The sequence below is a fragment of the Podarcis cretensis genome (assembly GCF_951804945.1).
Source record: "Podarcis cretensis genome assembly, chromosome: 1".
Taxonomy (NCBI): Eukaryota; Metazoa; Chordata; class Lepidosauria; order Squamata; family Lacertidae; genus Podarcis; species Podarcis cretensis.
In genome coordinates, this window is record NC_137170.1 from 121,945,935 (window position 1) to 122,018,023 (window position 72,089).

The window sequence follows — 72,089 nt, forward strand, 5'->3', positions numbered from 1 at the left end:
GTATTGAAGCAGCACCAGGCGTTGTAATATTGTGCCCAAACAATTTTGCGCCTGGGCCAAAAGCCCCTGTGGCCCTCCCATTCTACGCCACTGCCGGTATTATCCAACTTTGTTACCATGTCTCTGATCTCTGACACTTCCCACCTTTCTACCTCATGTCGGAATGAGGGCTTTGCCTCTGCAGCTTGCAAACCAGTGGGGGCAGGGCCGGATTTAGGTTTGATGAGGCCCTAAGCTGCTGAACAGGATGGGTCCCTTTATATGTCCAGCTGTCCTTTGTCAAGAACAAATTGTTGCTGTTTTTGGGATTGAATATATGCTATACAGTATGGCAATTTATAGGAACGCGGGTGGTGCTGTGGGTTAAACCACAGATCCTAGGATTTGCCGATCAGAAGCTCGGTGGTTCTAATCCCTGCAGCGGGGTGAGCTCCCATTGCTCGGTCCCTGCTCCTGCCCACCTAGCAGTTCAAAAGCACGTCAAAGTGCAAGTAGATAAACAGGTACCGCTCCGGCGGGAAGGTAAACGGCATTTCTGTGCGCTGCTCTGGTTCGCCAGAAGCTGCTTAGTCATGGCCACATGACCCGGAAGCTGTACGCCGGCTCCCTCGGCCAATAAAGCGAGATGAGCGCCACAACCCCAGAGTCGGCCACAACTGGACCTAATGGTCAGGGGTCCCTTTACCTTTACCTTAAGTCTCAGTGAATCCAATAAGCATGATTTCCGGATATGTATGGATAGGATCCAGGCACGGCATTAACGTAGCATTTTGCAACTGAAATATACTTGGAGTCGAGAGTGGATTTCATGCTCTTTATTCAGCTCATAGTAGTGAGGAGGAATGGAAGTTCCCCCACAATATCTGCTATATATACGGTACATTATTTACACAATGGGCTGCACGTGATTGGCTAATTCTGGGATTCTCCTGTAGGCCAATCAGGTTGTGGATTCACTTCCACCTGGAGCTGGATTGGGTGGCTCCTGCGGACCTATCATACTGCTGCATTGTTCTAGGACCAATCAGACTGCTGCATTCTTAATCCTATTGTTCTAGGACCAATCAGACTGCTGCATTTTGGATCTTATTCAACTCAGTACATAACAGCAACTCATTGACTTGATGGCTTTCAGGCCCACTGTTTATATTTCCAGATTATACTAGAACTTGGTCTCTGTTCAGGGATGGCGTTGTTGTTATCCAGGACCGGCAGAGTATCTGGCACTTTGCAGGGCACAAGAAGACAGGTCCATGTCTAAAGTCTGAAAAATCTGAGGAAGTGAATAGTTGTCAGACGGCAGAGGATCCGACCCCACGGGAGGTTGCCAGGAATGGATAAGACAAGGAAAAGTCATTACCATCTGCTTTTTATTCAGTAGTCACAGAGAGAGGCTTGGAAACAACCTCTTAGAATAATGGCATTGTCCCGAGTGAATCTCCACCCTCCTCCGTTTCTCCCACTTCCTCATGCGTCATTGCTACAGGAGATGAAAAGTGCCCTCTGCCTTTGAGATCTTTGCTCTCCTACTTTTAAGGTCCGCCAGTTTCTGGGAGGGGGGTGTCCGGAATGCTTTCTAAAGACACCGTGTTCATCAGCTCTTGCCTTCCTCCTCCTCTCCCATTATTTCCCAGTTTTCCCCCTCATCTGCCTCTGAGCTGTGACCTCCCTCAAACCCCTGTTGTAATTCTGAACTGTCTCCTTCTTCCTGGAAGGGTCAGGCTGGGGAGGCGGTCTCCACCATTCCTCTTCTGCCCAGTCCCTGACAATAGTGAGGAAATTGCTGCTGGAAGGTAGTGTCCAGTCCCCCCCCCCCCCCGGTAATTTCCGGAAGCTATTAAGGATTCAGTGTTTCAGTAAAGAGTGGTCTCAGCAAGAGGAGGGTGTTTGCTGTGCCATCAGCTACTTGCCCTCATTGCAGTGCCTGATTTACATATAAGCTAAACAAGCTATAGCTTAGGGCCCCACTCTTTTGGCCCCCCCCCAAAAAAAAAAATAAAGGAAAAAAATGGATTTTCAAAATATAAGGTAAAAAACAAATAAAATAAACCTACATACAGCAACAGTGTTTTGTGTTGTGTAGGCTCCTATGATGTAAGTAATGGGCCCCACCTGCTAGACTACTCCCTAAAATATCACTGGTTTGCTCATTTCTATATATAGGGTGCCTGCATTCTGCATGTGCAAATGGCTTTAGATACCTATTAGCTCCATAAATTACCATAAAGGTAAAGGTAAAGGGACCCCTGACCATTAGGTCCAGTCGTGACAGACTCTGGGGTTGCAGCGCTCATCTCACTTTATTGGCTGAGGGAGCCGGCGTGCAGCTTCCAGGTCATGTGGCGAGCATGAAACGCCGTTTACCTTCCTGCTGGAGCGGTACCTGTTTATCTACTTGCACTTTGATGTGTTTTTGGACTGCTAGGTGGGCAGGAGCAGGGACTGAGCAACGGGAGCTCACCCTGTTGCGGGGATTCGAACCACCGACCTTCTGATCGGCAAGTCCTAGGCTCTGTGGTTTAACCCACAGCACCACCCGCGTCCCTGAGACTTACTGGGAAGGAAAAATGCTTAGAATCAGATTGCCTCTGTGTCTATGCCAACCCAACAGCAAGGTGGGTCTGCAGCTATGGTTGTGTCTGTGGGCCAGATGATTTTTATATTAGAATTATGCCTTGTGCTCAAAACATATGAAAGGGCAGTAGCTCAGTTGGGGAGCTTGTGCTTTTCATGCAGAAAGTCCCTTGTTCAATTATCGAGATCTCCCGATAGGGCTGGGAGAAACTACTACCAGTCAATGTATACAACATTGAATTAATGCACCAGGCTCTGACTCAGTAGGAGGCTGATTCCTATATTTTCATATACGTGTTTGTCTTGCGCAGAACTGATTACTATCATTGAAATGAGCACGTATCAGCCTTGAATTCTGATGAGCACAAATGCCCGCCAGAGGGCAGCATCACCCTATCAAATAACACAGAAACAAACTTGTTTGGAACATACCGACAACTTTTCATTTATGTAGTCTGCATGAAACCTAGACTGAACTTCTCTGTCTAGTTGATCCAATTCAACACCTTAATACAAACAAGTTTTCTTGTGTTTTATAGCCTCTGATTTATTGGATAGTAAGGGAGTAATTGGACGCGGGTGGCGCTGTGGGTTAAACCACAGAGCCTAAGACTTGCTGATCAGAAGGTCGGCGGTTCGAATCCCCGCAACGGGGTGAGCTCCCGTCGCTCGGTCCCTGCTCCTGTCAACCTAGCAGTTCGAAAGCACGTCAAAGTGCAAGTAGATAAATAGGTACCTCTCCGGCGGGAAGGTAAACGGCGTTTCTGTACACTGCTGTGGTTTACCAGAAGCGGCTTAGTCATGCTGGCCACATGACCCGGAAGCTGCACGCCGGCTCCCTCGGCCAATAAAGCGAGATGAGCACTGCAACCTCAGAGTCGGTCAAGACTGGACCTAATGGTCAGGGGTCCCTTTACCTTTAAGGGAGCAATCGTTAATTATTCAACATTGGCTGAGATCTATAGGGCCACATGCACCCATAGTTTTTTGCAGTTGCCTCATCAGGAGCTCATCTTCTCCATCCCTGACCCACTTTGTTCTTTCAACAACTAGGTAAACAAAACAGACCACAGCATCAAATCCAAAAACCCCTGAATGCAGATCGAAGCCAACCCTCACCTTGCAAATGCCTATGTAGAGATATGTCTTGAACTGTTGGTGGAAGGTCATAGAATCCTAGAATTGTAGGGTTGGAAAAGGGACTGTGAAGGTCATCTATTCCAACCCCCTGCAATGCAGACCATCTCAACACATGGTCCCCCATCCAATATGAAACCACACCAGACCCTGCTTAGCTTTGCAAATGTGCTCACAGGTTTATTGCTGCACCACATCAGCCAAAGAAATAGCCATATTTCTATGGCAAGAGAGAGTTATTCAGGGTCTGCATCTAGACCACTGAGCCTCTTGGGCTTGCTGATCAGAAGGTTGGCAGTTCGAATCCCCACGACGGAACGACGGAGTGAGCTGCTATTGCTCTGTCCCAGCTCCTGCCAACCTAGCAGATTGAAAGCACGCCAGTGCAAGTAGATAAATAAGTTCTGATGTGGTGGGAGGGTAAACAGTGTTTCCGTGTGCTCTGGTTTCTGTCACGGTGTTCAGTTGTGCCAGAAGTGGTTTAGTTCTGCTGGCCTCATGACCCGGAAAGCTGTCTGTGGACAAACGCCAGCTCCCTTGGCCTGAAAGTGAGATGAGCACTGCAACCCCATAGTCGCCTTTGACTGGACCTAACCATCCAGGGGTCCTTTACCTTTACCTTATTGGGGGACCATTACAGAGAAACGGCTCTCTGCCAGGTCATTGCATATAGGCCAAAACCTTTGGCAGGATCGTGCAAAGAACCTCCCCTACAGGCCTCAGTTGGCTGTCAGAACCAATACCTTGAATTGGGCCTAGTGGCAAACAGGCAGTCAGGATAGCTTCCAAGGGGTCAGTGTAACTCAAGTCCAACTTGCTGCTCTGCTCAAAGTTCTCCTTCCATGTTTTACACTAGAAGCAATTTCCAAACCATCTTCAAGGGGCATTATACTAAAAGCAGAACTTTGTTATGATTTTTTTTAATGACTCAGTTTCATAATAAACAGAAATGGAACCAAGTATTTACAAGCAAAAAAGGGGGGGGCATATCGAGTTTTATGAGGTGGAGAGCGTCAAACAATTGTTTCTTCTGGCAAACCTCCTTGTTTCCGAGCTTTTGCTGGTTTTGCAGTCGGCTGTTGAAAGGATTCACGAATCATGAGAAAGCTCAGATTCCTGAGTGTCTAGTAAAGCTATTATGTTACCTTGACACCAGTTCCCTTTGCTAAATACCATTCAAATGCTCCAGAATCACACAGTTATCAAAAGTATATAGAAAAGTGAAACTGGACAATAGCAATGCCATTATTTTATAAAAGCACATGAGGTATAATTTTATACTCCATAACCTAACAAACACCAATCCCTCTGCCTGTTGTCTTTTTTTCTAAAATAGTGACAGGACATCTGCTCCAGGTCACACAGGCAACGGCCAATAGCCAGGGATGATGTGAATTTTAGTCTTTGGATCTGTTGACCACAAACTGTCACCACTATAGTGGAAATAATAAGGAGCAAGGCTACAGTCCAATATATACTTACAGTGGTACCTTGGTCTACGAACAGCCCTGTTAACGAACTATTCGGTGAACGAACTCCGCAAAACCGGAAGTAGGTGTTCCAGTTAGCTAACTTTGCCTTGGAAGCTGAATGGAAGCCGAACGGTGGAAGGGCACTGGCGGCGGGAGGCCTCACTAGGGAAAGCGTGTCTCAGTTTAAGAATGCTTTGGTTTAAGAATGGACTTCCGGAACGAATTAAGTTCGTAAACCGAGGTACCTCTGCACTTGCAAGCAAGCTTCCTTGAGTCCTCAGTAGGACTTACTTCTGAGCAGACAGGCATAGGTTTACTTTGTACATCAGCAATTTCAAAGCCACTTCTTTATCAAAGCCCATATAATAGAATTTATAGCCTTTGCAGCAATTATTATGGTAGATTAGTCATGACCGCAGATTAACATGGGTTATCAAAAGACGAAAATCGGGAATACCAAGGATACAAAAATTCAGGGTCAGAGCCTTATAACCATGGAAACTGGACAACATTTAAATGTGGGGTGGGGGGAGTCCCACTGATGTCTATGCAACCAGCATAGGACAGGCTCACGGTGTTAGTTTTAACAGCGAAAGCTTCAGTTTGTGCCGTCTACAAAATGTACAGGAGAAAGAAGAAACACAAAAGCAGCAGCATAAAATCTCGATAAATAATATGTGTGAATAAGGCAGGAAATGCAAATGATAGGCAGAGATGGTAGAAGGGAAGCTATATCCTTTCAATGACAATTTCCCCATCTATCAGCTTCGCTTGTTTTTTTCTCTTCCGGCGAATTTTCATTCTGCCTTGGAAACCTGGAGGGAACAAGAAACATAGATGTGAAAAATTATCAACGGTCAGCAAACTTTTTCAGCAGGGGGCCAGTCACCATCCCTCCGACCCTGTGGGGGGCCAGACTATTTTTTTCGGGGGGGGGGGGGGGGATGAACGAATTCCTATGCCCCACAAATAACCCTGAGATGCATTATTTAAAAAAGGACACATTCTACTCATGTAAAAACATGCTGATTCCCACACTATCCGTGGGCCGAATTTAGAAGGTGATTGGGCTGGATCTGGCCCCCGGGCCTTATGTTTTCCTACCCATAGATGTATTCCCACTCTGTATTCCCACTCTCTTCTGTCTAATCCTATTTTGCAACCCCCCCCCCCCTCGGAACAAGGACCGGTCCTCATGTTGGCTGGTACCCAACTAGCTTGTTCCATCAGTGCAAGGATTTCGATTTGCACAGAGGAGACCACAGAAGAGAAGATATTACTTCTTATTTTTTTAATAACTTTTAAAAAATAACTCCTCCCCCCTCTTAAAAAAAAGTAATAACCCTGGATTCTTTGAAAAAAATCTGGTAACCTTATTACAGAATAATTATAATATGCAGCAAGAATTGGAATTTGGGGAAAACCATGGAGGGGTGGAAGGGGAAGTCCTAGGTTGATGAACTGAATTTTAAATTTTAAATGTTGTTGAATTATCGTTTATTTTTCAAATTTCTATAAATATTTTTTAAAGGTCTAAATCTGCTTGATTTGTGTATCAGATAGTTACTCCCGTCCCCCCATGGAGGAAAAAATATTAACCCTTATACCTCAGACTGTTGTGTTTATACCTTTCTTACACATCTGCAGGCAGGACTTTCTAGAGGTAAAGTTGTTTTCGTTCCCGCCGCAGCCACTGTAACTGAACGGATGACATTTGCCGGTAGTGAGATTGTAGAAGAACCTTTTCTCGTTGGCTTTGCAAAGGCCTCTGTCCCTGCGCATCACACAGAGGGAAGGGAGCAGGACTGACTCTGGGCACAGGAGGAAGAAGAAGCTCATTAAGGGTCCACCAAATTGTTAATGCCCCCATTGCGTTTGGGCACCTCTTAAAAAGATGCACTCTTCTGCTTGCTGCATTTAAGTTCTCAAAACACTACCAAACCCTTTGTCAAGTAAATTCCAAAACTGATAACAACACAACAACCTAACAGGCTGCATGTAACTATATACATTCTTTTTAAATGCGATTCAACATATCATATCAAAATATATGGTTCTATAGACCAACTTATCATATAAGCAAAACATATTATGAGAAATTAAAGTCCAGCAGATTGATCAGGAAATACAATCTATTCAGTTCTTATATTGGCAATATCCACGGTGTGGAATTCTTATATCGGTCTTGTAGTGTTCCACATGAAGATGCTTTTCAGAATTCTAGCGTTCCTTGTATGCAGGTGTCAGACGAAAAACTTGGTAGAATGACACATGCAGAAAACAAGAATGACACATGCAGGAAAAAAGACAAAGATTCCAGAATAATCACTTGTTTCGCCCAGCTGGGCTTCGTCAACTGTGCAGCATTTAAGTTATCAGCAGGTTATTTGGAAAGAAGACACGTATCTGAAAAAGTATTCTTTCAAAGTGCAGATTAACGTGGACAGAATGAAGGATGGAGGAAAAAAACCCAGTGGCATCATCTGGAAACAGACAGAATGGTCCGCATTCAGAAGAGATGGTCAAATGGCTGATTACTACTCAGTCTTTTCATTTATTTATTTGTGTGAAAAGATTTGTGTTCTGCCAACACTAAGAAAATATATATATTGTTTAAAAAAGAATGGGAAAAGTTTATACCTTATATACAAGATCATTGTCAGCAAGTTAAAACATTGGCTGGGGTTTTAAACACACTTGCAATATAACAGGGTGCATGGATAACAGAAAGTTAAACATAAATGGAGAAGTATTGATATGCAGTTGAAAATAGGCTCAATGGGACCCATGGAAGGGATGGGGGTGGGGAGTCAGAACATTGCTTGTGACAGCTCCTGTATCTTGTTTGCCTGCCATATCTAAGCTAGAAAGTTTTTCCATAATTGAATGCCTTTGTTTTGATCTATTCAAGGTCACACCTGCATTTATTAGTTCAGCCCAGAAGTGAAAGTATTTTCCCACTCCCAAGCTGAACCATAAAATTTTCCCTTTACCCTTAAAGCGTTCCCTCCCCCCCACCAGTCCTTGTAAAACAGTAAAAAAACCAGACTTATTCAAAATTGCATGTCATATATCAAACAGGACAATTCTCCCCCAAACTAAAACCAGATATTAAACAAAAACCGGCACAGACTGTTGATATAAAGTTAATATAAGGTTATGTACTACTCTTCAATAGTTCTTTTCCTTTTCCAAAAAAGTGGCGGCAAATGAGAGTTAGTCCAGTTTTGTAGTTGTAATCCAGAATTAAATCCAAAACGTAAATCCAAATGTACAGTTCTGCAATATATTGTAATCCAAATCTTTCCAATTCTTAGGCTTGAAAAATATGCATCCAGGATGTCCAAAGATATTAATTAATTGCTTATTGGCAGGTAGTATTTCATAAATTTGGGGTTCAGTAAATTAAATTTGACACCTGAATTCTAACAGTCCTGTGCTTTGGCCAATTCTTCTTTTTATATACAGTAGCACCTCGGCTTAGCTTAACCTTGGGTGGCATAAACTTTGGGTTGTGAAAGCGGCAAACCCGGAAGTTTTTCACCATGTGCGCATGCGCAAAAGTGCTCTACTGCACCGCGTGAATGCACAGAAGTGGTCCCTCTGGTTGCGGAAACCTCAGGATCTGACCGGAGCTCCAGAACAGATCCCGTCCGCAACTGGAGTACCACTGTATATATAATTTTTATTAAATTTTGTGTTTTGCAATTTTGAATACTCATTTAAGCAATCGTAAGATATCAATGACTTCCCTTAGTCTCTTTCCATGGTTCATTTTGCATATCATAAATCCCTGCATATTTTACATAAACTAAACCCTTCAGTATTCCATTATTACATCCATCAGTATTCCATTATTACATCCATCAAAACTTATTTACACTGTTGAATTTGTCTTAATGCTGCCAACGTTTTCAAGTGTACACAATTTCACCCCATATATTCAATAAACATTTTCCAATCTTCTCTAAACGTATGTTCTTATTGCTCTCTTATTCTATATGTTAAGTCCGCAAGCTGCACATATTCCATCAATTTAAGTTCCCATTCTTCTTTTGTTGGGACCTCACTCGTTTTCCATTTTGGGGCTAACGAAACATGGGCCGCTGTAGTGGCATACATAAATAACATTTTTTTGAAACCTGGGAATTTCTATCTGAATTATCCCCAACAAATAGGGCTCTGATTTTTTTTTTTTTTTTGGAAAAGTACTTTTATTATTTTCAATTCATTATGGATTATTTCCTAATACTCTTTTACCCTTTCAAAGGCCCGCCACATATGAAAAATCGTTCCCTCAACCTCATTGCACCTCCAGCACTTATCTGATTCAGTCTTAGACATCTTAGCAAGCTTACTCGGAGTTAAATACTAGCTGTAAATCATCATCAAGTAGTTCTCCTTCAAAGAATAATATGCTGTAAACTTTTATATCTCATATGATATAAAAGAATTACAGACTTTGACAAACTCAGAAAGAGTGCATATAACTATACAATGTGCAGTTGCCACGACAATATCCACAAACATCACGCCTTCTGTGTTACTTACAGGCCTCCATTTTGTGCAATAAACCCTCTTGCAGCTACAATCATATGATCCGGAAATATCTCAGATATTTGTGTGGAAAGAAGGAGAGAGACTTCTCACGAGAAGGGGCCCTCCTGGATCAAACTAAGGCTGGATCTATACTGATAATAAAAAACACTATAAAAAGAAACACTATAAGAGCTCTCAATGTAAAATCCCATTGGGGATAGATTGATAAAAAATAATCATCATCAGTGTTTTTTTTCTATAAAAAATGTTTAGGGGTACTCTCATTTTCCTACTCATATTGAAATACTGACCCTCAATGAGGTCAAACTTAAGATTCACAAAATGTTTAGGGGTATGTGTCCCTCTGCATCCCCCCAGAAAAAAGCACTGACAATTATTATTATTATTATTATTATTATTATTATTATTATTATTATTTATTTGCACCCCACCCGTCTGACTGCCCTAGAGCACCATCTGGTGTCGCATGTTCATAACGCAGCAAAATAATAATAATACTGGGGTGGGGCAGGCCACTGGCTAGCAAAGCACAGTCCTGGCAGTAGGGGGCGCAAGTTCACACAGATCTGCACTTGCTACCCCCAATCCAGTGCTTCCTGCAAACCCCGTGCCACTCTGCCTGCTCTATCCTGGCACCCCTGCAGCCAGGAGGGTGGCGTAGTGCGCTGACTCATGTGTTGCAATTGATCCTGGTTGCCCTCCTATTCTGGTATGTCTCTGCCTGCAGTAAAGGTAAAGGACCCCTGGATGGTTAAATCAAGTCAAAGGTGACTATGGGGTTGTGGAGCTCATCTCGCTTTTCAGGCTGAGAGAGCTGGCATTTGTCCACAGACAGCTTTCCGGGTCATGCGGCCAGCAGGACTAAACCGCTTCTGGTGCAACAGAACACTGTGATGGAAGCCAGAGCGCACAGAAACACCGTTTAGCTTCCCGCCGCAGCGGTACCTATTTATCTACTTCCACTGGTTTGCTTTCAAACTGCTAGGTTGGCAGGAGCTGGGATAGAGCAATGGGAGCTCACTCTGTCATGGGGATTTGAACCGCTGACCTTCTGATTGGCAGGCCCAAGAGGCTCAGTGGTTTAGACCACAGCGCCACCTGCATCTCTGCCTGCAGTACGCTGTCTGCGATGGAGACGACGGATAGTTGGCGGAATACCTTTGCGAGAGGAAGGGAAGAGGAGATCTCCCAGGGTAGGAGGCTGGGCAGAGAAAGGGGCACTTCCAGGTGAGAGCTGAGAGTTTGCATCTTTGTCCGCATGGGGTAATAGTTAGGATATATCGTGAGAGAGGACCTTTCATTCTTCTAGCTCTTTTTCTTCTCTTTTTCTAAACTCCTTTTTCTTTAGAATAGTTTGTTTCTTTTTATTGCATCATGAAAAAGTCTTAATAAAGCTGTAAAAGCAGTACTCAGACCAGAGTGGAATGATTCTTTCCTGAAATCTGGGCACTCTCATTATGTACAATCCTTTACCAGGGTTTTGTAAAAATAAAATAAAATGCAGATTTCCACCGTTTTTCACTGTGGATATGAATGAGCATGTTTTACAGACATGGCTGCAAGTGTTTCCCTGCATCTGGTACCGGTTGGCCGTGCCTTTTTACTCATGGCTATCGCTTGAATTGGGACGTGGGTGGCACTGTGGGTTAAACCACAGAGCCTAGGGCTTGCCAATCAGAAGGTCGGCAGTTTGAATCCCCATGACGGGGTGAGCTCCCGTTGCTCAGTCCTTGCTCCCGCCAACCTAGCAGTTCGAAAGCACGTCAAAGTGCAGGTAGATAAATAGGTACCGCTCCAGTGGAAAGGTAAACGGCATTTCCGTGCGCTGCTCTGGTTCTCCAGAAGCAGCTTAGTCATGCTGGCCACATGATCCGGAAGCTGTACGCCAGCTCCCTCGGCCAATAAAGCGAGATGAGCACCGCAACCCCAGAGTCAGTCATGACTGGACCTAATGGTCAGGGGTCCCTTTACCTTTACTTTTATCTCTTGAATGTGTGTTTCAAAAGACAGGATGAAATGAAACACGTGTATCACAAAGCAGACAATTAAGGTTGAGGCATTGAAACACATACCGGAGGTAGAAATTGCTCCTTTTCTATTTAAAAAAAGAAATAAAAGAATAAAGTACTGATTTGTCATAATGTAGGGTTGCCATACGTCCAGAATACTGCCATCAGCAGCAGCTCAACAACTTTTCCGTCTGGATTTTCACTGTTTGAAATATGGCAACCCTATCATAATGCCACTCAATTATTTCTAACACAAATGGCTTTCTTCCATCATTGGGATGTTTGACTGCAGCTTGAGTGGTTTCCTGAGTTTATGGCAAATGGAGCCCACGGTGCAAAATAAATAAACTAATGCAACGGTTTCCAATCATGTGCACACTCAAAACATTTCAAGGACATCTTATTGTGTGGCTTGCATGTTCATTCCTTGTTTTCTAATCACTATCCACACATTACACGCCGGTCCCCAGAAGTACATGTGAGCGCAAGTGCAGATCGCCAGCAGGAAAACATGGCGAAAGGGATCCGTCTTTCCCCAGCTGTTGCTTTCTGCCTTCCGCACCACTGTGAATCACAAAAACGACAAGCCTCAATCTCCAGTACAGCGAAGACTCACGGAGGAGTACTTGCAGCAGCTCCTTAAAATATGGCTTTTAGAAGAGAAACTAGCAAAGGTCTAAGATAAAAAGGAATTGAGCTAAGGCAGATCGTGGAAGGACAGATGAAGCTGAGGCTCCAATACTTTGGCCACCTCATGAGAAGAGAAGAGTCCCTGGAAAAGACCCTGATGCTGGGAAAGATTGAGGGCACAGGGAGAAGGGGATGACAGAGGACAAGATGGTTGGACAGTGTTCTTGAAGCCACAAACATGAGTCTGACCAAACTGTGGGAGGCAGTGGAAGACAGGTGTTGGACACGACTAAACAACAACAACAACTTACTGAAGGAGCAATCCAAACCCAAGACCAGGGGTGGTCTGAGATGCTTCAGTGCTCAAATCAAAATGCTCCCTGCTGCCACTGCTCGGGAGCCAAGTTGCGCTCAACATTGCAGAGCTGTGTGCGTGCATGGCGAATGTTGCATTGGCAGAGGCCAACCAGACACCATGCCAGGGCTGCACAGCATTGGGGCAACATCCCACCAGGCCTCCTCTGTCCCCTCAAGATTGGGGGGCCTGAACATCAGAGGGCTGTAGAGGCCTCAGCCTCATAAACTTGGTGGGTCTGTGCCACTGTAATGAGGTGGAGGGGGGGGGTGTCATGAGGCTCCATGAGGGCTTCTCCCTAAGCGGGGGAGCTTCGGAAAGCACTTCTTAAGGAGAAGCCCTTCCCAAAGCTTGCCCCAGCCTAGTGGGGTGACTAGGCTTTGTGAGGCCTTGCCACCATGCCAGCCCGGGGATGAAGCTCCCTTCCGGCCTGGCAGCAAAGAGGGGCTTGGCAAGGGGAGAGGCCTTCTGCAGACCTTTGTCGCCAGTTCCTCTCTCCCACTGCTCCAGCAAGCAGGACCTGAGCTCAAAAGCACTTTCCTGGCTTGCGATTCCCAGAGGCAGAAAGCGCAGATCCACAGCAATCCGCAGCAAAACGACAACAGCACTAAAAATAGACTTATATATGTCTACTCCAAATTAAGTCTTACTGGATTTACAGGGGTTACTCCCAGATAAGTACAGTAGTACCTCGGGTTACATACGCTTCAGGTTACAGACTCCCCTAACCCAAAAATATTACCCCGGGTTAAGAACTTTGCTTCAGGATGAGAACAGAAATTGTGTGGGGGCAGCAGGAGGCCCCATTAGCTAAAGTGGTGCTTCAGGTTAAGAAAAGTTTCAGGTTAAGAACAGACCTCCAGAACGAATTAAGTTCTTAACCCGAGGTACCACTGTAGCTGGAGGATTGCAAAACAATTATGTGTGTTTTGAATGAGTATATGGGCATCTGTTAAGTGAGTGAGTGAGAGAGAGAGTTTGTGTATGTTTGGTGGCCCCTGAGCACCCCCCACCCATTGCTGTACATGTGGCCCTCGGAGGCACCCATTAAACCACAGAGCCTAGGACTTGCCGATCAGAAGTTTGGCGGTTTGAATCCCCACGACGGGGTGAGCTCCCGTTGCTCCATCCCTGTTCCTGCCAACCTAGCAGTTCGAAAGCACGTCAAAGTGCAAGTAGATCAATAGGTACCACTCTGGCGGGAAGGTAAACGGTGTTTCCGTGCACTGCTCTGGTTCGCCAGAAGCGGCTTAGTCATGCTGGCCACACGACCCGGAAGCTGTACGCCGGCTCCCTCGGCCAATAAAGTGAGATGAGCACCACAACCTCAGAGTTGGTCACGACTGGACCTAATGGTCAGGGGTCCCTTTACCTTTATACTACAACAGAGACCAGGATGCTTAACACTCAGAGATGGAAAGAAGATTGTGTATCAACCAAATGAATTATGCTGAAATGGCAAAGTTTACGGGAGCTATAAGAAACCAAGAGGAGAAAGACTTTATCAGAGCCTGGGGGAAATGTGAAAGGTTATTGTACACATAGAAGCTGATTAGCAGGGTTAACTTAAACCAAACAGTTAAAACGAAATTCAAGGAGAAATCAAGGATTAAATAATAATAGGAATAATGAAGAAAATGCAGTGTCAGAAACTAAAATAATATAAGAAACCTCAAACAGGGCGGGAGGAAGTCAAACTATTCATGTTTATTGTAACACTGGATTTGTATTGTTGTTAAAATATCTTTAAAAAACTGAAAAAAATAATTTTTTTAAATGCGCATGCACTTCTGCACATTGACCATCTTCCACCAAAAAGAATCTTGATGCAACCATATATATTCGCATCAAGCCTGAGCTTTTTTGGTATGTTTTATCAAAACATATTTGCATATCAGTGCCATACAGGAGAGAAAGGTATCATGGAAATAAGTTTCTATTTTAGGTTCATTTACATTTCACTTACACTTGACAAAAGTGGTAGTTTATTCCCATTTCCATGCTCATAACTGACAAATACAACAATAGAGAATTCTTAATGCCTCTTTGAATCTCTTCTCATGCTGATGAGAGAACCCCATAATTCGCACTTAATGCTAAATTTTGAATACATACCTTGCTTTACAACTGGAGTAGTATTATTCGTTGTGCTAACCAGCATGTCGGTTATTTGCAATGAATTGGGAGAATGAACTAAAAGGGATGAAACAATGATAAAAGAAGCTTTTAAGAAGTGTGCAAAATTAGTAGAGAAAACAATGACTGACATATAACTCATATAGTAAGAGGGATTTATCTGAAACCATCTTCTCACTATTTTATTTAAGCATAAGTTGCTCTTTTAGGCTGATTTATGTTACATTTTACAAAAGGTTTATTCCCGTTTGAAATTCAGCAGTGCAGAATTCTGATACTTTATATTTCTTCCTCCAACTTCTTCACTGAGGATTAAATCACTTCCTCTTCCTCTTTGACTTGCCCTGAGACTAAGAGGAAAACAATGGGCTGGATCCAGAGTAACAGTGCAATTCTAACCATGTTTATTTGGAAGGTAGTGCCACAGAGTTGAAAGAGCTTACTCCTAGGTAAACGGGGGAAGGACTGCAGCCCCAATTTGTTGAGCTTGTTGTTGTTTAGTCGTTTAGTCGTGTCCGACTCTTCATGACCCCATGGACCAGAGCACGCCAGGCACTCCTGTCTTCCACTGCCTCCCGCAGTTTGGTCAGACTCATGCTGGTAGCTTCGAGAACACTATCCAACCATCTCATCCTCTGTCGTCCCCTTCTCCTTGTGCCCTCAATCTTTCCCAACATCAGGGTCTTTTCCAGGGAGTCTTCTTCCAGCTCTCACTTCCATATATCACTATTGTTGAGCTTAGGTACCATTAAAATCAATTGGCCAAGTTAGTTGTGACTTAAGTCCCACTGATTTGAATGGGAACATGCAGTGCGATCCTATTTATTTACTTATAAAGTACAGTCATAGTTTGGATCTCAAATGCCTTGGCTCCTGAACAAATCGGCCCCTGCAGCCAATCAGAAGCTGCGCTTTGGTTTCCAAACATTTTGGAAATCGAACAGACTTCTGGAATGGATTCTGTTCAACTTTCAAGGTACGACTGTATTTGTATGCCACCCTCTTGCACAACCTCAGTGACATACAAAAGTTTAAAAGCAATACCGAGCAATCATTAAAGCCACAGGCTACTCAGAGAGATATTTTAAACAATCGCAAAGGCCTGTTGGCATAAAAGAGACGGCCCCAAAAATGGAAAGGAAAAGAGGTACCTACAAAAGAAATATGGCAGAACAAATTGATAGAATATACAGAACTAGCATCTATGACCATGAAAATAAGAATAAAGATGAGGCTAAAAGAAGAGTGGAAATGCTTGGGAGAATATTTTAGAAGGTATAATATTCGATCAAATCTCCAAGTGAGAATAAACCTATGAGCAGCAGATAATATCAAATATGGGAAGACTTGAGACAAAATTGGCTGGAAGATCAGAATATGCAACAGATCAGGGTTTGCATAGAACGCCACAGAGAGATGGACTGGGAAGTCTTTAGGAAAAGGATAACTGATGGACAATGTGTGATGTAAGTACAACAAAATCCATCTTCAATGGAAAAGAGACATGGTGGACATCATGGTTTCAGGTAGAGATTGGACTTTCTTGATATGGTATAACCATCATACCATCTACTATGGGCACTAAGGGATATTGTAAGATACAGTACCAGAAGACAAGGCCACTTACGGTTGTCCTCACAGGTATCTTGGCATTCTTTCAAAGTATGGAAGTTGTTTTGGTTTCCTAGGCAACCACCATACTGGAACTTCTCACACTTCATCGACTCCTTGTTGAAGAAATACCGGGTAATTAATCCTCGGCAGATACCGGGGTCATTCTCCAGAAGGCAGTAAGGAGGCTTTCCTGCGAATGGAGATTGTTTGAGGGGAGAAAGTGTCAGATAATCCAATATAGCCATTAATGAAGGACTTACTGCAGTTTACCAAAAGTGGGCAAGATCTAACTCAATTTAAGCATTTTGGCAAGGCGTGGGAGACAAATAGGAGCAAAGCAAGCATGCAACGTATTTTCTGCTGCTGAGGATCACAAAACTAAAACATTGATTAAAAAACCAGCTAAGATGTATTTTAAAGTATCAAAAAGATGATTAAAATCAGCAGTAGCTAAAATGAAAGAAAACACAGGTAACACACATAGAACACATTTCTTTCAGTTACCTGTCTGAGATCTTGATCTCTTTTTCTTCTCAGGCACATCTGAAATCGAAACAAAATGTTTTTAGTGTAGACCTGGGGGGGGGGGGATAGCATTTACTAAAAAAAAGTATATATATTTGCCCATAATGATATATCCCATAGCACTGAACCATTTCTCATGGTTCCAGAGTATTTATCTAACCAAAATTCCATATTTTATTTTAGAAATGCTGCACATGATCCCATTCTCTGTCCCAGCTCCTGCCAATCTAGCAGTTCGAAAGCACACCAGTGCAAGTACATAAATAGGTACCGCTGCGGTGGGAAGGTAAAAGGCATTTTCGTGCACTCTGGTTTCCATCACAGTGTCCCATTGCACCAGAACTGGTTTAGTCCTGCTAGCCACATGACCTGGAAAGCTGTCTGTGGACAAATGCCGGCTCCCTCGCCTTGAAGCAAGATGAATGCTGCAACCCCACAATCGCCTTTGACTGGACTTAACCATCCAAGGGTCCTTTACCTTTTTTAAGGCATAGGATTGCAGCAACCATCTAACTGATTTAATAGTAGATTCAATCAAATCTGCCCCAGCATGAATATTGTTTTATGTGCAGCCATGTCATCTTAATTTTTTCAGAGGTGACATTTGATCAGGAGTAAGGCTCACGTGAAGTACCAACAGCTGTGGACAACTAGGCATGTTGACATTAATGCAAGAAGAGGAGTGAATGAGAGCAGTAACAGGATTTGATATTTCAGCTGCAACCTGAATCCAGAGACCAGCTGGAGTGTTCCAACACACGAGCCTAACCCATACACAATGAATTTCCTGGCTGATTGTCAAAAGCTAATCTGCAATTTGAATTTGCTGGCCTACAAGTGTTGCCAGTACTGTGTGTGTTTGTGTTGATGTGTGTATTTGCTGTGTTGCAGCTTTCATGATCACATGGAAGGGAAAAAGGGCAACCTGCTATAATGGCGCTAGTCAAAGTGGGTGGGATGCTTCACGAATGATACCCATTCCTGGCACATTAGGGGGCAAGTTGTCAGTCCTCCCCATCAGTTTAAGAAACAGTGTGCTATAATGCTATGTTTTAATGGGCTTTCCCACGCTTTTCTTCATATCCAAGAATTGAGCCAAATGCTTTAAGCAGCTCTTAGCTTTCCGTTGGCCTGATAATAATCACATTCGCTTTGCTCTTTTCCTCTTTTGCTAAAAGGATGCTCCAAACACAGCTGACATTTTGCCTTTGAAATGATTCACTTGTGTGAGCACTGCATTGTCTGAGTTTGGTTCACACGCCACATGCTTGTCACAGTGATGACCGACACTTGTGAAATGGTCCCATTCCACACCAGAGTTAAGGGCTTCAGGGTAATCTGTTGTCACTTCCAAGGGAACCAATTTCAGTGGGAGCAGTTCACTTTTTCAGTCATCGTGATAAGCCTTTGATGAAGAATTAAGTTTAAAAACTATGCATGTAAGAGTCTAATGAGTGCGCTCATTAGAACTGGTAGGGTGAAAGGCAGGGAGGCCCACCATAGGTGGCAACAGAGGACATGGCTAGCTATGCCAGAGCCAGCAAGAAGCAGAGGCACTAATTCTGCTTCCCTGTTGAGTTCTAAAGAGGAAGCTGACATCCAGTTGTCAGCCTCTAGAGTCTAAACCAGTGGTTTTCAACCATTGTGCCATGGCTCACTTGCGTGCCTTGAATGATGGTCAGGGATGTCATGGGCGACACTGGCCTCTGTCCCTCTTTCCTTCCCTCCCTCCTCTGATGCCCTCTGATGCAAACAACATGGCAGTCAGTCCTGCCATTTGAAAACCTGCTGCTCCTATTGGCTGCCTCCAATACTAGACATGAAGTGTAAAGGTAAATGTACCCCTGACCGTTAGGTGCAGTTGTGGATGACTCTGGGGTTGTGGTGCTCATCTCGAGCTATAGGCTGAGGGAGCCAGCGTTTGTCTGCAGACAGCTTCCAGGTCATGTGGCCAGCATGACTAAACCGCTTCTGGCAAACCAGAGCAGCGCTCTGTTTACCTTCCTGCCGGAGCGGTACCTATTTATCTACTTGCACCTTGACATGCTTTCGAACTGCTAGGTGGGCAGGAGCTGGGACCAAACAACAGGAGCTCACCCCGTCGCAGGGATTCAAACCGCCAACCTTCTGACCGGCAAGCCCTAGGCTCTGTGGTTTAGACCACAGCGCCACCCATGTCCCAGACATGAGGTGATGTATCAGTTATTTGTTTACGTATATAAAGTATTTTCACTTCAGCAAAAAGGCTCCTGGAAGCGCTAACATGCAATCAGTTTAAAAAAGACTGTCTTAAAATATAGGGGGGAAAGAAAGAGGGGAGAGAAGTGGGAGAAAAGCAAACCCAGGTACCAATTCATAAAGTGAAATAACATTTCTTATAAGGATCCGATGGGAGGAAAATGTGCTGCATTTAACCTAAAGAAAGAGAGAAATGGAGGAAGATATGTACTGACCTGGTACTATGCACTTTAGCTGGCACTCCTCTAGAGTCAGAAAGTTGTTTTCATTGCCTTCGCATCCACCATAGTTAAAGATTTCACACTGGCGGGTTTGGATGTCAAAGTGATACCGGACATGCAATGCTTTGCAGGGTCCACCATCTGCTTTGAAGGCACAGATGGACATGCCCAGTTTCAGTGGGGGCCAAGCAGGACCTGGAGGAAGATGAAGGAAAGTTCAGCATATCATAATCCACTTATAAACGCCATTTCCAACTCCAGCTCCGGCGGGAAGGTAAACGGTGTTTCCGTGCGCTGCTTTGGTTCACCAGAAGCGGCTTAGTCATGCTGGCCACACGGAAGCTGTACGCCGGCTCCCTCGGCCAATAAAGCGAGATGAGCACCGCAACCCTAGAGTCGGCCATGGCTGGACCTAATGGTCAGGGGTCCCTTTACTTTACCTTTTACCACTGATAGGTAAGAGAGAGACCTGGGTGTTCAAGCCATGCTACACAAAACTGAAATATAGATCAGCATTTGTGGATTACAATAGATCAGGGGTCGGCAAGGTTTACCTTGCCTGGGCCAGTTCACTCCAGTGGAAATCCCTCCGTGGGCTAGATCGCACGTGCACATGAGCGCACATGCCCACGATTTCTGGTGTCTGCGCAGACGCGATTTCCGGCATCTGCGCATGTGCAGATGCGATTTCTGGAACCATGAAAGCAAGTCCCCAAGTTGCTCTGCACTGGTTTAGTGCAGTGCATGGGGACTTGCTGAGCTGGTGGCTTGGTTCTGGGGTGGCTCGTGGGCCGGATAAATGACCCCCATGGGCCGTTTGTGGCCCATGGGCCTTAGGTTGCCAACCCCTGCATTAGACAGTGTGACACCTATTCCAGTATTTTTAACTGTTTTTATATGTGGAATTGTTTTTCAACATTTGCATTGTTTTTATACACTGATTTTTAAAATTTTTAAAAAATATAATTGTTTTATACAGTGGTGCCCCGCAAGACGAATGCCTCGCAAGACGAAAAACCCGCTAGACGAAAGGGTTTTCCGTTTTGGAGGTGCTTCGCAAGACGAATTTCCCTATGGGCTTGCGAGTTTTTCCAACTTTTTTTCCCTCCCCCCCCTTTTACTAAGCCACTAAGCCGCTTATCCGCTTATCCGCTTATCCGCTAAGCCGCTAATGGGCTTGCTTCCCAAGACGAAAAAACCGCTAGACAAAGAGACTCGCGGAACGGATTCTTTTCGTCTTGCGAGGCACCACTGTATATTGAGCCTGTTCTTACACTTTTTCTGTTGTATAGTTGCAGCCGTTTTCTTTGTTTCAAGATTGCCCATTTCATTGACGTAACCTCCCCTGGAGCCTTCTGGTTAAGGGTAGGTAAGAAATCTAACAAATAAAAAATTATGCAAATGCCACTTGGGCTCTAAATGCATGCCTGTTTTCTTGCAGGGGGTTACGGATATGTAAAATGTGCCACGTCGTACCTGAATGCTGATGAGCACCAAATATTCTCCAGAGGGCAGCATCGCCCCAGAAAAAAACCCACCAGGGAGTCATAAATTCAACAGACTCACTGGAACATCCAGATCTAAAGCCAACACCCACAGTTTTTGCAGTTTCCTAGTAAGAAGCTGACAGGCCACAAATTGATACAGGACCAAGTTTTTAAAAAGCCAATTTGGGAATTAGGTGCAGTTTAAAAGAAAGCAGCTGCTCTTAGATAGACCTTAGACATTTCCCCCAGGGTTGTGTGTCCCTTTATTGTTTTGTGAAGGCGGAGTTCTGTGAGCGCACCCTTTGAATAAAAAATCTTCAAGAACTGCTTATTATTATTATTATTATTATTATTATTATTATTATATTTAATTTTTTATACTGCCCTATACCTGCAGGTCTTATAGCAATTCACAAGGTAATATCACACCATAAAAACTCAAAATACATAACACAAATAAAAACAAAAACAACTTAATAATTCCCCCCCCCCCAGCACATTTTAAAAGGGCCTTGGATGTCAGTCAAAGGCCTGGTTGCAAAGGAAAGTTCTTGCCTAGTATCTAAAGATCTATAACCATAGCACCAGGCAAGCCTCCCTGGGGAGAGCATTCCACAGGCAGGGAGCCACTGCAGTGAAGGCCCGTTCTCGTGTTGCCACCCTCCTAGCCTCTCGAACCTTTTAATTGTTCTCTGAGATGTGGAGGGAGGAAAAAATAAAACCGGGATGTTCCGGGATCAAATCAGAAACCGGGATGCCTTCTGTAATTCCGGGACTGTCCCTAGGAAACAGGGACACTTGGAGGGTATGGTACCAGGAGTCGTGGTGGGGAGCTAGTTGAGATGGTGGGGAGTGTTGTGTGGTGCAAACACATACCTGCAGGAGAACTGCATTGGCTCTGCTGGTGTGTCTGCACCTTACTGACCAGGCTGCTGTCTTCCCCTTGCACTCCTAGTAAACAACAGTGACACCCTTGCTGTGAGGTCAGGCAAGTGCAGGCACAGGCAAACTCGGCCCTCCAGATGTTCTGGGACTACAACTCCCGTCATCCCTAGCTAACAGGACCAGTGGTCTGGGATGATGGGAGTTGTAGTCCCAAAACATCTAGAGGGCCGAGTTTGCCTATGCCTGGGTTAGTGCCTCCACCCAACTAGACTGTCCGCTGCTCAGTAAATAGCTTCAGGGCCCTATCCCTAAGCCATAGACCCAGCCTCACATACCTTTGAGCTGGTGCTAGATATGGATGACAATTTTCTTTCTTTTCTTTTAAAAACTAACACGCCAACCGCAGATGCATTTGGGCCTGATGCCCAACAATTGCTGTTACTTATTTTTAAAAAAGAAGCATTAATTAGAATATTCCACTAAATATAAATACAGTGGTACCTTGGTTCTCAAACAACATGGAACCTAAACACTGCAAACCCGGAAGTAAGTGTTCCAGTTTGTGAACTTTTTTCGGAAGTCGAACATGCTCCGTTTTGAGTGTTCCGATTTGAGTACCACACTTCTGTTTTGAGTGTTGCACTAAGATCTGTCTGTTATTCCTATTTATTTTGCGTTTTTGTTTTTGTGGCTCTTTTGTTTTTGTGACTGTGTGGAACCCAATAAATCATCATACTCATCACCATAATTTTATTGTTTATACCCTGCCCATCTGGGCAACTTCCAGCAAAATATAAAAAAATAATAAAATGCCTGACATTAAAAACTTCCCTAAACAGGGCTGTCTTCAGATGTTTTCTAAACGTTGTGTAATTCTTTACAGTGGCGGAGTTTCATGCTCCGGCACCGGGGGGCGGAGAGCAGGTGGGGGCGGGGCTGGTGTGCGTCCCGGGGGTGTGGCACCACGCCACCCACAGGGGCATGGTGTGTGTCCTGGGGGCATGGCATGCCGCCTGCAGGGGCGTGGTGCCCAGTGCGGGCAGGGGAACAACCACTATGGCATCCCACCGGGATCGCGCTGCTGGGGGTGGTGCGCTCCCCCCATATTCCTCTTCCTCCACCAGTGATTCTTTATCTCCCTGACATCTGGTGGAAGGGCACCACTGCCGAGAAGACCCTTTGCCTGGTGTGTGTGTATATAGCATTTTTGGATTGCTCTTTGGGATGTGACTGTAAACTATCCTTGGCGATGTGTCTGTGGAGGTCGTCACCATGAACTCTTGCACTTTAAAATTGACCGCTGCACCGCCTTGTTTCCAATGAATTGTATAATATTATAGGATAATTGGCAGCTGATGTCATCTACTCTCAAGGCTAAATTACAAATCTACTTCATTTTTAAGTTGCACGCAAGCAATTGTCCAGGCCTTTGTTCCCTGGGGCCGGGGTCACTGTGAGTGAGTCCGCAGTGATTCCTGAAATGGCCCATGTTTTGTTCCTATTTGCAGCTTATTTCTCTGGGAGCTTCCCCATGACTAACAGAAGCAGAATAAGTTCTGCAAACTGAGGCAGCAGTTATTCCCAGATGACTTCATGATACAGCATTTTAAGCTCAGTCCTCGGGGGGGGGGGGTAGGACAGATTTTTTAAAACAACAACATTTAGAGAGCCACCCAGTTTCTTGCCGGTTTCTCATGGCCCTGCGTGGCTTTTATTGCTATGGAAGTGTTGGCTGCTATGCATGTGTGGGTTCAGATTTGTTGGAATCCACAGGGAGAAGTTAGGCAGAAAGTGTGTAAATTTTGAGGAAGGGAACCTGAAAATCAAGCGTGTATGTTGGCGGAAATAAGGCAGAGCTAGGATGCTGGTCCTAATAAGTCCCACAGAGACCATGCCTTACGCCAGGGGTGCAAATTGACGAAGACGAATGTTATAAATAAACTATTCCACCAACGGTTTAGCCTCCATTGAATTGCAAAAGCAATCTCAGACTTTTTTTTGGGGGGGGTTGAGCTATCTTTTCAGCATGCTCGCTGCATCCTAGAATGACACTGAGTACACTGGAAATATTGCAAGCATGGAAGAAATAGCGATAGCTACATAAGACATGAAGGTACGTTGCTGCATCTCAAAATGAGGTCCTCTTGGGCTCCAAGTTCTGGAAGGCTTATAGAGCCCTTTGCTTCTTTTATTTACAGTGGTACCTTGGTCTCAAACTTAATCCATTCTGGAAGTCCGTTCCAAAACCAAAGCGTTCCAAAACCAAGGCACACTTTCCCATAGAAAGTAATGCAAAATGGATTAATCCGTTCCATACTTTTAAAAACAACCCCCAAAACAGCAATTTAACATGAATTTTACTCTCTAACGAGACCACTGATCCATAAAATGAAAGCAATAAACAATGTACGGCAGTCACACATTCAATCAATCAGTAGCTGAACTGGGTCAGCAGTGGTTTAGACCACAGCGCCACCTATGTCCACTGACTATACACAGCACAGTTCATGAAATATAATATAGAGGGTCCATTGTATTGGAGCTTATGGCAGAATGCTGAAAAGTAGAGTTTACACATGGCTATCACAAGAAAGGACGCAGGTGGCGCTGTGGGTTAAAGCCTCAGCGCCTAGGACTTGCCAATTGAAAGGTCAGCGGTTCGAATCCCTGCGGCGGGGTGCGCTCCCACTGCTCGGTCCCAGCGCCTGCCAACCTAGCAGTTCGAAAGCACCTCCGGGTGCAAGTAGATAAATAGGGACCGCTTACCAGCGGGAAGGTAAACGGCGTTTCCGTATGCGGCTCTGGCTCTGGCTCTGGCTCTGGCCAGAGCAGCGATGTCACGCTGGCCACGTGACCCGGAAGTGTCTCCGGACAGCGCTGGCCCCCGGCCTCTTAAGTGAGATGGGCGCACAACCCCAGAGTCTGTCAAGACTGGCCCGTACGGGCAGGGGTACCTTTACCTTTATCACAAGAAAAGCAGCCTTGCTTCTCCTCTACCCCTCTCTTTTGAGAATGTCTAATAAAGCAAAACTACCCAGCCAAAACAAATCTCTTTCCAGAATGCGGCAGCAATTAAATTCTGCACATCCATTTGTGTACAACGGGCTTTAGATTGGAACAATTGATTTCAAACGGGTACAAGTCACTACGTCTTTTTGTGGTCTGTTCTTCTGTTGGTGAGTTCCTTCTTTTATAGGAAGGGCTATTCCCATGTATATGCATTCTGCACAGCTGTAATTGCAAGGCTCTTTCCAAATACATTTCGCTGATGAACTTTATCAAGGGAAAACAGCTTGTCACACAGAGAGAAGATGACCTTCTTCTTTGTCCCCTCCTTCAGCTTGATTTGACAACTTGCCAGCCATCCAGGCATACTTTGCTGAAAGCTTTTCCTGTTAGATGAGCCCAATTGTCAAACTGCGATGCTAATACTTCACAGGCCTTCCCATTTACAAGAAAAAGGCATTTTGACTACTGTGACTCATTCCCTTTGGGAAATGCAGCCGGGGGTGGGGTGGGATAAAGGTTGCTGGACATGATCTAGCACCTCAGTGCTCTCTTTGTAACACACAAAATAACGTGCGCCCAGGAATTTTTGTACAAAAACCACATAATGCATATTTTGTGGCTTTGGGCTTTATCCTCAGTGCTGTTCCATAGTAATTGTCTATCTTTTGCTGTTTTTTCGTTTGGTTCAGATTAGGGACAGAGGAATCAGCCTATTTCCATGCCATGTCGATTTCACATGTGAAAATCTGTTTCATCTTATTTCTACATTAATTTGTGTTTTTTAAAAAAAGTCTGTAAGAAATTTCACACTTAAATATGTCGTTAAATTTTAACAGAAAATATGTACGCACAGGTCTTGCTATCCAAACGCTCATTGTATGAAAATTCACTTATCCAAACACGAGGAATTAGCACCCAAACCTCGCTATGCACACTGCAGATTCAGATATCCCAACAGCCAGACCTATGCGTAGTACTGTAAACAAATAAGCAGCTTTTAACAAGCCCTACTTTGGGGTGTTTTGCTGGTAAAGGGGAGGGAGGGGGAGAGATCACACAACAAGAGAGCATTTTTTCTTTCCCCATTTGCCTTTTGCAAATTTCAGAGGGTTTTCCTGGGCTTTTTTGTTTTGGTCATTTTGGGGTCAGAATTCCATGACCAGGAATGCATTGGAAATGTTCCCATAGAAATCAATGGAAATCATCAACTCGCTATGTGAACACTTGCCAGAAAAATGATTCTTGGAGAATGCATTGTGTTCGGATAGCAAGACCTGTGTGTAACTTATTTTACATATTTCTAAATATGTGTTTAAGCATTTGGGTGCATTTTTTAACGGGCCAATAGTTCCATCGCGAAATTCAGAGAAGTGCACAATCCACTTCCAAAACATTCGGAAACCAAAGCGTGGCTTCTGATTGGCTGCAGGAAGCTCCTGCTGTGTTAGCCCTTCAGACACCCAGCTTCCAAAAATAGTTCGCAAACCGGAACATTCACTTTCGGGTTTGCGGCGTTTGGGAGCCAAAACGTTTGAGAGCTAAGCTGTTCGAAAACAAAGGTACAAATGTATTTCAAGTTATTCACATGCTCACTGGGCAAAGAATTACTCACGATAAGGAAAGTGATGTAATATGATTATGACTGTGATTTGGTTTTTTGAAATATTGATATTGGAAACTGCTACAGATAATTACTACGAAATCCAGATGGAAGGGACTCGAGGAAGTCAAATACTATGTTTATGAAGATGGATGGTACTTAATTGTAGTTAATTAAGTGGCATTATGCTGTATTGTATGTTCTTATTTTTTCCCTTTTTTCTATCTTTTTTTGTTTTATGTTCTGTTTGTTTTCGTTATTGTTAATTCTTTTGTATTATGCTTATTTACTGAAAATAATAAATATTATTTGAAAAAATAATTGCTCGTGCAAACAGACTGCTCAAATATGAGGGAAAACGGAAGAAAACCACAAAGTTTATGTGCAACTTGGCCCGGAGTGGTGCCATGTTATTCAGCTAAACAGGGGCACCTTATTTCAATGTGCTGTAGTCAGATCTCTTACCGACAGCCTCTCCATATTCCTCCTCCTCCTCCTCTGAAGGTGCAGTCCCATGACATGGCCCGTTGCTGGACAGAAGATACAAGATGGCAGCTAGAAATACATCTGCTCTCATTCTGCTCGCCTCTCCTGAATAAAGCAAAAGAAAACATGACGCCGGAGAACGTGATGCATTTGAAACCCAAATTTGTTTTGAAATACCACATTTTGTTTTAATGGTCTTGGACAAGCCATTGACTCTCAGCTTAGCCAGAGTTATCTCCTAGTACAGTGGTACCTTGGGTTAAGTACTTAATTCGTTCCAGAGGTCCGTTCTTAACTTGAAACTGTTCTTAACCTGAAGCACCACTTTAGCTAATGGGGCCTCCCGCTGCTGCCGCACCGCCACTATGCGATTTCTGTTCTCATCCTGAAGCAAAGTTCTTAACCCGAGGTACTATTTCTGGGTTAGCGGAGTCTGTAACCTAAAGCGTATGTCACCTGAAGCATATGTAACCCAAGGTACCACTGTATAGCAATGAGGACAAATCGGGGGTGAGGAACCTCAACCCACCCCCAGGATAAAGAAAGGCGCAAGAGGATAGCTCTATGTCCTCCAAGGAATGAGTGCCTTCTAAGTTTCATTCTTCCTCAAAATGATACTCTCCTTCCCTGAAACCTGCCTTCTCCCTGACACCAGGAGAGTTATCATCGTGGGAATGGGGCACAGCTATAATGTCCCTGAAGGCCTCATCCATCACTGTCTCTGCCTCCCTTACTTTTTCCATGTCTGCCACCTTAGCCTCAGGGGATCTAACTTGTTCCCAGAGAACCAGGAGCTCGTGGCACCTTCAACACACCCAGGGCTTCTGTCCAACAGGGTGATAGTTGTACATGTGGCCAGAACTTCAGGGCTGTTTCCTTTATCCTCCTGCCCCATTCCCAGGAGGAACCTTGAAACCCCTGTGAGTAGCGCAGCCTGAGCCTTTGAAATGATGCCAATGCAAAGTCATCGGAATGGAACTTCCCCAGTGTTTATTTTTATCTTAAAGAGAGGAAGGGGCAAAAACAATACGGAGGTTATTTTTTGCCCTCCTTTCCAGGTATTGTCACCACACAGTTTGTCGAGATGCCACGGGGAGTGCTGCAAAATGCAAACACATCCGGTCCGTTGTGCTCGTGCTCATGCTACAAAGATTTAAATTTAAATCTCAAATGAGGCATTTGCCCTCTCATTCATCCTGAAGTCACAGTTGAAGTGAGTGTAGCTGCCTGCCATCCAATTTCTTAAACTAGGGCACGTGTTGACATTGCCAAGAGCACATACTTCCTTGGCAGGCCTTCCCTCGTTGTTCAGTAAAGGACTCAGACAGCTTCCAGCCAAGAAGGAAAGCATCTATTTCACTCTCTGAATCGAGCCCAAGGCACACACACACAAAAACCCAACCTCAGACAGCGAGCCCATTCACTTCAAACAGCAGCCCTGTTCTTGACTTCCAAGAGAAGGGCTATAGATTTGGCTACTTTGGAGATGGCTGGATCAAAATGCGGACTGGCTGGCCCTAATAATGAGGAGAGTGAGGCCGCCACCTCAGGCAGCAAATGGGGGGGGGAGGGGCAGGCAGAAAGCACGAGGTGTTGGAGGGCAGAACTGTTTGTGACAGCCAGCCTGTCCTAGCCCTCTGGTGGAATGGAGGAACTCCCCCATCACCAGCATTGAACTTGTGGGGTATTTACAATGCAGTCAAACCAACAACACACGTTTGCTAGATAGGCACATGATAGGAGTTGAAGCTCACAGAGTTTTCCTGTAAGTTTGCTAGAGAGAACTCTGACACCCACTCCTCCTGAAATGGGAGGTCATTATCCTATATAATAAAATGATTCCTGAAATGACTGGATTTTCACTTTTGGGAATATGGCAACTCTAATATATAATCTCCTCACCTGCCGTTTTGCTCTTTCATCTCATTCCAGCAATGTAGAACATATGCTAAGTCTGAGCCACAGCTCAGACTTCATTTTAAACTAGACAACTATGTCTTTGTAACTGGATTATTATGTTAAGCCTGCCTGAACAAAGCTGCTGTATCCGTTACTCTTCAACGAGTATTCTGAGAGAGTAAATGTTATTTTTGCTTTTTACAAGATGGTTTGTCTCAGGGTTGGACTAGATGATCCTCAGGGTCCCTTCCAATTCTAAGATTCTATTATTATGGTTTTAAGAGTGCTGAAAGAGTAAAGTTGCCTTCACTTTTGTGCTCTAACTTTCTTCAGAAATGTCTGCTTACCTTTTTTTTATTTTAAGGAAGAATCTGGGGCCCCTGTTGACACATGCCTGGCACATGCATGCCCCCAGTATCTACTTGTGGGAGGCCATGAACATGGATATACAATGAATGTCCTAGATGGGTGGCATGGTTAACATGTGGTTCCCCAGATAGTTGAGCATCAACTCGCATCAGCCTGAGTCAACATGGCCAATGGTTGATGGGAAAGGAAGTCTAAATCCAACACTAGGCTGTCTTCCTGCAAACATATGTCTTTTATTGCATACTTTCATTTGCTCACAATTTCTCCAAAGAGGTTTTAGTCATAAAGTAAATGACTTGATTAAATATCTAGACCACATTGCTACAGTTGAAACATTTGACACCAATCATACTGAGCTCCTAGAATGCAAGATTATCTTCTATTATTCTATAGTTTCAGGATCTCACTGAGTCAGCTCTGGTTTCAAAAGAAATATTCTGGGAGCAAGTATTCCTAAGTATCTAATTAGGAGCAGAATTAAACTCTCCACTAATGGAACACCGTACTGCCTTAATGTTAACGACTCTTTAATATTAGAAATGCATATATTAAACCCAAACTTCTCCCTAGGAGATTTCTGATAATAACCAGCAGAATAATTGAAGAGAGCATTACTCATGCAGCTTAAGAAACAGAAACAGATATTGAAATAACATTTCCAAGCCGCAACAATTTTTTTTTTTTAAAAAAGTGAATGACTTGTGCAATATTAATGGAATAGATCCAACACTAATTACAAGGAACAGGATTTCACAAAGAAATTGCCCAATATTTTTGTTCCCTTGAAAAGCAGGCCTTGAAGGGAGGTGAGTGGGAGAAGGAAGTGTTTCCACTGAAATTACTGTCTATAACTCCTCACATTACACAAGCTGGTACAGAACTTCCATTTCCTCCTCCTTCTGTATCTCAGATTCCTAAACTGTTACATCACAGGGGCAGAGAGATGAGGATGCCAGAGACACATTGCTCTCACTCTTCCTCTTCCCTTATGCAATACAGGACTGCTCGGGCTACAATCTGCGTTCAATACATCACAAAACTTGGGTTTAAAGTAGCTCTGAATTTGGTAGAGCCAAAGGTGGAGAACCTTTTTTTTAGGCTCTCTTGGACAACCTTCCTTTGGTGGGTGGGCTCAGAGGGGAAAGTAGAAGGAGCAATGGATATGAATGTTACCTTTGAAGACAGAAGTACATCCCAGCCACACAAAAGTGAGAAGTTTCCAGACACAGAGACCCAACCACAGACCTCTCCTGTAAAACTGGCTAAAATTTATAAACTAACATCAAATTTGTGTTGGAGATGTAAGGTATCAGAAGGATTCTTGTATCATGTCTGGTGGGGATGTGATAAAATTATTATTATTATTTTTTAAATATACATGAAGAACTGAAAAAGAAAATGTTTAAAACAACAATTGGTGAGAAGCCGGAAACATTCCTTTTAGGATTTATAACAAATGACACCCCGAAAGACATGAAGAGAATCTTTATCTATGCAGCAGCTGCCGCAATCTTATTGATTGCAAAAAATTGGAAATCAGAAGAAGTACCAATGTTGAAAGACTGGCAACATAATTTTTTTGAAATGATTGAATTAGCAAAAATGACGGCAACAATTAGAATGCAATCTAATCAAAATCTCAAACAGGAATGGAAATGTGTAGAAGAATACAGTGGTACCTCGGGTTACATACACTTCAGGTTACATACGCTTCAGGTTACAGACTCCGCTAACCCAGAAATATTACCTTGGGTTAAAAACTTTGCTTTAGGATGAGAACAGAAATCAGGCAGCGGTGGCACAGCGGCAGCAGGAGGCCCCATTAGCTAAAGTGGTGCTTTAGGTTAAGAACAGTTTCAGGTTAAGAACGGACCTTCGGAACGAATTAAGTACGTGACAAGAGATACCACTGCATAAGATAATCAACAGATAAAGTAAATGTAAAGATAAAGGGACCCCTGACCATTAGGTCCAGTTGTGGCCGACTCTGTGGTTGCGGTGCTCATCTCGCTTTATTGGCTGAGGGAGCCGGCATACAGTTTCCAGGTCATGTGGCCAGCATGATTAAGCCGCTTCTGGCGAACCAGAGCAGCGCACGGAAACGCTGTTTACCTTCCCACCTGAGTGGTACCTATTTATCTACTTGCACTTTGACGTGCTTTCAAACTGCTAGGTTGGCAGGAGATTTGAACTGCCGACCTTCTGATCGGCAAGCCCTAGACTCTGTGGTTTAACCCACAGCGCCACCCGCATCCCAACAGATAAAGTACAGAGAGACTAATTGGAAGTCATTTTTAATTTCTTGTTTTACAATCGTTCACATCATTGGGAGTACAAAGGATGTTAGTTATAAGAATTGTGTTGTTTCATATATTGCTACGGTCTGTTTGTCAATTTATAGTTGGTTTATTTGATTGTATGTTTGCTTGTTGGTTTGTTTGCCTTCCTGGCACAAATGTATCTATTTTAAAACAATAAAGATATACACAATGGAAAGGGCTCACGGGGTGTGCTGAGGGGGGCAAGGGAGGGAGGGAGGCATGGGGGTGGTGAGGGGACAGATCCAGCACATGTATTTCTAGAAACACCCCCTCCCAGCTGGATTTGATACTGTCAAACGTCCAAAAAGTAGAAAGGAATCGAACTGTCTGTCTTGAGGCAAAATAGTTGTAGTTTGTGAAGCAGCTGCAGTCTCTTTCTGGAATATTTAGTGTGCTGACTGAATGGTCATAAACTTTAATCCCAAATACCTCTTCCCAGAAGCACACCCTATTGCAATTTGCAAACAAACATGCTTAGTAATGGAGCGTTGAGATGTTTTCATGTCCCCTTTAAAAAACATGGCTGCCAGGAACTGCCAGGACAGTCAGAGTAGGTAATATTGAGCAATATGGCCCAATGGCTTGACTCAGTATAAAGCAGCTCCCTATAGTATTTCACTATCATTGCTGCTTACTTAGGTAAATTCTAAGTTGGCCAAATGTCAATGCCAGCTATCATTCATTCCCATTTGGGGTGAAAAACTGAGGAAATGTTGCCATACATTGGAAATGTAAAGAAAAAGAAGGTGTTGTTGTTTAGTCGTTTAGTCGTGTCCGACGCTTCGTGACCCCATGGACCAGAGCACGCCAGGCACTCCTGTCTTCCACTGCCTCCCGCTGTTTGGTTAAACTCAAGTTGGTAGCTTCGAGAACACTGTCCAACCATCTCGTCCTCTCTTGTCCCCTTCTCCTTGTGCCCTCCATCTTTCCCAACATCAGGGTCTTTTCCAGGGAATCTTCTCTTCTCATTAGGTGGCCAAAGTACTGGAGCCTCAGCTTCACAATCTGTCCTTCCAGTGAGCACTCAGGGCTGATTTCCTTCAGAATGGAGAGGTTTGATCTTCTTGCAGTCCATGGGACTCTCAAGAGTCCCCTCCAGCACCATAATTCAAAAGCATCAATTCTTCGGCGATCAGCCTTCTTTATGGTCCAGCTCTCACTTCCATGCATCACTACTGGGAAAACCATAGCTTTAACTATACGGACCTTTGTCAGCAAGGTGATGTCTCTGCTTTTATCATACCTTTTATAATATGTGGTGGACGTATAAAGTAGTTAAAAATTTCTGGGAGATGATATATAATGAAATGAAAAAAATGTTTAAAATAAATTTTGTTTAAAAACCAGTTGCATCACCCACCCACCCTCCCTTGGTTCATTGCTTGGTTCTTGACATTGCTATGGGCCTGTGGTTGGTCGCCTTGGTTGGCCAAGGGACCTGGTAGGAATTTTATCCCACTGGCAAATTGGTACCGGCCACTCAGTTTTTCACCTACCTCATAGCAAATCACCACAACTTTTGGGTATTGGCGGTTAGGCACTGGAATATGGTTGTGTGTTGGAGGGCAGGGTGTGGCCATCGCCTACCCCTCCATTTTATGGGTATTACGGTAAGGGAATCCGGCGGTCGTGGATCCTGTCCGACGCCCTTGCTGGTGGCTAGGGCCATGGCACGACCCCTGGTGACATCAGGGGGAGCTTTCAGTTGTATCTGCATCAACAGGCTCCTCCCACTGGTGGTTAACCCTTGATAGACTCGCCCCTCCCCGAGGGGGTGGAGTCACGCTCTGTTGTTTTATCCAATGCCTAAGCCAATACCTCTCACATGCTGTAATCAATAAAGTTGTGGCCTTTTTTAGCCCATTAACCTAATATACTGTATCCATGTGTCTTTCTTATCCTCAAGCGGGTGTTGGGTCCTTGAATCACAACCAGAAGCTTTCTTATTGGGAATTACAGGTACCAAGATCCCAAAGGACCAGGAAAGACTGTTTATGTAGGCGACAACATACTATTAGCCCAAAGATGGAAGGAAGTATCAACTCCGACCAGAGAAGAATGGCAATCCCAGATGATGGACTATGCCGAAATGCCAAAACTAACTGGGAAGCTCAGAAATCAAGAAGGAAAGAGCTTTAAAAACAAATGGGAAAGGTTTATAATTTATTTACGAGACCACTGCAAGCAGGTCAAAACATTGGCAGGATTTTAACCACACTTGTAAAGTAATGGAAATTATGTATAACTGTGAAGGATAAAAATTCAGATAAATATTGATATGCAATTGTAAATATTATCATTACCAGTGATGGGTTGTGATAAGTGATGGGGTCAGGAGATTCAGAATAATCTCAACATCTGGATGTGGAATTGTTATTTGTTGTTATATAAAAAAGGAAATGTTGCCAAAAGTCCAGACATATGGGATTCGGCCGCCGGAAACTTTGCAAAAACACACACAAAAAAACCTCAACAAATTTTGTGTTCGGACTGGCATTCTTATAGCATCTCTGCTTGTAGAAAAGGTGTACAAAAAAAGAAACACAGGAGCGTTTTCTTTAAAAAAGAAGACATAACAGCATCTAGATGTCTCCTTAGCTACATGCAATGGGAGCGTTCCTCTGGTGTACTGCACTTTTTCCTTCCAGACAACTTTGTTTGGGTCTGATTTCCACAGTAATTAGGCTTTTAAAGCCATTTCCTAACCCCCTCTTTAGCTTTTTGTGGGCTTCCTATTGGGCAGAATGCTAAGCAAAAGAGAAGGCAGCCTGTGGATTGTGAGCCAACCACGGACAGCCTTAGCAAATGTCACAGGGTGATACTGAGTTGCGCTCTCCCAAACCCTCTCTGCTCCATTTCCTGCGCTGTCACTGTGAGTGAGTCACTTCTGCGGCTGCGGCACAAAGGATACGGGGAAAGGGCAAACAGAAGGGAGATAATGGGTAAAATTGCACATGCAAAGGCTGAAGCTACTGCAAACACAGCTTACATTAAAGGTTTATAGAGAGACTTGCTAGACCTGTTCTGCCTTCACACCTCTTTTGAAAAAAAGCGATAAAAACATAGTTTGGGTAGTCATTGTGTATCATCCTAAAAAAATGTCATTACTGTGCTCTTGCAAAGTTTACATAGGAGAACCTGGGTCCATAATCACAAGAAAAGTTAAGCCCGGCTGAAACAACCTAAGTATGATGAATGAATGCATATTTGGAATGGGGAGGGGGCTAGTTTGTACCTATAGGCACTGTGCATGAACATCCCTCCAGTCCTCTAATATAAACTACCTACATTGGCCTTACCTTCATATAAGCACCTTTGACTCTTTGGAGACTTAATAATAATAATAATAATAATAATAATAATAATAATAATAATTTATTATTTATTATTTATTATTTATTATTTATTATTTATTATTTATTATTTATTATTTATTATTTATTATTTATTATTTATACCCCACCCAACTGGCTGGGTTTTCCCAGCCACTCTGGGCGGCTCCCCACAGAATATTAAAAACACGATAAAGCATCAAGCATTGAAAACTTCCCTAAACAGGGCTGCCTTCAGATGTTTTCTAACAGCCAGATTGTTGTTTATTTCCTTGACATCTGACAGGAGAGCATTCCACAGGGCAGGTGCCACTACCGAGAAGGCCCTCTGCCTGGTTCCCTGTAGCTTCACTTCTTGCAGTGAGGGAACTGCCAGAAGGCCCTCGGTGCTGGATCTCAGTGTCTGGGCAGAACGATGGGGGTGGAGACGTTCCTTCAGGTATACTGGGCCGAGGCCATTTAGGGCTTTAAAGGTCAGCACCAACACTTTGGATTGTGCTTGGAAATGTACTGGGAGCCAATGTAGGTATTTCAGGAACGGTGTTATGTGGTCTCGACGGCCACTCCCAGTCACCAGTCTAGCCGCCACATTCTGAACTAGTTGAAGAGGAGAAGAGGCAACTTTGGCTGATTCCATCTCCTCCTGTAGCTCCAGGACTCTCCTCCAAAAACAAAAATACCACCTCCAGAGAGTGAGGGAATACTTCAGAACAAGGTAGAACATGGCATGGGAGTAGGTCAATGCAGGGAAACTCCTATTTGATCCTATCCATGCCTTAAGATATTTTGAGAAAGTTCTCCACAGTGTACTGCTGTTGAATAGGGCTGCCATACTGTCAGATTTTCCTGGGATTTCAAAGGCGGAATTGACATCCTTGGGGAATTTCTGAAAGGTGGCACTTTGGGGGTTTCCTGAATAAAAAAGCTCAACAACAACGGGATGTCCTGGTTTTTACTTTTTGAAATACGGCAAAGCGTGTTCTCCAATAAATGAGAGCACGTGTTGCGGTGTGGGCCACCAGGCCAGGCCTCTTGTTGCCAGGCAGGTTAATAATTGTTGCCTGGCATCATGATTGGGTAACCGGGTTGCTGGGGCAAATTGTATATTGCAAATTGGGTGGGTGGGACCATAGTCTTTAAATATTGGTGCACTCTGGTTTCTCTTTCTCTTTGCAGAGTGCATCGGATCACCCGCCCGCCCACCCGCCCTCTTTCCGGTTGACCTTGCTTTGTCTGTCATGGGGTCGTCTGCTTTGGAGCAGGGACCTAGTAGGAATTTTGCCATTTGGTGATTGGCTGTGCCATTTGGTTTTTGCCTACTACTCAGCAATTCGTCACAACTTGTAAGGTTGCGGTTAGGCATTGGCTATAATATGCTGGTGGTGGAGGGGTCAGGGCCTGCCCCTCCTATTGCGCTGAAGGGAATTCTGTTAAAGGAATCCTGGGGCTTGCCATGATTTCGTCCAATCCCTGTTATGGGACCAGGGCCGCCCAATCCCTGTTATGGGAATCCTTGTTATAGGACCGGGCAGGCAAGCTTTCGGGGAGCTGCTGGGGTGAGCGGCGTGGGTCCGACGCTTAGCTCAAATGACCCCCAGTTTGACTTTCTCTTCTACTGGCTACCGATCGGACCTCGGGATGTCAGTTCTGTCCCAGGCGGGGGGACAGATAGTCATAACCAATGTCTAAACAACCACTCACTGATTTTGTATTTTAATAAAGTTGTGGCCAAAATAGTGCCCAAAAACCAAAACTAAAATTACGTGTTATGTGTGAAGTTATTTGAGGGGTGGCCTGGGGACCTACACACGCAACTCTACTGTTGAGAAAGTGTATTATGTGGTTGCCCAAGACACAGTTGCCTCTGTAATGGCACTCCATATGTGGAATGCCCTCCTCTTCAAAGCGCCCTCGCCCTCCTGCAATTGACTTAAGTGAAGACTTTCACATTTTTCCCCCATGGATTTTGAGGAGTTTATTAGTCAGTTTACCAAAGGTGTCATGGGCTTTGAAGATGCTTGAACTCTGGATGAAAGGGAGGCATGCTTGGCAAACCCTCACCAAGATCAAACCTGTGTCCCCGCTGTGGAAGGATGTGTGGATCCAGAATTGGCCTCCACAGTCACTTACGGACCCACTGTTAAAACTGTGTTTTACTTGGCTACGAGGAGGAGATTAGTCAGTTGCTGGCAAAGAGCCTGCATTGTGGTTTTAGTTGCTCCTACTGTTTAAAAGGGTTTTAGATTTTTTTTTTTACTGTGTTTTAGATATTGTGGGGCTTTTTTTTGTCTCCAACCCTGGCATCTGTTGAGATGAAGGGTAGGTTATAAAATGCCTCAGTAAGCATAGCAAATATCAGAATAAAAGCCATCAGTGCAATGAGTTCCTTCAGGAAGAACTTTTCGTTGGACAGCTATATACTGCACAGACACCGAAAGTGTTCCTTTGCTTTTAAGTTCAAATTTATTTATTTTATTTTATTTTTTGAGTCAGTGGACACAAATTGCAGGTCAGAATGCTGAGCTGAGACATTACCAGCTGGCATCGTGAACAGTGTCATCCCTACCAAGCCTGTTTTGTAATGTTGTTGTTTAGTCATTTAGTCGTGTCCGACTCTTTGTGACCCCATGGACCATAGCACGCCAGGCACTCCTGTCTTCCACTGCCTCCCGCAGTTTGGTCAAACTCATGCTGGTAGCTTCGAGAACACTATCCAACCATCTTGTCTTCTGTTGTCCCCTTCTCCTTGTGCCCTCCATCTTTCCCAACATCAGGGTCTTTTCCAGGAAGTCTTCTCTTCTCATGAGGTGGCCAAAGTATTGGAGCCTCAGCTTCAGGATCTGTCCTTCCAGTGAGCACTCAGGGCTGATTTCCTTCAGAATGGATAGGTTTGATCTTCTTGCAGTCCATGGGACTCTCAAGAGTCTCCTCCAGCACCATAATTCAAAAGCATCAATTCGTCGGCCATCATCCTTCTTTATGGTCCAGCTCTCACTTCCATACATCACTACTGGGAAAACCATAGCTTTAACTATACGGACCTTTGTTGGCAAGGTGATGTCTCTGCTTTTTAAGATGCTGTCTAGGTTTGTCATTGCTTTTCTCCCAATGTTTTGTGTTAGGGTGGGATAATAGCTCTTAAAAGAACAGCTGATCTTCTTCTTCTTCTCGAATCAGAGCCCAAAGGATGCACTTTTGACCACTCCTTTGCACTTACTTCAGTTCTGTAAAGTACAATGGGGAAGTCTTGAATAATAGCGCTTGTGTTTCAAGGTAGTATCTGTATTGTTGTGATTGTTGCCTAGGGATGTAGGAAGGCAGCTTTTCACACTTTATTCGTCGCACGCAGCACCGTTTCCGGTCCTCTGCAGTTCAACCAGGATGGAAGAACGTTTTTAACTACAGTCACACCTCGGTTGAAGTTGCTTCAGGTTGAGCGTTTTCGGGTTGTGCACCGCGGTGATCCGGAAGTAACGGAACGTGTTACTTCCAGGTTTCGCCGCTCACGCATGCGCAGAAGGTCAAAATGACATCACACGCATGTGCAGAAGCGACAAATTGTGACCCGCACATGCACAGACGTGGGTTGTGTTTGCTTCAGGATGTGAACGGGGCCCCGGAACGGATCCCTTTCATATCCAGAGGTACCACTGTATAACTGTTTTTCCATTGTTATTGGTTTTAGAATTTTTTAGCTGCTTTAGAAGTGTTTGCATGCTTCTTGTTTTTAAATCGTGTATCTGTCTGTTGCCCTGGGCTCCTTAGGGAGGGAGGGCGGGCTATAAATTCAAGAAAATAATGAAAAACCAGTACTCTCATGGGCATAGCCAAGGGGGTAGGGCAGGAAGCAGCAGCTTCCCCCCCCATCAAAAAAATCAATAAAAATACATAGCAAACTGCCCCCCAACAAAAATCCTGGCTACGCCCATGAATACTGTTCTACTGGAAGCTACATTATGTGCCTCGCTGTCTGGTACAGTGAAATTATGTACCCTACATAATTTACATATTATCTAAATTGGGTAAGTTACTTTGTCATTGTGCTATTCCACTCCATTCGTTTCAATGAAAGGAAACACAATGCAAATGGGAGAATAAAAATAATGAGTTGCATATTGTGGGAGGACTGAAAGCAACAATAACAATGAATACTAATCTTATTCCCCAGAATGATTTCCATTCCATACGTGGCCTGGAGAAGCAAACACCTGCAATTCCAACTTCCACTTCTTTTTTCGTTAGGATTTTTCAGAGAACTCTCTTGCTGCTTCTCCGTTTCCAGTTTCCCTAGTGGGAGAGATACCTGTTTCCAGCTCTGTGGAAGATGCGTTAAGAAGCAGGGATGGATGAACTTTCCCCGTGAGAAATCGTAATTGCCTTGCTATTTACGGAAACCCACAGTATCCTCTTGGCCGAAGATTCGCCATTTCCCCAACATCCCCGAACTACAGTGGTACCTCGGGTTACAGATGCTTCAGGTTATAGACACTTCCGGTTACAGACTCCGCTAACCCAGAAATATTACCTTGGGTTAAGAACTTTGCTTCAGGATGAGAACAGAAATCATGCTCCAGTGGCGCAGCGGCAGCAGGAGGCCCCATTAGCTAAAGTGGTACCTTAGGTTAAGAACCGTTTCAGGTTAAGAACAGATCTCTGGAATGAATTAAGTTCTTATACCACTGTATATTTGAGTTTCATGCATGTACATTAAAAAGTGGAACTTCAGAGCATGCCATTGGTATCCTGCCACTGTGTCACATGTCAGAGTGTCATGCATCACTGTGCTCCTTTCTTTGATTGGCTGGCTTCACATTTACCTGTGTTTATATCCTGAAATCATTTTATTTTACTTTAACTGTGATGGAAAGGAGCCAAAGGGAACAGCTGTGACTGCTGGCAGCAGCAACAGGCAATGCAATAAATGAACCACTTGTGCACTTAAGTGTTGCAGATTGGGACGGTGACAGTACCTTCAGCAAGGAAAGGGTTACGGAAATCAGCATCTGAGTATATGCAGAGCTGTCAGTGGTTTTCACATCGTCATGCACGTGCCCACAAATGAAAACATAATCAATCTTGCTTTGAATTAGGAGATTATGGCAGTTCGTTAAAGAGGGATCAATGCTTGGTACACATCCAGTTGTTTTTTAACCAAGCAAATTTGACCTTTTGAACTGATCACTTATGACAGTGGTCTCCAAACTTTTTTCAAAGAGGGCCAGATTTGATGAAGTGAAGGGCCGTGAGGACCGACCAAAGGGCTGACCAAAGTTGTTGAGCTTTTTATTAGGGTTGACGTTGTTGAGGTGTTTTTTTTAGGATTTCACCCCAGGAAAGGATTAGGCCCCCAAAACGGACTTTGGACATGCCTGACTTCAGTAGCATCATGAGTGACCAGCAGCATTCAGGGCACAATGTTGGGTCTTAAATTCACTGGTGGCTTAAATTCACAGGTGGCAAAGTTTCACTCATGCATTCATTTCTCTACATCTGAGTAAAGATAAAAAGGTAAAGGACCCCTGGATGGTTGAGTCCAGTCAAAGGCAACTATGGGGTTGCGGCACTCATCTTGCTTTCAGGCCGAGGGAGCCAGCGTTTGACCACAGACAGCTTTCCGGGTCATGTGAGCAGCATGACTAAACCACTTATGGCGCAACGGAAACCGTGACAGAAACCAGAGCGCACGGAAATGCTGTTTGCCTTCCTGCCACAGCGGTACCTATTGATCTACTTGCACTGGTGTGCTTTTGAACTGCTAGGTTGGCAGGAGCTGGGACAGAGCAACGGGAGTTCACCCCGTCGCACAGATTCGAACTGCTGACCTTCTGATCGGCAAGTCCAAGAGGCTTGGTGGTTTATACCACAGCATCCTACTCTACATCTGAGTACAATACGCTTGACAAATGATGGGGCTGAAGGTGCGTGAACTGATTTGAGCAAATAGCAATCATGTTTGATGTGGTTTAAAGGGACTGTTAATCTGTGGGGCTTTTCCGTGATAACCCAGACAACCCTTCATCTTGAGGTCTGAAACAGTCATGAGCGAGTAACCAAGGGGAGAATAAGGCCTTTGTTTTGAAACAGACCGCATTGTTCATCCCTGGTTAAATATTATACTGAACTTAGATTGACTTTAAAAGTTTAGCAGCATCCTGGAAGGGGGGGGGGGGGATTTCCGCTTCTACTTAGAATTAATATCTGAATTCTGAAAACAAGTGTTGGCCCATTTCTTTGCTCTCCAGAGATTAATTTTTAAACAAACAAGGCCAGTCTAAAGGAGTTAGGGAAAACACATACAGATGGTGTAATAATAAATACTTGGCAGGGGGATACTGCTGGCAATTACATCAGGGAGCATTGTTCCAATTTAACAGAGAAAACCCTGGAGTTGGAAGTGGCTTCAGATATTGCTGCCCTAAAGCTCCATATACTCTCTAGAAATGCACATGTCTTAGGAACATATGAAGCTGTCTTATACCGATTTAGTCCACTTGTCCATCTAGTTCAATACTGCCAACACTGACTGGCAGTGGCACTCCAGTGTGGTTTAAGCTATCGAATTTCTTCCTCACAGAAGTGAATCCAGCACCCTCCTTGTAAAGTTTTCATCAAATGCAGAAGATATATATATATATATATATATATATATTAGACAGCATCTTAAAAAGTAGAGACATCACCTTGCCAACAAAGGTCCGTATAGTTAAAGCTATGGTTTTGCCAGTAGTGATGTATGGAAGTGAGAGCTGGACCATAAAGAAGGCTGATCGCCGAAGAATGGATGCTTTTGAATTATGGTGCTGGAGGAGACTCTTGAGAGTCCCATGGACTGCAAGAAGATCAAACCTCTCCATTCTGAAGGAAATCAGCCCTGAGTGCTCACTGGAAGGACAGATCCTGAAGCTGAGGCTCCAATACTTTGGCCACCTCATGAGAAGAAAAGACTCCCTGGAAAAGACCCTGATATTGGGAAAGATGGAGGGCACAAGGAGAAGGGGACGGCAGAGGACAAGATGGTTGGATAGTGTTCTCGAAGCTACCAGCATGAGTTTGACCAAACTGCAGGAGGCAGTGGAAGACAAGAGTGCCTGGTGTGCTCTGGTCCATGGGGTCACAAAGGGTCAGACATGACTAAACAACAAATATATATACATATATATATATACACACACACCTATAGATATATAGATATATAGATATATAGTTATATAGATATATATCCCTACCCTACCCTTCCAACGGAAAGTTGTTCTAACTGATTCAGACCCTCCAAGTGTCCCTATTTTCCAGGGACAGTCCCGGATTTGCAAAAACCGTCCCAGTTTCTCATCTGAACCCGGAATGTCACACTTTGACTTAGGACGCCCTAATTTTCCTCCGATGTTGCAGGGTATCGAGTTATGTGACATTCACACACATACCGAAGCCAAGGAGATAAGTAACTTTAGAAGACAGCCCTGTACAAGGAAGTTGGGTTTTTTTTAAAAAATGTCTTATTATGTTTTCATGTATGTGGAAGCCACCCAGAGTGGTTGGGGCAAACCTGTCAGATGTGCAGGGTATAAATAATAAAATCATTAATCTTATTATTATTATGGAATAGGACGTCCCTATTTTCATCAGAGAGATGTTGGAGGGTATGGTGAATTTAGTATTATATTATTATATGGTTTATTGTTGTAAAGGACCCCTGGACGGTTAAGTCCAGTCAAAGGTGACTATGGGGTTGCGGCGCTCATCTTGCTTCAGGCCGAGGGAGCCGGCGTTTGTCCACAGACAGCTTTCCGGGTCATGGGGCCAGCATGACTAAAGCGCTTCTGGCGCAACGGGACACTGTGACGGAAGCCAGAGTGTGCGGAAATGCCTTTTACCTTCCTGCCGCAGTGGTACCGATTTATCTACTTGCACTGGCGTGCTTTCGAACTGCTAGGTTGGCGGGAGCTGGGACAGAGCAATGGGAGCTTACCCCATTGCAGGGATTCGAACCGCCGACCTTCTGATTGGCAAGCCCAAGAGGCTCAGTAGTTTAGACCACAGTGCCACCCATTTCCCTCACCCTGGGACCTTGTGGTGAAAGGCAGGTAAAAACAACAATCCATAAATTACCATAGTCACCATCACCTTTGTAGTACAGGATCTGGCCACAAGGAATATGTGGCAATCACATTATGGATAAGCTGGATGTTGATATAAAGGTATACAAAGATTCTGGGGGAAAGAGTTGTTTTTGGCTATGAAGACTGCTACAGTCAGCCTTATGTCCTGAAGACCCAGAGATTACCTACTTGAACTTTGAATGCAACTTTCTGAAGGGTCATGGCATCTAGGACCAGCTACGAAACCAGTCACTCAAACTACATTCTCAGCCTGGCAGGATTGGAAAGTACCCAAGTTACCTTCCCCTTTCTGTCCCACAGTTTCCCCTTTTCAGAGCTTTCGGATCACAATTAAGCTGTGCGTTTCAAGGGTTTGTAAGCAAACCAAACCTTATCTGGATTCGAGTCCCTGATTCTAAAAGAGAGAACTGGTTTGCAAGGGATATGGGAGAGCCTCTGTCTCCCTTTGCGTACGTGCATTAAAACAGAGGTCTCACATATTCGTAGCTGGGGAACATGGTCGGGGAAAGAGCTCCTATCTTCACCTTTTTGCTCTGTTTTAGGTTTATGACCAATTTCCAGAGCACTGAATCGTATTGTGTGACCGCTCCTTATGGCTTATTTCCTTTTTGTAATCCCTGGTCCGTCATGCTTATTTACATCGTTATTGTCATGCATCCCGGTAATGAATTATTTCCGGTACAGAAAGAGGCCAGCCATTTGTCATTTAAATTTAGGCAGGTCTTTGTATTAATCCAGACTAACCGAAAGACCAGCTCACCATTCTGTTCCTGCTTTCTGAAGGAGACGTAGGAATCTGTGCCGTCCGGGAGGTGCTACCTTCCCATTACACATCTAGCAGACATCATTTCTATTGTCCTTCCAGATCATATTGAACACCTTCATTTTCATTGCAGTGAAAACCCAGAGGGCTGCTGCCACTCAGGGTCAGCGTCATATCTGACCTGCTGGGAGCCTGATGGGCCTTGCCCTGCTTCTCTCAACCTGGCGGGGTGGGGCCTGATAGGTTCCATAAAGGAGTGCTGCTGTTGTTGCTGCTACTGGGCAATTTTAAAAATTGCTTTTATTTTTTATCTATGTCATTTTAAATTGTGATTGATATTAATGCTGTATTCTTAGTTTTAGATTTTATGATTTATGTGGAAATTGTTTTCCATTTGGTTGTGTACTTTTTGATGAGTTTTATTTATTGTTTATGACTTTTGTTATGTTGGTAATTACCGTATTTTTCGTCCTATAGGGCGCACCGGCCCATAGGACGCACCTCGTTTTTTTTTTTTGGGGGGGAATGAATTTAAAAAAATTATTTCCCCCGCCCCAGCCGCGGCTGCCGCCCCAAGCCTTGCAGACACTCGCCCGAAGCGAGGGCTCCCCGTGCTTCGGGCGACAGGCTGCCGCCCCAAGCCTCGCGCGCTCGGCGGGACCTCCCACCGGGCGCGGAAGGCTTGCGGACAGTCACCCGAAGCACGGGGAGCCCTCCAGAGCGCTCCTCATGCTTCGGGCGACAGGCTGCCGCCCCAAGCCTCACGCGCTCGGCGGGACCTCCCGCCAGGCGCGCAAGGCTTGTGGACACTCGCCGGGGCTGCAGGCTGCTGCCCGCAAGCCTTGTGAGCCCGCGGGAACTCCCGCCAGGCTTGCAAGGCTTGTGGATAGCTTCCTGAAGCCTGGAGAGCGAGAGGGGTCGGTGCGCACCGACCCCTCTCGCTCTCCAGGCTTCAGCGAAAGCCTGCATTCGCCCCATAGGACGCACACACATTTCCCCTTCATTTTTGGAGGGGAAAAAGTGCGTCCTATGGGGCGAAAAATACGGTATGTAAATCTTGCCATGTTGTAGCCGCCTTGAGCATTGTTTTAACTATGGAAAGGCAGCGTACGAATAAAATGATGAATGATGAATGAATGAATATCTAGGGCATGGGTAGGCAAACTAAGGCCTGGGGGCCAGATCTGGTGCAATCACCTTCTAAATCCAGCTTGCCGGCGGTCCGGGAATGAGCGTGTTTTTACATGAGTAGAATGTGCCCTTTTATTTAAAATGCATCTCTGGGTTATTTGTGGGGCCTGCCTGGTGTTTTTACATGAGTAGAATGTGCCCTTTTATTTAAAATGCATCTCTGGGTTATTTGTGGGGCATAGGAATTCGTTCATTTCCACCGCCCCCCCCCAAAAAAAAAATTATAGTCCGGCCCACCACATGGTCTGAGGGACAGTGGACCAGCCCCCTGCTGAAAAAGTTTGCTGACCCCTGGTCTAGGGGTTCGCCAGGTTGGCCCCCTGCCCCCGCCAAGGGCACAGGCCCATGGGGGGGCCCCACAAAAATCACATCTCTCCACTCTAGCTTGAAGTGGCTAGGAGCCTGCACTATCCCTGGGCCACTCTGACACAGCTCTGTGTGGCTGGGCAAGGTGCAAAGACTCCATTGGGTGCAGAAATCCAGTCACTGGTTGGGAGAAGTTATGGAACTGGGATTTCAATTTTATAGCTTGTTATAGGTTGAAAGAAAATTATATGAAAATCATGTACCGATGGTACTTAATTCCTAGTAAATTAACAAAAATGTATAAAACATGCCCAAAATATATGCTGGAAATGTAAGGAAAAAGAAGGCACCTTTGATCACATGTGGTGGAATTGTAAGGTAGTAAAAGGATTTTGGGAAATGATATATAATGAGTTGGGGGGGTAATGCTTAAAATAACCTTTGCTTAAAAATCTGAAGCCTTCTTTTTAGGAATTTTAGGTGCTGAAATCCCAAGGGAGCAGAAAAAAAACTATTTATGTCTGCGACCACGGCTGCCCAGATGTTATTGGCCCTACTAGAGAAGAATGGCAAATCAAGTTGATGGACTATGCCGAAATTGCTAAAATGACCGGAAGAATCAGGAAGACCAAAATTTTAATAAGGAGTGGGGGCGAAGTTGTAACTTTTCTTAAAGACCATTGTAAACAGTTAAAATCGTTAGTAGGATTGGAATATCACTTGTAGTTTAAGGTTGATTCTGCACATAATGGAAGAGGTAAAGGGTTTGGATTATCATGAAAAGATGTGGGAGGAAATGATTAAATTAGGACTCACAAAGGGGAGGATGGAAGTCCAGGAGATTCCTTGGAATCTTGTTTTAATGGTTTATGTTTGATATATATCTGTAAGATTTCAATGTGAAAAACCAAATAAATAAATTTATATATTTCCCAGGGCAAGGTGTTTTCAGATTTTAACCTTTGCCTGTATTTGCGAGAGTGGTTCTGTACATTAAATTCCGTCCCGAGAAATAAGGCAGTTCAGGCCACTTTGTGGCTTTCAGATAATGAAGGGGGAAAAATGCATCTTGTTTCCTGAGTTGCAGCATTCAGGCACTGTCTGTTTCTTTGCTAACTAAACTTACAGCATTATAAGAAAGACGTTGGTTGTGTAAATTGAATAGACATTGATAGATGACTGTACTAACAGTACAATCGTGTATGTGCACGTCTGCTCAGAAGAAAGCTTCCCAGAGTTGATTGTGATTTACTCCCAAGTAAGCACATATAAGCTTACAGGCTAAAATGCACTAATGCCTCTCCAGCTAAGGCTACAAACCTATGGAAAGTTTACATGGGAGTAAGTCCCATTGAACTCAGTGGGACTTACTTCTCCATCGACCTACATAGGCATATACTGGGCATGTCAAGCAATTCTCATTGCTCTCTAAATCAGGGATGCGGACCGTGTGGCTATTCAGGCATTGTGGGACTACAGATGCCATCATCCCTGATCTCTGACTAAGTTGAATGGGACTGATGGGACAAGTACATCTGCAGAGCCAGAGGTTCCCATTCTTGCTCTAAAACAGTGTTTCCCAAGCTTGGGTCTCCAGCTGTTGTTGTACTACAATTCCCATCATCCCTGACCATTGGTCTTGCTAGCAAGGGATGATGATGGGAGTTGTAGTCCCAAAACAGCTGGAGATCTAAGGTTGGGAAACACTGCTCTAAAAGTTTGCCTTCATAAAGTTGTCCATAAAAGGTATTATAATACTTGGCTGCTCCCTCTCTTGAAGCCCAGCCAAGTCCTTTCTGGTACATATTGCTTTAAAGTACAAGTAGTCAATGTGTTGTAGTTTAACTACAACTTCCATCAGCTCCAGCCAGAATGGTCAGGGAAATTTGGAGGTGCAGTCCAGGATCAATTAGAGCAGGGTTTCCCAGACTTGGGACTCCAGCTGCTTTTGGACTACAATTCCCATCATCCCTCACAACTGGTCCTGCTAGCTTGGGATGACGGGAGTTGTAGGCCAAAAAACGGCTAAGTTTGGGAAACACTTATCTAGAGGACCCCACATTGGCTGCCCCTGTTTTAAAGTGTGCAAGCAGTTGCAGAGTAACTCCCCTGATGATTTATGTTTCAGCTGCTTTTCCTGGGGTTCATAATAGCGCTGGGTTTTTATTAAGGCTGGAATCTGATGAACACTTACATGAATCAGAAAGCCTTGTTTCCAAGTAGAATATGCTTTGGATTGTGCCGAGCCAAGGAAATGAAGAGCCCAAGTATAAATCATGGGGAAATTTCTTTTCCTCAAGCGCTAAGTCTGTCTTTTTGTTGCGGTGTACATGCACGACGGGATGCGGGTGGCGCTGTGGGTTAAACCACAGAGCCTAGGACTTGCCGATCAGAAGGTCGGCGGTTCAAATCCCCGTGATGGGGTGAGCTCCCATTGCTCGGTCCCACCTCCTGCCAACCTAGCAGTTCGAAAGCACCTCAAAGTCCAAGTAGATAAATAGGTACTGCTTAGGCAGGAAGGTAAACAGCGTTTCCGTGCGCTGCTCTGGTTCGCCAGAAGCGGTTTAGTCATGCTGGCCACGTGACCTGGAAGCTGTCTGCGGACAAACGCCGGCTCCCTCGGCCAGTAAAGCGAGATGAGCGTCACAACCCCAGAGTCGGACATGACTAGACCTAATGGTCAGGGGTCCCTTTACCCTTTACCTTTTACATGCATGACAAAGCTGCACATGTCTATTTAGAAGTAAGTCCCACTGAGTATGGACATAAGTAAACACAAATAGGCTGTCAGTCTTCAGTTTGCATACCCGATACATACCTCACAACAACACCCAGCTATGTGGAACCCACCTGGGAGGGTGGCGGTCTTTATCTAGCAAAATAAACAGCTTCAAATAGACAGAATCTCACCAGCTACTCACCAAGCAGCTCACAATGCCAAACGCTTCCTCAGAGGGAGAATTCCTGAGTGAATTTTGCAGCCTCCTCCTTCCCCTTTCCGCTTCAGAAGGTAAGGCCTTGGGGGCAGAGGGGAAGCAAAGAGAGAGAGAAAGAGAAAGGGAGAGACAAGGGGAGAAATGTAATCTGATCTCGCTGCTGGAGCTGTTAGCACAGCTGCAACAGCCTGATGTGACTGCTGTGCTCTGAGGTTGCCCCTCTTGACTCGGGAGAGGAGAGGCGTGGGGATTCCAGAGGATCAGCTGCAATGAAGCAATAGCAGAGCTTCCTGTTCAGAGCACAGTGACCCCCGGCTGCGTTTAGGATAACCCTCCCCCGCAAAAACGCTATCTCTACAAAGGCACTTCCCAACGTATGGGAAACAGACTGAACGCAGACTGTGTGACAAAGTGCAGGCTCCGTTCGCAGATGCCCTCTTTGGTTCCCCCAAGAGTTAATGCCTCTCGGTCCAACCCCACATGAAACACCGTGTCTGCAGACATGTTCAGACTTGGGCTGCTTGCCGCTACCAGATTCCCCGAATTCCGGCTGCCCCTGTTTACCAGAGACAGTTTGTGTTTGCCTGAAATTTTCAGTGGTAAAACAGTGTCTCTGTTTTAGGCTTTTGGAAGGATGCTGGAGACGTCTTTGAAAACAAAGGCAACAACAACAATCTTTATTACGGTCCAGAGACCCAACAAATCGTTACAAAAGCAATGCACAATTCATACAGCCTACCTCCAGGTTAAACAAGCATTTTGTTCAGAATATAGGGATCATTGGTTCTTGCAACCACCGATAAAAACTTTGCCACTGCTAATGTTCTAGCATTTGTCCGGTCTTCTAGTAGGAACCTGACATAGTGAGCCTCTGATTTTCCCGGGAAAGGTACCAGCAAAGGTAGCATCAGTTCAGCCCTGGCTTGCTCATATTTTGCACAGTGCAACAAAATATGTTTTATGGAATCGATGTCTTGAGCACACGAGCAAAGTCTGTCCTGGTAGGGAACTCCTCTCAACCTGCCATCCAACACTGCAGAAGGAAAGACGTTTAGCCTGGCTTTGGTGAAAACAATGGCAAAGCACGCACACGTACCCAGCTGGAGTTATTCTGGTTCCAGCCCTTTGCTCCTTATGTGGATTTCCCTAAGATAAATGATGTAACTTGGGGCATCCAGCTGCATAAACCTGCAGTGCCACTGAAGCACTGGATGGCTGTGGAGACACAGAGGTGACACAGCAGGGCCATGGTGTTTTAGAACCAAACAGGCAAGTTGAAAAATAACAAGTCATTTGTGCTGAATGTCTTTCCCCCAAGAAACTGAAATTTGGATTTTCCTAAGATAGGTAGCATCATTTTGGTGCGAGGTGAGGATATATATATATATATCAAGAGTAATAATTTAAAAAAAAGTTATATAGGGGAATTGAATTTAATTCTGAATTACATACCGGAAACGTGGGAGATTACAAGGGTTCAAAAAAATGAATGTACCATTCCATATTGGAAGCAAAAAAACTTGTTTTGATGAATTGGAAGAGCCGCAAAGAGATTCCACTGAGCACATGGATTGACAATATGGACAGACCAGCTACATACGAACGAATTGCATGTCGACGCAAATTAAGAAAAAACAAAGTTTTTTGTGGTGGTTGTTTGTATTGAAAAAATTAAATACATTTTTTAAAAAGAAGAAAAGATATGTAGCATCACTTTTAGTGGAATCCTCAACATGTCTATTTGGACATAAATCCTCCTGAGCTCTATGGGACCTGTTGTTGTTGTTGTTGTTTAGTTGTTTAGTCGTGTCCAACTCTTTGGAATTTAATGTACGGAATTTAATGTACAGAACCACTCTCGCAAATACAGGCAAAGGTTAAAATCTGAAAACACCTTGCCCTGGGAAATTAGATTGTGATTCACCCTTCAATATGTTTCAATCAGACATGCCAGAGAATTTTCTCTCTCTCATACACACACACACAGAGAGAGAGAGAGAGCGCCTTTTTTCTGGGGGTATCCAGGGGTACGCATACCCTTAAACATTTTGTGAATCTTTGTACTTTTGTCCATTTACTATATTTATTTTTCCTGATTTGAACTATACAATGGTGATTTTCTTGAGTCAAAATGAGAGTACCCCTAAACATTTTTTTAGGGGGGAAAGCTGTGTGTGTGTGTGTGTGTGTGTGTGTGTAAATTTTTTTGTTTTACATTTCAAAATATTCATTTAGACAACCTTAAATCAATGACTTCCCTTCCTCTCTTTCTGTGGTTCATTTTGCATACCATGTTGTTGTTTAGTCGTTTAGTCATGTCCAACTCTTCATGACCCCATGGACCAGAGCACGCCAGGCACTCCTGTCTTCTACTGCCTCCCACAGTTTGGTCAAACTCATGCTGGTAGCTTCGAGAACACTATCCAACCATCTCATCCTCTGTCGTCCCCTTCTTCTGCCCTCCATCTTTCCCAACATCAGGGTCTTTTCCAGGGAGTCTTCTCTTCTCATAAGGTGGCCAAAGTATTGGAGCCTCAGCTTCAGGATCTGTCCTTCCAGTGAGCACTCAGGGCTGATTTCCTTCAGAATGGATAGGTTTGATCTTCTTGCAGTCCATGGGACTCTCAAGAATTTCCTCCAGCACCAGAATTCAAAAGCATCAATTCTTTAGCAATCAGCCTTCTTTATGGTCCAGCTCTCAATTCCATACATCACTACTGGGACAACCATAGCTTTAACTATGGGACCTACTGCTAGGTATATGTAGGGTTGCAGTGCAAATGAGTCTCCTTATTACAGGACTAGGGGACACGGGTGGTGCTGTGGTCTAAACTACCAGATGCTTTGCCATAGCGCCACATCCCTTCTTCTCTGCAAGAAGGATGTCTTCCACTCCAGTGGAGCTTCTTAAATGGCCTGTATGCTAGAGATGCGTGACAAACGCAGCTACTCCTTCGCTTTAAAAAGGGCAGTGCGCATGTGACCTTTTGACCTGTGCATTAGCTTTGTTAACAAATGCTTCTAAAAAGCGGTCCTTCCTTTCAAAAGAAATAGAATCTTGAACTGTATCCAACAGCAAACCATTGACTCTCGTCCAACCCTGCTGAGATCTGAAATGGTACCTTTGCCCTTCACTCTGCCTAGCATGTTCACGCAAAGGAATTTACCCGATACTTTTCTTTCATCTGTCAGGAATGCACAACCGCTGGAGATCAGAATATATATCATCATAATAAACATTTTACTCTCTGTGTATGTTTGTGTGTAAGATCCAGATGCCTAGCTGAAATGACGAGAGCCTGAAAATATCTCAAGATCACAGGGCTTTTCTGCTTGTTCAGGTTTTGTCCATTTAAAATGTATTTCTTGCAGTTTTCCTGTTTCATTCCTCAGCTGAATGCACACAATTCCACCACCTTTTTTTTGGGTGGGGGGGGGAGGGTGTTTGCAAGGCACTCGTGGAAGAGTTCCTCGTGCAAATGTTCTTGAATACAATAACTTGTGTTGTGTACAATGTTAGTCCTACACAGAATAAAGCCATTGATGTTATGAAAATGTTATATAGATGGTATGTAACACCAGTAAAACTTGGAAAGATGTATAAAGTTAGTAATAAATGTTAATTAATTTAGAACTAATTTAGAGCCCCTAATTTCAATGGGTCTACTCTGAGGAGGCCTTAGTTGGTCACAACTCCTAACCTTGCTCATTCATGCTGACATTTTGTACTTCTACTGTTGATAAATGGGAGTGAAGAGGAAAGTAATATTACTGAAAGCGTGACCTTTCCTTTGACATTTGTTCAATTGCCAGCATATCACAGCGCTAACCAAAAACTCAGCTATACAGCTGCAAATAAAACTTTTTTTGTTTTTAATTTATAAACTGTCTTATACCGGGAGGTCACAGAACAAAATATGTTGTAAAGTGCAATATACAAATGTGACACTAGATGGCGACAGTGAGCTATGCAAAATTTAATGTATTTTTCAAAACTTTTTTTTAAAAAGCATTTTCACGGCGTTTCTTATATGTGTGCAGATTCCACCCTAGTAAGGAGTAACTACATTTGCTCGCATTTAGGCCTTGCTATCCTTGCATCACACTTCTTCCTCCTCGTCCATTGTCTTCCCTTTTATCAGTTGCAGACTGTAGGCTGCTTGGGGCCAGGGACAGCTGTTGATTCAGCAAGATGCCTCTGCTACTGTAAGGGAGAGGAAGGATATTGTCACCACTCCCCGCTTCTCTCAGCATCCCCCTGCTGTAAAGGAGGGTCCCCAAAACTCTGGAACAAATTTCCAGGGGCTGGCAAGGTGCCTTTAGCACATAGGAGTAATCAGCAAAGCTCAGCCTCTCCTTCCCTTAGCAGAGGCATCTAGCTTAGGGTTGTCATATATCAAAAAGTGAAAACCAGGACACCCCAAAATAAAGTTGTCGAGCTTCATTTAGGAACCCCTGAAAATGGTTGAGCTTCTTTTAGGAAACCCCCAAAATTGATGCACTTTTAAAAACAAACAAACCCCAAAGTTGTTCACCTTAAAAAAAAAAAGCCAAAGAAACCCCTTCCCAATAATTCTGATTTTTTGATTGACTTGCCTAAGATCCAGGACAAAGTGTCACCTTTCTAAAATTCCCCCTGGACTTCCACCTTTGAAATCCCAATAATGTCTGGGGAAATCCGGATGTGTGGCAGTCCTAATCTACCAAAATCAAAAGCTAATAATGTGTTCCGTCTTCTGTTAAATAGGTTGCTTCCATCATCCCTGACCACTGAGTGAGCTGGCTTGATTTTCTGGGAAAAGGTCTCCTCAGCCAAAGGCCAGCATATAGATAACCTTTTACAGGGATGCGGGTGGCGCTGTGGGTTAAACCACAGAGCCTAGGACTTGCTGATCAGAAGGTCGGCGGTTCAGAACCCATGACGGGGTGAGCTCCTGTTGCTCGGTCCCTGCTCCTGCCAACCTAGCAGTTCGAAAGCACATCAAAGTACAAGTAGATAAGTAGGTACCGCTTCAGCAGGAAGGTAAACGGCGTTTCCGTGCGCTGCTCTGGTTCACCAGAAGCGGCTTAGTCATGCTGGCCACATGACCCAGAAGCTGTACGCCGGCTCCCTCAGCCAGTAAAGCGAGATGAGCGCCGCAACCCCACAGTCGGCCACAACTGAACCTAATGGTCAGGGGTCCCTTTACTTTTGCCAGCTCACTATCACAGACTGTCAGCTGATCTTAATAAAATGGGTATGATGATTACTTAGCTGCATGCAAAAAATATCAACCTCGAGAGAAACTTGCACGAAAATGCTGATTTATTTCCACGAGAAAACACCTCAAAACCACAAATTGCTGCAGAAATGTGGGGGCCTGAATTTAAGATTGTAAAAATAAGAGACTGAGAGAAACCAGAATGGACAAGCTTGCCCATTCCTTGCAGGGGTCAATTACCCCCTTCCCTCCTGTTCCATTAAGTTTTTGTTACATATAATTGTGCTATACAGAATAGTTTGCTTCTAACTTCCAGCATGGTTCTGTGGCTTAATAGGCAATGACATTAGTTATCTTATATGGCCCTCTGCTGCCAGCTTTCAAAATTACAGGGGCTTTTTTTTTTTTTTAAGTTCATTTAAAGATATTTAAGATTCTCCCCTTTTCTGCTGCTGAGTGATACTGGTGATTCTATGCCTGTCAGGGCACAGAGAGTCACCTTATAAGGACTCAGCTACACAGCTGCAAATACAAGAGGTTTTTGTTTTTTTTAATTGAGAATAAGGCTTTATTTATTTCTAAGACTTTTCCATCCTGCCTTAGCTCTTTGAAGAGCCTCCAAGGCAATAGAATAATTTCTTAAATCTCCAGCTTCCCCTTCCTTGTGTCCCTGGTGAGAAAAGCTAATCATGGTTTTCTCCCCTTTGGTAATTTAATCAGGGGATGCAACACTTTAAATGGTCTAATAGATTTGCTGAATCATGAACTCTGTACATGCACAGAGGCTATGGCCCTTGAATGCAATTTCTCTTCAGGGAGTGTCACCACCTAGCTCCATGGGATATTGCTTATGGTCAATCAAAGCCCAAGCAGGGATTTGTGGAGGGGAATGTTGCTGAGGGGCAGAGGCAGGAGGCTATCTTTGACACCCTGAGAACACAAAAAAGCAGCAGTAAAACAACTACCTGTTTCCTTTTAAATGGATCTTCATGCTGAATGTAAAGCACAGACCCTCATTTTTCAAGGGAAAAAGGAGAAGAGACTTCACCCCAGGTGTTAGAATGCCGCAAGCAATGTAACGACAGAACAAAACAAGATGCGTTATTTCGTATGATACAGAATCCTATGTGCAATTCTGGTAGATTGTTGTTGTTGTTTAGTCGTTTAGTTGTGTCCAGCTCTTCGTGACCCCATGGACCACAGCACGCCAGGCATTCCTGTCTTCCACTGCCTCCCACAGTTTGGTCAAACTCATGCTGGTAGCTTCGAGAACACTATCCACCCATCTCGTCCTCTGCCGTCCCCTTCTCGGCATTACTCACGGGTCACGTTTTCCACGAAAATTCTGACGTTGTCAAAGTCACTTGAAAACGGCGCCAAACACCTGCAAATTGCACGGTGTGATGTTTTGCGCTGCATACACCCCGTTTCCAGGTAGGCCAAAAACTGAGCCCTTGGTGCCCTTACCCGCGGTTTTCGCCCAAATTCTGACATCCTCCGATTCACTCAAAAATTGTGCCAAACACCTGCAAAATGCTCCCTGCCACTTTAGGCTGTGAACACAGTAGGCGATCAAACAGCGGCAACACAGGTCTCTTTCCGTCTTTCTTTCCTTCCCTCCCTCCTCTGATGCTTTCTTGCATCTCTGCCTCTCAGAGGCTTGTTTTTTCTTTGGTGCCTCTGGCACTGGCCAGGGGATGCTGGTTTCTAGGGGCTGAGATGGCCTTGGAGGAAGCAAGCAAGTGGCTGTGGGAGCCCAGCCAGCCAGTCCACCAGCCCTTGCTGTTGGGAATGGACAGACAAACGGGAGACCAGGCAGACAGGCAGGCAGGCAGGCAGGCATTGTCCTGGCGTTTCTTGTGTTTGCTGTGTGCAAGGCCCATCTGGGAGCTGAGTGCTTGGTGGTTAAGGGGAACCTTTTCCCCATGCAGGCATGTCAAATTATCAATCCATATAATCACATACATTCTCCCCCCCCTTTCTCCCCCTCTTCATCCCTCCCTCCCCCCCACCAAGGACCTCCCTCAGCTCCTCTCTCTGATTTCTCTGCACATATTGTTCTCTGCAAGTTATAAAATTATACATATCCTTACCTTATCTATCAAATAATCAACAAATAAATTTGTGCATGTTTATTCAAAACCTGCCAAGGAGTCCAATTCATTTTGTTGTCCTTTTAAATAATTTGTAAAAAGTTCCCATTCTTCCTTAAAGACACATTTATCCTTGTCCCGCGATTTATATGTCTATTTAGCCAACTCTGCGTAACTCATAAATTTTTCTTGCCACTGTTCTTTTGTTGGGATTTCCTCATTCTTCCATCCTTGTGCTAGCAAGACTCTTGCCGCTGTTGTAGCATACATGAATAAATTCTTTATTTTTCTTGGCAGGTCTTGTCCTACAATCCCTAACAAAAATGCTTCTGGTTGTTTTGTTTTGTTTTTTTTTACAAATGTCATTTTAAACATTATTTTCAATTCATTACATATCATTTCCCATTTTTTAAAAAATTTCTCTACATTCCCACCACATATGGTAAAAAGTCCCTTCTTTTTCCTTACATTTCCTACATACAGTGGTACCTCACAAGACGAAATTAAATCGTTCTGCGAGTTTTTTCGTCTTGCGATTTTTTTCGTCTTGCGAAGCACGGATTTTGGAAAAGCTTCAAAAATCACCAAAGTCTTCAAAAACCTCAAAAAAGGCTACCACACCGCATGCTATGAGTTGCTCCTTGAAGTGAATGCACCGTTTCAAGAAAAAGGAAACAAACTTGCAAGACAAAGGAAACAAACTTGCAAGACGTTTTCGTATAGGGAAATCCCATAGGGAAATCCGTCTTGCGAAGCAACTCAAAAAACGAAAAACTCTTTCGTCTTGCGAGTTTTTCGTCTTACGAGGCATTCGTCTTGCGAGGTACCACTGTATGTTTGTCTCGTGTTCACCTGTGGGCAGTTTCCATTGGGCTGCTAAGGCTGGGGGCAGCTTCCTTCCAGGGCCCTATGCGGCAGTGTCTCTTTGGCACCTCTCTTTGGGGCAGGGATGGGGCAGCTCAGAGACCGGGGCGCAGCAGCGGCTGCCCAGAGGACTCCCAAGGAGAGGGGGGGGGGGAGAAGCGACTGAGGGAACACCCCCAAGGGAGGGTGTTTGAAAAAGGGTGAGACTGCCAATTTGGTAGCCAAAGCTTATCAAAGGGTGACAGAACTGGGCTCCTGATCTCCACAGGGGTGTTGCAGAAAGAATATACAATGGTACCACTGGTTATGAACTTAATTTGTTCCGGAGGTCCATTCTTAACCTGAAACCGTTCTTAACCTGAGGTACCACTTTAGCTAATGGGGCCTCCTGCTGCTGCCACCACACGATTTCTGTTCTCATCCTGAGGTAAAGTTCTTAACCCGAGGTACTACTTCCGGGTTAGCAGAGTCTGTAACCTGAAGTGTTTGTAACCTGAGGTGTTTGTAACCTGAGGTACCACTGTAGTTGGTCAAGAGAGCCATGGGCTCTAAAAGGTTAAAAACCTCTGCTGTAAAGGAAGAATGTCGTAAGTCAGTTGGGTAAAAGGAGGAGGAGGAAGAGGAGGAATACTTTGAAGACTGAGGGGAATTGAGCCCAGAGAAGGCAAACTGAAAAAATTGAGGGGTTCTTTTTTTGTAATATATAAATGTGAGGTTATCAAAGCAGAAAGAAAGGCTGGAGGCCTACACATATGAAACTGATGCCACAGATAACCAAAATCTCTCCAGGAGATGGCAACCAGGAGGAACATATTAATATTAAAGGCAACAGGGCTTTGGCCACGAGATAAAAACTGTTCAGAATACAGGCTTATTAAACCTGAAGATAGGATATCTGGATGAAATTGGAGGACATCTGCAGCCTAGCTATTGACTGATGCTTATAGATAGTTCAGTCAGACAGGAAATTATAGGAACGTAACAGTAATTACATTGCAGACTCAAAAATGCTCACTGCTTAATCTATAGTCGAGATGTTTGTCACATCAAAGCAGATCCTGAATTGGTTGGATGGCGATACGGTGCTGGAAGAATTAAGTGTAAACATATTTCAGATTAAAGAATTGTAGCAGTTTATGCTAATTTCTCAAACTTTTTAATTGCCCTGTAGTAAGTTATAAATTGAAACTGGTGAAACATATGGTAAAATGTTGGATGAAAGTCCATAAGAAGCATGCATATAAACGATCAGTGGCCAAGCAAATTTGATTTGTAGGAATATTTTTTTAAGCTGTTAATAATACACTATATTGATAAGAGTCAAATTGGGAAGAGAGCTGAATATTTTTTTTCTCTAATCCAGTGCTGTACTGGGTTTATTTCATTTATTCATTCATTAAATTTATATACACCGCTTTGTCAAAAGAGCACAGGACAGTTTATAACTTTGTTGGCATCTGTCTGTCTTGAGAGACAATGGAGTGCACCTCCAGGGGTGAAGTCAAACTGCTGCGTTAGCAACATCAACGTGACCTCCCCGAGGTGCAAGCCTGGGTAGCATGTATGGAGGTCATCTGGAGGCCCAGATGAAACCCCCCCCCCCCAGCTCTCAGCCTTGTTGATGTGGCCCAAAGAAAGCAGAGCAATATGTTTGGCACCAGCTTGGCTGCAGGAGTTGCCAGAAGGAGACGTACAAAGGCACCATCTAACCGTCTTAGGGGACTTGTGTACTCCATAGCCTTTTCTTCTCATGAAGATATTCCACAAGGCAGTGCAAGGTTAGGATCTGTTAGGATTCTTGCTCCGTGTTTGCAGTCATGAGATTGTTGTCTATCTCATGACGGTGTATGTTTTCATTCCACAGTGTGGGAAGTGATGGAGACAAGATGTTTTGTGTTACTGTGTTCTGGAATATAGGACTATTGTCCTTTGTCCTTTCTCTCTTTGCTGTCTGATGAGAAAGAGGAAGGAGCTAAGACAGAATGCTCCGAGTGTATTATATGTAAATAAAAGTAGATTAGCCAAAATGCTGTGCTACTGGTTCTGTTACACAAACCGTGAATACTCTGCAGGATCCCTAAGCATGCTGATGCTTCTTGGTATCAGTCGCTGTAATGTTAGGACTGAAGAAAGGTTTTGAAGCTCCCGAATGACAGGCCAGGAAGGAAAGAACATGGCAGTAGGGGATGTGTCTCTGCCAGGGTCCTACATGAGAGTAGGATGCTCCTAACAGGATCCGTGTTTATCTTCTCCCAGATGAGCTACCTTCCCAGGTTGACAAGCCCCATATGCCCCTCACTTCCCTCTAAGGTATGAGAAGAAACTGCCTACTTGACCATTGGGCCCACTATTGGTCTCATCCACTCAATCTGCCAGAGCCTGTCTTCGCATGCAGGGGAAGTCCTTAACTCACCGAGGGTTTGAGACCCATCGGCTACCCTCACCTGGTTTAGCTGGCCAATCTATGCCGTTGCCAAGGGGGTGGCCGCTGTCTCATGCTGACAGCTTCTAGAGGCCATAGGCGAAAGCTGAGTGCAGGGTGGGAACAAAAAGTGGACAAACTACCTCAGAAGGAGCATGACACATAGGGTTGCCATACGTCTAGGATCGGACAGCATTTTGGCGTCTGGGCAGGATTTTTGCCAAATTGGCAAAATGTCCGGGAAAACCCAGACATATGGCAAGGGGGTATTTTTTTTTAAAAGAAACAAATTAAAAAATCCCCCAAAGTCCACAAACTTATTTTGGGGGGAGGGGAGATGTTCCCCTAAAGAGCTCAATAGCTTTGTCTGGATTTGCACTTTTGGGTATATGGCAACTCTAAGGACACGTCCCCCACCAGAGATACTACCAGACCTGAACAGGGAAAATAGAGGATTGTAGAATGTAAACTAGGACACATGATCACCCTTAATCCTGGAAGGGGTCCCCCTCAGGACATCTGACCCTCAGGCTCTTTATACCTGATATATTCAGGGAAAGGGCTGCAGCTCACTGACAGAACATCTGCTTTTCATGCACGAGGTCCTAGTTTTCAACCTGTGCCATCTCCAGCCAGGGCTTGGAGAGACACTTGCTGAAACCCTGGTGAGCTGCTGTCAGTTAGTGCAGACAATACTGAGCTAGATGGAGCAATGGTCCAGTACAGTCATACCTTGGACCGCGTCAGATGTTCGGCTTCCAAAAGAATGTTCAAAAACTGGAACACTCACTTCCAGTTTTCGATCGTTCGGGAGCCAGAATGTTCGACTCCCAAGGCGTTTGAGAGCTGAGGTACGACTGTATATGGCAGCTTCCCAGGTTCCTAAAATTTATTTATTTATTTATTTATTTATTTATTTATTTGATATTTTATTAGTTGAATATAAGAATAACATACAATCAAAAACAAGCAATCAAATACAGTTTTTCCCTGCCCCCCCCAAAAAAACAGCCCCAACTATGTCCAGGTAATTACATAAGTAATATAATCAAATAAAAAATTATTTCTACAGTTGCTGGTTTGAAAAATATCATTCCACATGCTCCCATGTGTCTTAGTGGTTTAAATGCATGTTCTTTCTTTGATGCATATGTAATAAAGGAGGACTACATTAGGTAAAAGTTATGTAGTTTCTCACGTTGTTTTCTTTTACGTACCCTTTCTGTTAACTTTTCCATCAAAAGTAATTCCCAGACATAAGCATACCAAACTTCACGTTTAATGTCCTCCAGTGTATAGCATCAGCAAGGCGTGCTGCAGTTGTACAATGTACAATGTACAATGTATTTATTACACTTGTTTACACCCCACTTTTGAGGATACAAATCTCTCCAAAGTGGATTACCAAAAAAATAAATAAATAAAAAATGCAGACTCACAAACTGCCCTCAGAAGTAGGACTCCCTAAGCCAAAGGCTAATTTAGTATGCTCTTTCTCTCCCCTCCCTCCCATCTTCTTCGTTGATTCAGCTCTCTTTTTGAAAAATAGGGAGATGAGGTGTTGCATATGGGCTTTCTGGCTGAGCTGATATTCTAAGTTGCAGCAAAGACATCAGGAAAGACACTCCTTGCTGAGTGTAAATAGCAGTGTGTTCAACAGTTAAAGTGTTGCAATGCAACCAGAACTTCAAGCAGATTTTGCAAAGCCCATAATTAGATAATTAAAATAGCTCATCTGGAGTTAACCAATCAGGTCAGGGAATGTGCCGTGGCATCTTATCTGTGACCCCCACCCCCCACATCCATTAACAAAAGGTCTGGATGAAGTAAACCTGAGATGTCATTGTAACAGACAAAACAAATGAGAATGGATTTGTTGCTCTTTCGGTTGCATACAAAAACAACTTGCGTTTCTCGCTGGTGAAGAATAAGGGATGGAGAGTAGGTGATTTGGTTAAGATAAATGTTCCATTTTTAAAAAATCCTATAAGGAGCAATTTATAGCCCAAATCAATGTACTGACAGCAACCAGCTCTGTTTTTTTATTTCCATCAAATCCAGAGGCATCTACTCAATCCCTAAATGAACAACTGAGCACAGATACGATATGGGCTGGATGAGGGCCAACAAACTGAGCAAAAACATGGCCTGCAGCTCAGGAGTTTGAAAAATGAGGTGAAACGTTTTGTCCAAGGTGGGTGGGTATAGCATTTCATCCTAAATGTGTGATTAAAAATAATTAGGCAGTGCTATTATTGGGAAGCCTTCTGCTTACTCTGTTTTCTTGGTTTCTGGCAGCTGTTCTCCTCACAAACAAGTCCCCCCCATGAGTTTATGCCTCTCTTCAAAATTAAATTCTACCCACCGTACAAAACCAATTTTGATCTCTTTTCCTGCCTCCTTAGGTGGGAAGCAAGTATTGATCTGCCCTGCTAGAATCTCACCCCACCTCTTCTTTGCTTTCAGCCATTTCCTCACCTGTTCCACTAGCTAAAAAAAACCAAAACACTAAAAAAAAAACTTGAACAACATCCTTGGTGGGGGGGGGGGCAAGTAGTTTCAACAATGCAGAAACTGCCAAAGGGATTCTTTTATGCCGAATTGCCTTCAGATGTTCAGAAAATTGTAGACAATGTGAGGCCTTCTAGATGTTGAACTCCAACTTTCTCCATCTGTGTCCACTGTAGAGCGCCTCTATGAATGGACCTTGTGTCTTTCTTTCAGTGACGTAGGGCTGCCATTCGGCCATCACCAGGATTTCAAAGGCAGAAGTGACATGGTCACGAAAGGTGGATCATAGAGAAGTCAACCCAAAAACTGTGTTTCTTTGGCATTTTCGTTAAAAAAAAAGGCGCTCAACAACCTTGGGGTTTGTCTAAACAAAGCTCAACAGTTTGGGTGGTCTCCAGTTTTTTTCTCAAGGTGTTCTGGTTTTTATACGGCAACCCTAAGAGAACGTCACTTTTTCCCTCTTTTAGAATAGCAGTCCTATTACAAAAAGACACCTTTCTATGCAAAACAGCCATTTCCTAATTCAAAAATTTGGGTGTCTTCTCAAGAAAAGCTCAACAACTTTCGGGGTGCCCTGGTTTTTACTAATTGAAATAAGGCAACCCTAAGCCACATATAATTATAACTCAGTACCACATAAGTAGTTCCATGTTCACCAACACCAGTAAACAAGTTCTCTTGAATTTCCCCTTCCTCTTCTGTACTATTGAGCAGGGGGATAAAAATTGATGTGGAATTTGGGGACAGAGGAACCTTTGCCCAGGGTCCCCTAAAACGTGGAATAGCCTCTGATGGTTATGAATGCTGGCTAAGCTCTGGCAGCCATCTTGTTTTTTGGTTTTTTTAATAATATTTATTACTTTTAAAACTTACAAAAAGGAAAGAGAAGAAAAAAGACAAAAAGAAAAAACAACAACAAGAAAAGGAAAAAAAATACAATACAATATATAAACAATACAAAACACAACATTAACCTAAACAAAACAAAACAAAAACAATTTAAAAACATACATTGTACCATTTCAGTAGTCTATCTTTCATACCCTTGTTTCATCGACCTCCTCTCACCTCCCTTTTTGTATTCCACTTCTATTAATTGTTTCAGCAATTCCTTTCCATCTTTCTCTATTTTCTGTCATATAAATATCTTAACTTATTTTTACCCTTATTTTCCATTAATACTATAATGCTTATTTATGCTTAACTCCTTATAACATTTCAACTAAAGCCATAAGATTTCATTCCAACATTTTTCTAACACTCAGTAATTTTACAATATTTCTATTTCTGAAAATAAACTTTAAAACTTTTTCCAATCTTCTTCCACCATCTCTTCTCCCTGGTCTCTGGCAGCCATCTTGCATGTTGGGGGAAAAAGACTGAGAGTTCCCTATCAATAGGAGTGAAGGAGTGAGGTGTGTAGAAGTAAGTTCTGGTGGGTATGAGCCTTTTGGGGGTGGTGAATGCCCCCACCTAACTCACTCTTCCCCGCCGAGGTTTGCCAACTCCTAATATACAAACTCTGAGATGGAAAGTCACCTGATGGTTCAGTGCGGAAGTCCTTTGCATTTGGCCTGGGGGGGAAGAGGAGGACCGTGGTTGGCATCAGATCCCACAGTCTTGTTTTAACACCATACTTCATGCCAGTTTTCACTTCATTTGGTGTTTCACAAGAGGATAAATACCCCCAGGTGACCTTCATTTTCTGCTATTAGTTATTTCATATACTGTACCTCTGTCAGGTTATCTCTTATTCATCACCTCTCTTGGCTAAGCAGTCATATCATTTTAATTTCACCTTAGATGGAAGAATTTCTTCCATGTGCCTCGTTGCATCGGCTGTGCCTGCCTGTTATATCGGGACTGTATCCTTCTGCAAAGAGATGACACGGAGCCTGCAGTCAATGTAAAAGCATGTCATTGGCTGGCAGGAAGGCTTTACAATCCCCTTCTCTCCCCCATTTTGGCCAAAATCTTTCTTCCTTTTAATGAAGGCTTGGTTAATAATATAAGCAAAGATTCCAACGTTTGTATTAGGGCAGTGCCTTTAGGTCACCCAGCTAGATGGAAGCAGAAGAAAGTAACATTGTCCTATTTGCTTAAGGGTATGCAACAACTCGGGACGCAGGTGGCGCTGTGGGTTAAAGCCTCAGCGCCTAGGGCTTGCCGATCGAAAGGTCGGCGGTTCGAATCCCTGCGGCGGGGTGCGCTCCCGCTGCTCGGTCCCAACGCCTGCCAACCTAGCAGTTCGAAAGCACCTCCGGGTGCAAGTAGATAAATAGGGACCGCTTACCAGCGGGAAGGTAAACGGCGTTTCCGTGTGCGGCTCTGGCTCGCCAGAGCAGCGATGTCACGCTGGCCACGTGACCCGGAAGTGTCTCCGGACAGCGCTGGCCCCTGGCCTCTTAAGTGAGATGGGCACACAACCCCAGAGTCTGTCAAGACTGGCCCGTACGGGCAGGGGTACCTTTACCTTTATGCAACAACTCAATACACTGAATAAACTGGGGCGATTTGGTGTAGTATATCACATTACTGAGTCAGCCTATCCTAATAACTAGATGGGAGGGACGCGAGTGGTGCTGTGGTCTAAACCACTGAGCCTCTTGGGCTTGCCGATCAGAAGGTCGGGGGTTCGAATCCCCGTGATGGAGTGAACTCCCGTTGCTCTGTCCCAGCTCCTGCCAACCTAGCAGTTCAGAAGCACGCCAGTGCAAGTAGATAAATAGGTATGGCTGCGGCGGGAAGGTAAACGGCGTTTCTGTGTGCTTTGGCTTCTGTCACGGTGTTCCATTGCACCAGAAGCGGTTTAGTCATGCTGGCCACATGACCCAGAAAGCTGTCTGTGGACAAACGCTGGCTCCCTTGGGCTGAAAGCAAGATGAGCACCGCAACCTTATAGTCAGCTTTGACTGGACTTAACCGTCCAGTTGTCCTTTATCTTTTTTTTTACCTTAATAATAAAATACGCTGAGGTGCATCAGAGAGTGCCCAGCTTTTTGCCTTGTTTCCTCCCCATAAAGTTGATAAAGATATCACCCTAATATGGATTTGGGATTTTTTCTTATGTGCCAGCACAGCTCCCTTTTTTCATTCATATAAAGTCCACTGACTTCACCAAATCACCTTGAAAGAACGGCGGATGATGGAACCAAACACCATCCTAAATCTGCGCTGGGGCATGTTTTGCAAAATGTGTGCCAACCTTCTCATTGTCCAAAACTTTGAACAACAAAGACCTCTCAATTAAACTTCACCACCCTGATCTTATTCTCAGGAGCTTGAAAGGGCAGGCAAAATGTTAATCGGAAGTCAATTACAGTCTGATGTGATGAAGAAGTGACCTGGCTGAACTTCGTTTCATGAGTCCTCAAATGACATTAAGAACTTGTAACACTTGCTGAATGGGTAAAAATAGATTTCATTTGTAACGCAGAAGGAAGCACAGGTTACAACAGCTGTTATTGCTACTTCCATCAGTGCCTGCTAATTAAATGTTGTGACTCTTACACTTATGGGAACTGTGTTGTGCTGATTTTGAAAATCTGGTTGGGTGGAGATCGCACTGAAATGGCTGCACATGTGGAATGAAGGAGCCATGTTGAAAGTGCTTGTAGCTTTGTGAGATTTCCGTGAAAGTACAAAACATGCACGACTTTGACAATTTCTCCCCAATACACCCTTAAATGGCCGCTGGGACCATATAACACAGCTCCTAAAGGATCTTCACTGGTTACTAGTACATTTTCGAGCACAATTCAAAGTGTTGGTGCTGACCTTTAAAGCCCTAAATGGCCTCGGCCCAGTATACCTGAAGGTTTGCTGTATCCGAATATTTTAGCCACCTGCCAGGCAGGCTTGGCTTGGCTTGGAACAGCTAGCAGAGGCCTCTGCTGTTCTGCTTAAAGAGAACTCGGAAGCTCTCTCAAGTCACTATAATTGTATTAAGCGTATGACGCAAATTGCTCTAGACAGGCATTGTGGATGTTTTCAGGGATCAATATATGAAACAGTAAAAATCTGACAGAAGGAAGGAAAAAAGGCATGCTAAGTGTACAGTCGTATCTGTTTATATGAGATGTGTTCAGCTTCTTCAAGCTGCCAAGACAAAATGAGATGGAAGAATTTCACAGCATGTTTTCACCTCTAGCAAAAGAAACCCTTTTGGTTATTATTATTTTTTGCATCCCTTGTGATGGAATTTGCAGTGGGGATGTGGCAGGGGGCAGTGTTGGAAAGGAAAAGGAATGTATACCCACTTCTGAAGCAACTGGACTTAAATTCCCTATCCGACCCAGTTGTTTATTCATTTATTTATAATTTTTATTAAATTTTCATATTTTGCGTTACAGGTGAAACCTCTTGCATTATACCATACACTTATTAAATTTCCCCTCCCCTTCCAAGGTTCATTGGACTTTTCCAGCCATTCCTGCATATTTTGATATATGCACCTAATTCTGTTCTCCTATCTCACATCACTTTGGTATTTATTATACTGTTGAATTCACTTTAATACTGCTAGAGTTTTCAACTGCACACAATTGTTTTCGATAAGCTCAACCACAAAAATCCCACTCCTCCTTAAATACCTGTTCTTGCTCCCTTATTCTACTTGTGAGACCCACTAATTCTGCATATTCTAACATCTCAAGTTGCCGATCCTCCTCGCTAGGGACCTCCCTCACTTTCCATTTTCAGGGCTAGCGAAATCCAGTTGTATGCAGTTGACGAGTTGGGTCAGAACACCTTGACATCTGGATATGTGACAGCAGGCATACCCATGCTCATTGCATTGCTTTCAAATGAGATGCATACTCAAAAACAGGGGAGACCACCCGAATATTACTTGCTAAAAATTGGAAAACACAAGAACTACCAACAGTGGAAGATTGGCAGATGAAGATGATGGACTTTTTGGAGCTAGCTGACCTGACTGGAAGAATCCGCGACCAGAAAGAAGAGGAGTTGTAAGAGGATTGGAGGAAATTTAAGGACTATTTGAATAAATATTCTAATATAAAAAATTAGAAATTACTTGAAAGAAACAAATAGGCCTAGGATTAAACTAAGTCATAATTAAATAGATTTAGAATGTTAAGAAAAGTGAATAAGATGGACTATAATTGGAAATTGTTTTAGTTTAATAATGATATTGGAAAGCTGTTACTTTTAATTACAAGGAAACTCAGAAGGGAGGGATTTGAGGAAGTCAACCAAGATGTTTAATAGGTGGGATTTGTGAAGAATTAAGTTTATTGTTATTGTTTATCTGTTTATTGTTCTTTTTTCTTTTTCTTTTTCTGTTTTCATGTATCATTTTGCTTTGTGGTTTGTGTTATCATTGTGGAAAATCTAATAAAAAATTTATTAAAAAACAAAACAAAACAAAACAAAACAGGGGAGACCTCCAGCCTACAGGCCAATAATGGTCAGCTGGCCAACCTTAGCACACTAAGGAGTACAAGTAAGTTTACTAGGCCATTTCCCCCAAACCTTGCCCATGTCAAGTGATGGGCGGGAACCAATTCTGCTGGGGTCGGCTTCATTTGTGCGTTCCCTGTCTGGGATGAAGCAGAGCTTGTTAGCCTGCAGGACTGAACTCTCCACTCATCAGCTGGTGGATTAAATCCTGCAGGGTGCTGCTCTGGCAATGTCTTCCCTATGGGTTCAGTCCTGCTGGGTGCTGATTTATCAGTGTGTTCCCTGCAGGGGATACAGGGCAGAGCAGAAAACAATGCCTTCCTTAATTCCTAGCCAGAGACTCATTATGATTTGGATAGCATACCCTCCAACATTTCTTTGATGAAAATAGGAACGGCTTATTCAATACGATACGATATGATACGATACAATACGCACCCATCCAGGGGTGAACGAAGGCGTTGTGACACCCGGGGTGGGGCGTCACTATGTAGGGCGCATGTGTGGTGTCATTACGTACGACACATGTGCTGTACATAGCGACGCCGCACATACGCTGTACATAGCGGGTTGCCGGCAGCGCTGCTCCAGCACCGAATGGACAGTTCTGGGATCCTCTGCTTGCGGCTGCTGGGTGACTTTGGGCTAGTCACACTTCTCTGAAGTCTCTCAGCCTCACTCACCTCACAGAGTGTTTGTTGTGGGGGAGGAAGGGAAAGGAGATTGTTAGCCGCTTTGAGACTCCTTAGGGTAGTGATAAAGTGGGATATCAAGTCCAAACTCCTCCTCCTCCTCCTCCTTCTCCTCCTCCACTTCTTCTTCTCAAAAATGTGATTTTTTTTGGTTGACTTGCATCAGATCCAGGACAATGCACCACATTTTGGAAATCCCCCCCCCCCCATCAATTCCGCCTTTGAAATCCCGGTAATGTCTGGGAAAATCCGGACGTATGACTGCTCTAGATGCTGGGAAAACTAGATTCCTATGGGGCTTTCATACTTGGAATGCTGCTGCATTGGCTGAAATCTAAAGCATAATGAAGAGACCATCTCCAGCTTGACACATGCTGGCCAGTGATGAGAACCATTGGTCTTAGAAAAACCCCATGTTGAATGCCCTATACAGACAGAATGGTCACACTCCACTCACATGCAGATTTGATGTATGAGTGTTTACATCCATATAGGGCTGAAGAATTGATGCTTTTCAATTATGGTGCTGGAGGAGACTCTTGAGAGTCCCATGGACTGCAAGAAGATCAAACCTATCCATTCTGAAGGAAATCAGCCCTGAGTGCTCACTGGAAGGACAGATCCTGAAGCTGAGGCTCCAATACTTTGGCCACCTCATGAAAAGAGAAGACTCCCTGGAAAGGACCCTGATGTTGGGAAAGATGAAGGGCACAAGGAGAAGGGGATGACAGAAGATGAGATGGTTGGACAGTGTTCTTGGACAGCATGGGTTTGACCAAACTGTGGGAGGCAGTGGAAGACAGAAGTGCCTGGCGTACTCTGGTCCATGGGGTCACGAAGAGTCAGACACGACTAAATGACTAAGCAACAACAACAAAATTATCTGAAGTTGATGCCAGATGCAATTTCTGCTTTCATCTGAAGAATTCTGAGGGAACGCTAAAAGAGTTTTGAGAAAACCTAGCAAAATTTTTTAAAGTTGTGGAGGAATGGCAGCAAAGGGAAATTCTATGCATATACAGATATTCTTCCTCAGGCAAATGACTTGATCATTTCTTTGGCGGGGGCAGATTTTCGCTTCTCCAGGTGTTGCCCCTTATCTGAACCAATATAATTTAAAGTTTCAATATTTTACATGGCTCTTTGGAAACGGCGGTTCGAGTCAACAATGGAGTTTGGAAACACTTTTCAATCACTCTCAGCAAAAAAAGCATTCCTGCAAATTATTTTTCCCCTCACTTCCACAGAAAGTGTTCTTTAGGCAGTGAACTCATTATCTCTCAAAGACTGTAGCAGCTAGAAGTCGAAACTGTAGCAGTTGGAAATCTCATGTTTTTTGCTGGAAAAAAATGAGACAGCAGTAATTGCTTTTGTGAATTCTCAATACATAGACCACTCCAATCTTCACCTGAAACTCTAAATGAAATGTGCATATATGTCTGTCTGTCTGTCTGTCTGTCTGTCTGTCTGTCTGTCTCTCTCTCTCTCTCTCTGTGTGTGTGTGAGAGAGAGAGAGAGAGAGAGAGAGAGAGAGAGAGAGAGAGAATTGATTTAGAATTTCATATTCATTAAGGAACAGCAGGGGCATATCTGCAGAATTATTTCTGTATGCCACTGTTAGTTTACAATCAAGCCATTAAGATTTTAGAAATATATTAGCCAACCTTTAAAATCATTTAGAAGCTGCATTTCAATGGGTTCCTATCACAACTGGTGTGTAGCCCAGTCTGCCTTATGGCAAGTCTATGTAGAGGAAGATTGGATAATTTCTGTGGTAAACAGCCAGGTTATCCAAACAGGTAAATGAGAATTGTAACCAGAGGCTCAAAGTTCCATTAAAATGCCCTTGTTTTAATCAAACATTAGGCAAATGGTTGACTGGCTCTCTCTCTCAAATGTCCTAAAGGTGGAGCTCAAGTACAAGTTTGCAGCTGATCAGTTTTTACAATAAAACCATGTGCACCACTATCTTTTCTAGTAAGTGCTATAACTGAAATCCAAAGATCTATGGAACTAGTTCTGCATTCTTGCGGGGGACTATGAGAATGCGATTCTCAAACAGCAGCCCCTTACTAATATCCCATGGGAAGTCACCATTAAAAGAGAGAAGATGTTGCAGTGACGTAGCGTGGGTTGTCAGCACCCGGGGCAAGGCAAGTAATTTGCGCCCCCTAACCCGTGGATTTGCGCCCCCTAACCTGTGGATTTGCACCCCCCAACCCTAACCCCCAGATGTTGCGCCCGGTGCGGCCCCCCCTGCACCCCCCACGCTACGCCACTGAGATGTTGTGCTATTCACACAGCAAAAGACCAAAGATTCGCTGGGCATGCCCAAATCCTTGTGCAGTCTTAAAGTAGTCCTGTGGATCATTTTTATAGACCACCTCAGTGCAAAACCAGATTGATCCAGTCATAGCCTTGTATTTAAAACAAAACAGGGCGACACTGGCCCCACCTCAAGCTGCAGTTTGACCCACAAAGGCTTCTCCCACTTTCTCCCCTAGAACAGAGGTTTTCAACCTTTTTGAGTCCATGGCTCCCTTGACCAACTGCATTCTTTCTGCAGGACCCCTGTGGGGCTCAGTAGCCCAGTTACGTCACGCCTTGCCTGCAGAGCTGGCAATCTCTCACCCTTTTTGGAACCCTCTCCTTTGTGGAGTGTTCCCTCAGCCTCCTTTCCTTGGGGGTCCTCTGGGCAGCTGCAGCTGCCACCCCTGGTCTCTGAGTTGCCCCCCTGCCCCAAAGAGAGGTGCCACACACTGCCCCACGGGGGCCTGGGAAGCACCTCCTGGTCAACCCCAGAGACACCATTCACCTATGGAGCTTATAGCCAGGCCTGCTGCAATAAACAGCCGTGCAAGCCTTTGGGAAGCAGGGATGCAAGAGGGCATCAGAGGAAGGAGGGAAGGAAAGAGGGATAGAAGCCAGGGTTGCCCACGGCACCCCTGACCATCATTCAAGGCACCCCAGGCTGCCAAGGCACACTGTTTGAAAACCACTGCCCTAGAATGTCTAGTCCTTGCAGGCATCACACTAAACAGCAGAGAGATACGGCCTATGCCTCTTTTGTTGACTACAGTGGTACCTCAGGTTACATACGCTTCAGGTTACATACGCTTCAGGTTACATACTCCGCTAACCCAGAAACAGTACCTCGGGTTAAGAAATTTGCTTCAGGATGAGAACAGAAATCGTGCAGCGGCGGTGCAGTGGCAGCAGCAGGCACCATTAGCTAAAGTGGTGCTTTAGGTTAAGAACAGTTTCAGGTTAAGAACAGATCTCCAGAATGAATTAAGTTCTTAACCCGAGGTACCACTGTACCTTCATGTAAAAGGTTTACTTCCAACAGTAAAACCACTCTCCATATCGGAAACTCCCACTGACTTCAGCAGGATAAAAAGTGCATAAGATTGCAGCCTTGATCATCTAGACCAGCGTCCCCCAAACTTGGGTCTCTAGCTGTGTTGGGACTACAAATCCCATCATCCATAGCTAGAAGGACCAGTGGTCAGGGAAGATGGGAATCAGCTGGGGACCCAGGTTTGGGAAACCCAGAGCTAGATGGCTGTGGGTTTCATGCTGACATTGCCGGGAAACTGCATGACTAGCCATTATTGATATTTTGCAACGTTTTCCTCCAACAATTCTCAGAGAGTCCAAGAATCTGCTTGAATCAAGATTGGCAGGTTTTACCAGTTTCCACTAGTCTACAAATAATTTAGCAAAGTGGTTTAAGTGTAGCGAATTTTGCCTAAGTGCAATGGGAGGAGAGAAACAATGGAGGTGGCTGAAACAATCGTAGAGGTCCCATTCAGGATGATGTTTCTGGATAAGCAAGGCAAACAAGTTCTAAACCAGCCCTTCAGTCTTATATCCACCCCTCAAGATTCTTCCTAGGCCACACACCCTGTCCCAGGGCTGCATCCCTCACTCCCTTGCTTTGCACCCTCCATGATGTCGTCCCCCCCCCCCCGGCTGGATTACATCCTTGAACTCTTGCTTGCATGGGAGATATAAGGTATCCTACTGTTCAAAGGTAAATTTCACATTTGTTCCATTGTCCAATTTTACCTCTGGCAAGTGACTCTCAGATGGCCAGTGGCACCTCAGGCTGAAAAAGTTCCCCCACCCTGCTATGAAAGTACCGTATTTTTCGCACTATAAGATGTACTTTCCCCCTCCTAAAAAGTAAGGGGAAATGTGTGCGCGTCTTATGGAGCGAATGCAGGTGGGAGGCTCTGCTCAGAGCTCCCTTTAAAGAGCCATATGGAGTGTGTGTGAGGCTCTTGGGGGCCTTCTCCCTCCTCGGGGAAAAGCCCCCAAGGCTCTTGGGGGAGCCTTCCTACCGCTGCCCAGGATAGGCTGGGCGTGGCTATCCCATAAGCCAGGACAGCAAGTGGGATCACCGGGCAGCGATCCCGCTTGCTGTCCTAGCTTCTGCCTTAGCCGTGCACAGCCTCTTCCGGGCAGGGGAAGCCTTCATACCCTGCCTGGGAGAGGCTGCGCGAGGCTATCCCATAAGCCAGGACAGCAAGAGGCTATCCCAGAAGCCAGATCCCTCCTGCTGTTCTGGCTTCTGGGATTCAGAATATTTTTTTTCTTGTTTTCCTCCTCCAAAAACTAGGTGCGTCTTATAGTCTGGTGGTGCGTCTTATAGAACGAAAAATACGGTATAGCACAATTCCCTGCTGCAACATATTGTTGCACTGC

At 44.2% G+C, this 72,089-nt stretch overlaps 1 protein-coding gene across 3 annotated transcripts; it reads right to left on the minus strand.

Annotated features, from left to right (window-relative positions):
* Positions 1-4,615: 4,615 nt before the first annotated feature.
* Positions 4,616-48,658, minus strand: TFPI (tissue factor pathway inhibitor). 3 transcript variants are annotated; one of them, XM_079982733.1, is made up of 8 exons: positions 48,147-48,645; positions 26,918-27,043; positions 19,466-19,666; positions 16,992-17,030; positions 16,501-16,677; positions 14,853-14,930; positions 6,812-6,994; positions 4,616-5,998 (listed from the first exon to the last, which is right to left on the minus strand). In XM_079982733.1, the coding sequence occupies exons 2-8, from the start codon at positions 27,027-27,029 to the stop codon at positions 5,913-5,915; spliced, it is 876 nt and encodes a 291-aa protein (XP_079838859.1). In that variant the 5' UTR covers positions 27,030-27,043; positions 48,147-48,645; the 3' UTR covers positions 4,616-5,912. The 3 variants fall into 3 exon arrangements, with proteins under 3 accessions (XP_079838859.1, XP_079838858.1, XP_079838860.1); XM_079982732.1 differs by having other exon boundaries at positions 48,158-48,642; XM_079982734.1 differs by lacking the exons at positions 4,616-5,998; positions 6,812-6,994 and adding an exon at positions 12,128-12,316 and having other exon boundaries at positions 48,158-48,658.
* Between the last annotated feature and the right edge of the window lie 23,431 nt (positions 48,659-72,089).

What these genes read in the sequence shown, in the direction of transcription:
- TFPI (XM_079982733.1), bottom strand. Translation starts at nt 27,029, where the DNA reads ATGAGAGCAGATGTATTTCTAGCTGCCATCTTGTATCTTCTGTCCAGC. An exon ending in GGAATATGGAGAGGCTGTCG is followed by an intron (nt 19,667 to 26,917) that starts GTAAGAGATCTG and finishes ATCTTCCTCCAG; the next exon opens with GTCCTGCTTGGCCCCCACTG. An exon ending in GAGATCAAGATCTCAGACAG is followed by an intron (nt 16,678 to 16,991) that starts GTAACTGAAAGA and finishes CTCCATTCGCAG; the next exon opens with GAAAGCCTCCTTACTGCCTT.